At 31.3% G+C, this 62,476-nt stretch overlaps 4 protein-coding genes and 1 long non-coding RNA gene across 10 annotated transcripts; 4 read left to right on the top strand and 1 right to left on the bottom strand.

The window, feature by feature from the left end:
* Positions 1–18,252: 18,252 nt before the first annotated feature.
* On the top strand, positions 18,253–20,275 carry LOC133675046 (loganic acid O-methyltransferase-like). Its single transcript, XM_062096312.1, has 4 exons — positions 18,253–18,437; positions 18,596–18,682; positions 18,793–19,443; positions 19,596–20,275. Exons 1-4 carry the CDS (start codon positions 18,285–18,287, stop codon positions 19,923–19,925), a joined length of 1,221 nt encoding a protein of 406 aa, XP_061952296.1. The 5' UTR covers positions 18,253–18,284; the 3' UTR covers positions 19,926–20,275.
* A 7,328-nt stretch (positions 20,276–27,603) lies between these two features.
* Positions 27,604–28,393, top strand: LOC133675311 (uncharacterized). The gene is made up of 2 exons (XR_009835396.1): positions 27,604–27,865; positions 27,986–28,393. It is a non-coding gene; the product is annotated as an uncharacterized LOC133675311 (long non-coding RNA).
* Positions 28,394–32,388: 3,995 nt separating this feature from the next.
* On the bottom strand, positions 32,389–33,621 carry LOC133675050 (probable glutathione S-transferase). Its single transcript, XM_062096314.1, has 2 exons — positions 33,155–33,621; positions 32,389–32,904 (listed from the first exon to the last, which is right to left on the bottom strand). Exons 1-2 carry the CDS (start codon positions 33,464–33,466, stop codon positions 32,545–32,547), a joined length of 672 nt encoding a protein of 223 aa, XP_061952298.1. The 5' UTR covers positions 33,467–33,621; the 3' UTR covers positions 32,389–32,544.
* A 4,986-nt stretch (positions 33,622–38,607) lies between these two features.
* On the top strand, positions 38,608–44,075 carry LOC133675322 (uncharacterized). Of its 2 annotated transcripts, none has more exons than XM_062096668.1 (11): positions 38,608–38,822; positions 38,906–39,005; positions 39,085–39,282; positions 39,391–39,447; positions 39,618–39,726; positions 39,807–39,908; positions 40,026–40,090; positions 40,466–40,569; positions 40,680–40,744; positions 40,857–40,911; positions 41,222–43,585. In XM_062096668.1, the coding sequence occupies exons 1-11, from the start codon at positions 38,765–38,767 to the stop codon at positions 41,236–41,238; spliced, it is 930 nt and encodes a 309-aa protein (XP_061952652.1). In that variant the 5' UTR covers positions 38,608–38,764; the 3' UTR covers positions 41,239–43,585. The 2 variants fall into 2 exon arrangements, with proteins under 2 accessions (XP_061952652.1, XP_061952651.1); XM_062096667.1 differs by lacking the exon at positions 41,222–43,585 and adding an exon at positions 43,632–44,075 and having other exon boundaries at positions 38,611–38,822.
* A 9,166-nt stretch (positions 44,076–53,241) lies between these two features.
* LOC133675549 (alpha-1,3-arabinosyltransferase XAT2-like) lies at positions 53,242–55,702 on the top strand. 5 transcript variants are annotated; one of them, XM_062096963.1, is made up of 6 exons: positions 53,242–53,558; positions 53,663–53,743; positions 53,875–53,925; positions 54,070–54,138; positions 54,272–54,334; positions 54,426–55,702. In XM_062096963.1, the coding sequence occupies exons 1-6, from the start codon at positions 53,417–53,419 to the stop codon at positions 55,604–55,606; spliced, it is 1,587 nt and encodes a 528-aa protein (XP_061952947.1). In that variant the 5' UTR covers positions 53,242–53,416; the 3' UTR covers positions 55,607–55,702. The 5 variants fall into 5 exon arrangements, with proteins under 5 accessions (XP_061952947.1, XP_061952949.1, XP_061952948.1 ...); XM_062096965.1 differs by having other exon boundaries at positions 54,432–55,702; XM_062096964.1 differs by having other exon boundaries at positions 54,076–54,138.
* The last annotated feature ends 6,774 nt before the right edge of the window (positions 55,703–62,476 follow it).

Here is a 62,476-nt window from a genome sequence, read left to right on the forward strand (position 1 = left end):
TAAAGCTCAAAAAGTGTTTCATGCTTTCAAAGACCTGATCACTATTATTTGTTTGACTCATAATGTCTCTTAATCTTTTTTTTCTTTTGTTACATTTCTTTAATTTGCCTTTTTTTAGTGGAGTTGGGCTTTTCTACCTTTTAGCTTTCTTATGGCTTTTTCATCAATTATTGATCTTTGAAATTTTATTTGCCCCCAGTGTGGGGTGTGATCCTAATCAGGATTTTTCATTAAAGAAAATTTATTTAGTCTAAAAAATGGACTAGTAGGTATATATTCATTTTAGAATGTGAAAGGGATAACAAAAATAACCTTTTCTCATTTAAGGTGTAAGCAGTTAAAAATAATAAACTTTGATATTGTCTAGTGTAATGGTTCGAACTTTACAAAGAAATGCATTTCACAAGTCCATAATAATTGAATCCACTACATGCTATTATACATACAACTAAAATGTAGTTCAAGAGACATGGTGTGAGGGTGACCATTTGTTTTTCAATTCATATATTCTGGTTTAGGGTTTGGTCATCTTAGTGAGGAAGTTGTCTAATTCATCAATTTATTTTAAACAATCATCGAATCATTACTAAAATCAAAAGCAAATTTAATTTTTTAAAATTCCATTGGGGAAAATATTTTTTATAGAAAAAATTGAGATCATGCAAGACTACAAAAGTGTATTCATGGGTTCTTTGGGATTCACTTTCTAAATTCCTGAAAGCGAATGATGTTTGGCTTAAAGGAAAAGACACAATTGAAGAAAAAACTCGTTATTTCATTAAAACTTTAGAAAAGAGGCTCAACTACAAAAATTTTATGCCAACATCTGGAGTCATAATTATTAACAAGGTAAAACATAGTAGCTAAACAAAACACATAACAAGGCAAAAAACCTAACAACCTTTAATTAGAACTTTCTAGAATCTCCTAATCATTAAGGTCTTATAAACTTACCAATAGAGGTGTTTTTTCAACAGTCAGTTGGGGTCGTGTGTAGACCATTCTCATCATAATGACATCATAGCTTCATTTTCAGGGTGGTTGATTTCTTTATGATAATTTATTTTCTATTGTGTTCTTTCTTTGTCAATAAAAATGGCTTGAAATGAAAAACATGTATAGAGTCGACCATTTCCTCTTTATAGTATGTTAATACTTCTAGTTTTGAATTTAAAAAACATCACATCAAGAAAATGTCCTCTTATTAATACAATGTCACTATCATAAAAGACAACAAGGTTCATATTGGGTTCTCTTTTTATTATTGTTTTATATTCACTGTATATTTTTTATTCCTCTCTTTTTAATTATAGTTTTTCTTGACCCATAATTCTATAAAGATGCATTCCTCATCTATACAGGTTATGGAAAGTTTTCCTTTGTATTCAACAATCATGACATCCTTGTTATGATCATTCCCAAAAATCAATGAAGGAATCATAAACAAATCATAGCTTTTCTTATTCATGTAAAGATAAATGTTTTTCTTTTCTTTTTCCAGTGAAACCTTTCTTCTTAGTCGAGTCATCAATATTACCCAACCATATAGCTTGTTCAATATTCTCAATTATAACAACTAGGTCAGTGAAATGTTGTGCAAAGCTTCCAACCAAATTTTCAAAGTATGGAGCCTTAAAGGTGTTGAAAAATAAACCGACCATCTCTTTTTTCAACAAAGGGGGATGAACTTGTGCAACTACTTCACATGCACTTTTAAGTGTGTTATCTTATGGACTCCTTGTTGCCCTTCTCCATGACTTGGAACCCATATTAAACTTATATTGCCTAATAAAGGCATCAACCAAGTCCTTTCACCTTTTTACTTTGGTATTGTCCAACCACAAATACCAAGTGAGGGTAATGTCATTCAATCTGTCTTGAAAAAAATGAGTCATTAAATTCTCATCATAAACCACTTCAGTCATTTTATTGCAATATGATTTGAGATGGGTTAAAAGGTATTGGGTTCATTTTTCATTTGTCTTTTTATTAAGTAAGTGTTATAGGTGTGATTTAATGGAGGATCTATATTTCAACTTACTAAATAAAAATAATCCAATTATTCAAGTAAATATAAGATGCAAAAGTCATGATGTTAGCAACAAAAATATGCATATTAAAAGTGGATTTTCCTTTTGATGGGGTAATAATGGTCCTTATTTATGGATTTTAGAAACATGGTGTTATTATTATGCCAATAAAAGGATCCTTGTCCAATCTTGTCTAAGTTCGAGCTTTTGACAGCCCTTCAGCTTCCAATTCAAGATAGTTTTTTTTTTTCAATGGTAACAACTCAGATTTTTTTATTTTTATTCTTATTAGTATAATATAATTACTAAAGTACCATTTAAATTTAAAAAATCTATAACTAAGATTGAGGGACTTTTTGGTCTTTTTGTTATAGTTTTTTTAGTTAATATCATGTAAGGTTAGAGGTACTTAGGTATTTGCATAAATTAATTAAAAAAATAGAGAGAAAAGTTGTTGGTATGTGTAGAACAGATACCAACGTGTATGGAGTTTTAACCTGATCAATATAGATCTTTTTAGTTTATTTTTTTGTCAATTTTATTTTATTATTTAATATCGAATTTATTAAAAATTAAGTATCTTTGTTTTTCTTGTTTTAATTTCTATGACAATATCCTGGCTTCATGGTCTGAGTCACACATTTGTCATGTTAGCTCGGATTGGCTCTGGATTCTTACATCATTTTATTATTTTTTATTTTTATGTCAAATTTGGTCTTCATTTTTATATTGTTTTTTAATCTTTTTTTTCACAGGTTTATCATACCAACTTGAATTGGATTGAGTTTTTTTTTTCAATTTCTCTTCGTTCTTTGGCATTTAGATAACCTAGTCACAAATTTTTCTTTTGCTTTGAAACATGCTAACAATGCTTTAAAACTGTTTTTTTATGTTATGAGAGAAATCAACTCAACTCGAGATGAAGCACAAGCCACCTATCTAGTTTTATCTACAAATTATTCCACTTCTTTACAACCATGAAGCCCAAAATTTGCTTAATGACTTGAAACATCAAGGTTCTACTCAAGTTATATTTTATAATGAAATGAATGGTGAAAGCCAAGGAAAAAAATAGGGGAAATAGGTATAATTATTTCAACTCAAAATGAAGATTTTATACAAAGCATGGCACCAACACAAATTGAGATCTTAATAGCTTTCGCTATAATATAGAAAATCATAAAGGTGGACGTAATCATCAACATAGATGTAAGACCAGCTAATCACACTTCCTTTTAATTATTTAATCACTTTAACCACTCTTATCAAGCTAATGACACTCTACAAGCTCGAGCTAATGTTATAATTAGAGCAAAATAAGAACCAATGAAAACTAAAGGCCTTATAGAGGAATAAATGTTGTCATCGTAAGTAGTGGTGATTGTTGTTGGTCTCTCATGAGACAAAAATGTTATTAGTCAGTCAACTTATAATGAATATGCCTTATACTTTCATAAAATTCAAAATTTAATGCACATTGAATAATTTTTTAAAAATTAAGAAAGTGATAACTTGGAAGATATTTTTTAAATACTTAAATGACAATATTAGATCGATATATGCTAATCATGGATAATCTTTTAAATTTGTAATCTAAGTTATGAGACCATGATAATTTCATAGAAAACAAATAAAAAAAATCATAAAATTCAATTCTCAATCAATTACATATTGAAGAAAGAAATTGAAAAATAAAACATTCAACTAAAAAAAAAGGAAAAAAGGGACTTACGTCAAATTAGTTTAACCAATTTGTGACCCATTTCATGAAAACGTGATAAGCACACGGAATGCAAATTGAAAAAAAGAGTATAAAGCTCAATTCTCCATCAATCCAATGTTGAATAATGAAATTGAAAAAAAAAATTAATTTAAAATCAGGACAAAAAAATCCAAGTCAACCTAAATTAGATTGTTTAACTTGTGACTCGGGTTAATTTATCCCGAGTTATGAGACTGAGATAAGTTCATAGAAAGTAAATCAAAAAAAATAATCATAAAGCCCAATACCCAACCAACCTAATGTTGAAGAATGAATTTGAAAAGAAAAAACACATTAAAAAAAGTACCAAAAAATGATACAAGACAATCTGGGATAACATGTGAAACTCATGACTATGGTCACGATATCGAGATAACCCCATAAAAAATAAACAGAAAAAAAATCATAAAGTCTAATTTTCAATGAACTCAATGTTGAATGATGAAATTGGAAAAAAATATCAATTAAAATAAACAAACTCGAGTCAACCTAAGTTAACTTGCTAAACTCATAACTCGATTTATGATACCGAGATAACTCAATAGAAAACAAACTAAAAAAGTCATGAAACCAATTACAATGCAACCCAATGATAAATGATGAAATTGAAAAGAAAACAAAGTAAATATAAAGATTGAGGATCAAATTTAACATCCAAAAACAAATGGCATACCACTTTGTTGCTTTGGATAGAGTTAGGTGTAGAAATCAAGGAAAAGAGAGTGAAATGAGAGAGGAGAAGGAAAAAAAATAAAATTAGGTCGTCAAAGCTAAACTAGACCTCTTACATGTAAATGCATCATCGTAAAAGAAAGAGGCCATCGAGACGAATGAAATTATACCAAGGAAGCTCGCAAATGGATGTTGGTGGCAACTTCACGCATCGCATAAGTGCAGCAACCTTTCTCACATGATGATAGCACATCACTTCCTTTCCTTTTGTTCACTTCAATCTTTGAGTACTAATTTTAGCTTCAAACTCGATCTCTAAAGCCTTAGTTGTTTTAAATCAATTAAATTTAATTGTATATTTTCAAATTGAGCATTAACCAAACTCTATATTTTTTTTTCCTTGACATCATAAAAATCCATGAATTTAATTGAAGTAAATCTTCAAGTCCGAAGTAAATATGTAAATTGGTCTATAGTGCTTCTCCTAAATGTTTTGGATTCTTTTGTAATATTGTTTTATTTTTATCAATATTTATCGTTATCCAAAACTATTGATTTAAATGGTTAAATAAGTTCAGTACATTAATAACATGATTATAAAAAAATAGCAACAACAATAAAAAAACAAAAAAAAGCGATGATTACTAATTAATAAAATAAACTCTTGTTAATATTATGTAGTAAACTTGACTCAAGTTAGCATGCTAAATTTATAATCCAGCTATGAGGTTAAAATAATCTCATATGAAAGAAATTGAATAAAATAATGGATGTCAACTCTTAAGTAAATTAAATAATGAAAGGTGAAACAAAAAAAAATCAATAAAAAAACATTGAAAAAATCCTGAGTTAACCCGATTTAACTTGACTAACTAGCGACCCATGATATGAGAACGAGACAACTCCATTGAATGTATGAAACTAAAATAAATCAATTTTAAAAAATATATAAAAAAGGACTAAAGTCAAATCGAGCTAATATTTGTATTTCATGACCCGGGTCATAAGATTAGGTTATCCTATAAAAGGAAAACCAAAAAGTTGTGAAGCAAAACCCTCAATCATCCAAAATTAAAAAATAAAATGAAAAAAAATAAGGACAAAATCTACTATAAAAATTAAATTAAATAAAGCAATGAGGAATGAAATTGAAAAATAAAATAAATCAAGAAAATGATAAAAATAAATAGCAATCAAAAAAATAAAGATCAAATTTAATATCAAAATTAAATGAAATAAAATCATGATGGATCAAATTTAGAGTTGGGTGTAGAAATCAAGGAAAAGAGAGTGAAAAGAGAGAGGAGAAGGAAAAAAAAATAAGATTAGGTCGTCAAAGCTAAACTCTTACATGTACATGCATCGCTGTATAAGGAAGAGGCCACCAAGACAAATGAAATTATACCAAGGAAGCTCATAAATGGATGTTGGTGGCCACTTCACGCGTTGCATAAGTGCAGTAACTTTTCTCACACGATGATAGCGCATCACTTCCTTTTCTTTTGTTCACTTTAGTTCTTGAGTACTAATTTCAGCTTCAAACTCGATCTCTAAAGCTTTAGTTGTTTTAAATCAATTAAATTTAATTGTATATTTTCAAATTGAGCATCAACCAAACTCAATATTTTTTTTCTTGACATCATAAAAATCCATGAATTTAATTGAAGTAAATCTTCAAGTCCGAAGTAAATATGTAAATTGGTCTATGGTGCTTCTCCTAAATGTTTTGGATTCTTTTGTAATATTATTTTATTTTTATCAATATTTACTGTTATCCAAAAATATTTTCAACAGTTTATGCTGATGAAAAGAGAAAGAGCTTGTAACTAATATGATATTTTCTTGTGAAATCCATCCATGTCAATGATTTCTAAAGAAAAATGAATAATAGCTATATTAGCTAGGAAATCATCGACTAATTACTTGCAGTTTGAACTCTAATAGTATTAAAACTAGAGAGCTAGCTCTCACTATGCCGTAAACTGGATGAAAGCTTTCCTAGCGGGAAAAAACAAGAAGATGCCCAAAATAATGAAAATGTTTTCAAAGGAGCAAGAAAATTGTGGTATCGAGTTATTGATTTAAATGGTTAAATAAGATCAGTAAATTAATAATATGGTTATATAAAAATAAAAACTCTTGTTAATATTATGTTGTAAACTTGACTCAAGTTAATATGTTAAATTTATAATCCAGTTGTGAAGTCAAGATAACCTTATATAAAAAAAATTAAATAAAACAATGGATGTCAACTCTTAAGTAAATTAAATAATGAAAGGTGAAACAAAAAAAATCAATAAAAAAACATTAAAAAATCCCGAGTTTACCTAATTTAACTCGACTAACTAGCGATCTATGATATGAAAACGAGACAACTTCATTGAATGAATGAAACTGAAAAAATCAATTTTTAAAAAATATAAAAAATGATTAAAGTCAAATCGAGCTAATATTTGTATTTCATGACCCAGATCATGAGATCGAATTATCTTATAAAAGAAAAACAAAAAAAATCATGAAACAAAACCTTCAATTATCCAAAATTAAAAAATAAAATAAATAGAAAAAATGAGGACAAAATCTGCTATAAAAATTAAATTAAATAAAGTAATGAGGAATGAAATTAAAAAATAAAATAAATTAAGATAAGGATAAAAAATAAAAATAATAATAATTAAAAGAATATAGATCAAATATTATAGATAAAATAAAATTAAAAAATATTTTATAAATTATTTTAAATAAAAAAAATAGATGTAAAACCTAAAAAAAATTAATTAGAAAAATTTAAAAACTATAGGCTTAATGGGGAGTTTATTTTTTTAATGCAAAATCCAGATGTGCCGTCATGGGATAGAGAGATCGTCTTGAGAGTCACTGTTAGGCTACTATAGAGCACATCATACACGTTCTAGACCCACATGCGAGGCGCATCCCAAACGATATTCAACAAAGAAACACGAGACAAAAGTCGCGAGATTGTGGGCTCCATGGACAGGAAATTTTTTAAAAAATAAGAGGTGAATGATGTGGTAGGTACGTGTTGAATGCTGACGTGACTGCACAAAGACTGGGGTCCACCACCACCCTCGCCTCGATCACTGCGAGCTGCTGCCTTTGCTAACATGCGCTCTCTGTTCTTGTAGTTTTAATCCTGTGGAGTTGGTCGTATTGCATTCGAATGTGTCGTCCTGCCGTTTATTGGCACGTAATCAAGGTATAAGTCATCTATCAAACATTTTCCATATAACCCCGTTTAGTATTGCATTCTAAAGAGCATTTGGGAGTTCCCTTGAATTTTCAATTTTTTTTTGGTTAAAAATAAATTTTTAAAAAAATATTTTGGATTATTTTAATGCGTTGATCTTAAAAATAATTTTTTAAAAATAAAAAATTATTTTAATGTATTTCAGCATAAAAAAGCAACCGTAACCACACTCCCAAACAGATCCCGGAACTTGGTAAAATCTAAAAATTAATTTTGATTAAAATTAATTTTTTATATATATTTTTGAATTGTTTTAATATATTGATATCAAAAATAATTTTTTTAAAATAAAAAATATTATTTTAATATATTTTAAAGTAAAAAACACCTTAGAAAACAACAATTACCATCTTAATTTTGTGACTTCACTCGTGCGGCCACGGGTAATTCAAGAAAATAAAATTTTATTTTTTAAAAAAACTTTTAATTTTTAATAAAAGAAGAAGAGAGTATGTATGTACGTGTATATGAAAGTGTAGCTGTAGTTATTTTTTAAAGTATTTTTTATTTAAAAAAATATATTAATAATACTTTTTATGTTTTAAAAATTATTTTTTAGATTAGTACATCAAAATAATTTAAAAAAAATTAAAAATATATTAATTTTAAAAAAAAATTGTAATTTTTTTCAAAAATACTTTTTAAAAAACAGAAAACAAAAGAAAACAAAAGAGAAGGTGAGTGGGGCCAAAAGTCGAGAGAACCGGAGTGTGACTGTGGTTATTTTTTAAAGTATTTTTTATTTAGAAAAATATATTAATAATATTTTTTTATGTTTTAAAAATTATTTTTAAATTAGGACATCAAAATAATTTAAAAAAATTAAAAATATATTAATTTTAAAAAAAATTGTAATTTTTTTCAGAAATACTTTTTAAAAAACAGAAAAAAAAAAGGAAGAAAGGAGGAAAAGGGAAGGTGAGTGGGGCCAAAAGTCGAGAGAAACGGAGTGTGAAAATCTAGGGTAGATCTAAAATGGTACGGGCGTGATGATGTAGTTGTGTGGGGGTGCCAAATCTAGAGTAATTAAGCAGACAAGAGTCAGGAGGTCACGTGATATGGTAACAATAGCATTCTCTTTTTATCATGTGGTGTCTAGTCGTTGATTGAGCTGACGGCTTGGCAGGTGTGGACCCACCTCATTTCTCATTTGAGAATTTTTACACAGATATTATTGCAATGGACCGGACTGGGTTAAAGTGCGGTTCGATTTTTATTTATTTATAAAAAAATAATTAAATTGAATTTCTGTGTATGTACTTTTTTTTTATACATCTGTACCTTCCGCTTCACTTTATAACTATTATTTGTATTTGGTAGAGTGGGCCCACGTAAAGGTTTTTATTTATTTAATTTTTTTTATCTATTGCGTTTCCGGCTGGATTCAAAATTTTTACATGTTCTTTTTTAAATCTCTTTAAGGTTTTTATAGCATCATATAAAATAAAATCTTACTAAATTAGTGCAAAGCGGCTTATATATATACTCAATAATCTTATTTCTATAATTCACATTTATGATATTAATATTATATGTGATTTCAAAATATAAAATTATGACATTAAATAACATTAATGATCCTATTTGAGAGTGTAGTTGTGATTACGGTTGTTTTTCAAAATATTTTTCATGTCGAAATGCATCAAAAGGATATTTTTTTTATTTTTAAAAAAATTATTTTTAAGATCAGCATATCAAAACGATCCAAAACATATAAAAATAATTTCTAGAAATATGGGTTGTCCTGCATTTCCAAACGATGTCATAGTATTGTTCTATATAGATAATTGAAGATATCTTATGTTCTAAAATCAAGTGTTTGTTGGTATTGTTATTTTGCATTGACTTGCATTATATACTTTAACTTGCATTATATCACTTTGATTAGGGTTAGGAGGAGATCATGGCCCTCCAAAATTTATTCTGTTCTGTATAATTATTAAAATTTTCATTTATGCCTTAAAAAACATAAATTAACTACTGAATATTTATGAAATAATAAGTTCTTAATCATAATAAATGGTTACTCAGTGTGGAATTTATCTATTTTATTATTTTAATGTATATTGAATTATTTATATGAGAAAAATTATGATGAAATGATTTATCTTTTATTAGGTGATACGTCGTTGAACATGAAAATAATGAGCTACTAATATGTATTAAATTGAAATCATTCTATAAATGTTCATTTGCATTTATAATTCAAATAAAATATTTACTTCTAACAAGAAAACTATAATTTCACCGATTAATCTTTTTTTTAATAGTTTGAGATATGATACATCATCTAATAAAATTATGAGTTATTGATTCTAATAAACACATTAACAAAAGCTAAGAGGCCAGGAAAAACATTGTAGATCCAAACTTAAAAATATTATTTATTAAAATAGTATAATGGTAATTTTGTTCTTCACACCAAAAAAAACTTAAAATTAGCTATTAGAAGTTTTATAATATTTTCACAAGACACATTTATCATTACTAAATTGATCAGGGGAAATGAAGTCTTTTCACTTTTCAAAAATATAGTAAAATGATCAAAATATTTTTAAAATAAAATTTTTTAAAATCACCTTCAAATGCAATTTGGTACTTTCAAATTGATTTCTTTATAATTATCATCTCAGATGAAGGTTACTTTGGTATTTGACTAGATGTAGAAAGCATAGTGAAACAATTAAAATGCCTTTGGAAGTTTTTAAAAATAAAATTAGCTTCAAAATGCAATTTGGTACTTTCAAATTGATTTTTTTATAATTAACATGTCAGATGAAGGGTACTTTAGTATTTGACTAGACATAGAAAATAAAAAAACAAAACACATAGTGAAACGATCAAAATGCCCTTGGAAGTTTAAAAAAATAAAATTAGCTTCAAAATGCAATTTGGTACTTTCATATTGATTTTTTAATAGTTATCATGTCAGATAAAGGGTACTTTAGTATTTGACTAAACATAGAAAATAAAAAAACAAAACGCATAGTAAAACGATCAAAATGCCCTTGGAAGTTTAAAAAATAAAATTAGCTTCATGCCTTTTCATAAATATTTTTTTGTTATTATCAAGTTAGCTTAGGAGAAATTGAGTCTATTCATAAATATAGAAAATAAAAAAAATAGTTGGCGAGTGTGTGGCACGTGCAAGCATGTGGAAGGCACCTACGCCTTTCGGGCGGCACCTTATGTCATCCAAAAATGCCTTTTTACTGTCTTGAAAACATTGTCTATTCATAAATATTGATTTTTGCAGTTACTCAAAACTTATATTGTAAGCCTGAAGTTCTTCAGATTAAGGAGAAGAAGTCCAAGTACGTGAACATATTGATTAACCACTATCCCAAACACTAAATAACATTTTATTTATGTATCTTGGATTTTGGCACATCATCAGTTAGTAACCAATATTAGTTCTACACTAATGATGATAACGCACAACTTTGACCAAATTGATGTTTTTGTGGCTTGCTTTTGATCTTTGGCAATTCCAATTGCTTTTTGTTTTTTATATTATATAATAGAATAAGAGAGAAGTAGCATGAAAGAAAGGAAAGAAATTGCCTAGACTATAATATTGTGTTATTTCCAGAAAATTATAAATAGCAATAGAATTACCGACTAAAAATATTATGTTGGTAATGTCCAATGAAAAAAGCAACATGTAATTTCCGTCAGTAATTACTAACGAAGTTTGAGATGGAATTTGTTCCATCGGTAATTCCTGATGGAATTGTTGACAAATAATTAATAAATATTTTGTGAGTAATTTTATCGGAAATATGACACGTTATTATATTCAAAAGGAATTGTCGATGGAAACATTATGTCGTTGTTTTCCATTGAAAGTCTTTTCAGCAAATTTAAAAGTGTTGCAACTGACAACAACCCTATTTTTCTTCTCATTCCTCTTCTATTTCATAGCAGAAACAACAAGCCCTCATTTTGTCACAAATTTGGCCCCAATCATCACAAATTTGGCCCCAATCATCACAAATTCAGCAATTACAACACTTAGTAGTTAACATTCTTGTCTTAGTTAACCCTTTGTTTCCCTGACAATTCGCTACACCAATTAAGAAAACTTACCAATTTTTTTGATGTAACTCATTTATATTTTAGGTTAATTTATTAATTTTGTTTTTTATATTTGTAGTTTACTTGTATATTTAAGTATCTTACAACTTTTCTCTAGAAAATTTTGTTATATTAATGAATGATATTTATGTTAGGGTTTGTTTAGGAATTAGGAGAACTTTAATTTGTTTGTAATTTGATGAAATTAAGTTTGATTTTGTAACTTAGGTTTGTTATAATGGAATAAATTATGAGTTATTTAATGGATACCAATCACATTTTGTGAATTCTATTATGTTAAGTTGGAAATTTGGAGAAAATTGATTTTTTTAAAATTGATAATAATTAAAAGGTATTAATTTAATTAGATTGAATAAGTTTGAATTGTAAAAATGATAGATAATTATTTGTCAAACGATTATTTGTTATTAATAAATTGTTTAGTTCATATTTTAGTGCAACATTGATTTTATGTAGAAATGATTAATTGGTTATTAGATTGTAAATTTATTTTTAATAAAAAAGTTGAATTTTGAATTAATGGTTACATTATTAATAAATGATGTCATCAGTATTCTATACAGGTTTCATAAGTAATAGATGATTATTCTTGGATGTATCGAAATTTAACCAAACACTTGTATACGAAAAATTATCTTCAAGGATGTCATAACCCAATTTTTGACCATTTTATTTTAATTATTATTATTATTATTATTTTATTTACTGAAAAGAAAAAAATGATGAAAAAAATAATAATAATGTTGGAAAAAAACAAGTAAATGAAGAATGAATTAAAATTTGGGTTAAAGACAAAATGATTGGAAGTTTTGGGGTTTAATTAAACTTTGAAATTAATCCAATTAAGCTTGGAATTAATTTAATTAATCCAATTAAGAGTTTAATTAGAGAATTGATAAGTTTTGAGACTTAATTAAGCTTGAAATTAATTCAATTCATCCAATCAAGGGTTTAATTGGAGAATTGATAAGTTTTAAGACTTAATTAAGCTTGAAATTAATTTAATTCATCCAATCAAGGGTTTAGTTGGAGAATTGATAAGTTTTGAGACTTAATTAAGCTTGGAAATAATCTAATTAATCCAATCAGGGGCTTAATTAGAGAGTTGATAAGTTTTAGACTTAATTGGACTTTGAATTTAATTAAATTAGTGAAATCAGGGACTTAATTGAAGAAATAGCAAAGTTTGGGGTTTAATTGGGGGTCTAAATTGCGAAATTAAAATCCAAGGACTACATTAAAAAAGGCGCGCAAATGCAGGGGCCAATTACAGTTTAAACCAGGGATTTAATTGCAAGACTTTCAAAACTGCATGGATCAAAAGGACAAATGGCCGAACGACGTCGTTTTGAAGATGTTGTTCATCTTCTTCGCCTTTAACCAAGTGACCGTTTTCTACAGTAAAGGACGCCGAACGTTGCAGCAGTAATGGTCGTCCGTTGGCTTCAGTAATGGGTGCCTTAATGGTGGTCGACCCTCAGCCTGCCAGCCGTTATCAACCCGCCGAGCCCTATATAAACCGAGCAGCACCGAAGAGCAAGGGGTTGAAAAAAAAACAGAGGGGAGAGAGAAGGACAAACGAAACCAGAGTAAAGAAACACAAAGATACCAGCCAAATTTTTAAGCTTTTTTAGAACCCCACAACAGAAGTGAGCCTTCCCCTTACCAATATTGGCCTTAAAACAACAAAAACAGAAACAAACCGGGAGAGAGTAGAGAAAGTTTAAAAAACAGAGCACTTGAGTAATCTTTCAGACGAGAGCAGACGAAACAGAGACCCAGGAAAGGAATACAACGTGAGATACAAGCATAAGGAATAAGAGGCAGTTCAAAAACAGAAGTGTCATCTTCGGAACCTCGCACAAATTCTCTGCAAAAGAACCAGGTAAGTCTGCTCTGTTTTCCCTTGCGTTTTTGCTAACTCATTTTCGCCGCTTGTTGAATTAATTAGCAAAGGTCAGGCACGCGTGATTTGGATCACGCGTGCCTCGTGTAGCCCAGCCGGGTCACTGGCTTGGGCCAGTGACCAGGCTGGGCCGGCTGGGCTTAGCCCAGCCCATGTGGGCTGAGCTGGGCCCAGCCCCCAAAAAAATAATAAAAATAAAAAATAAAAAATAAAAAAAATAGAAAGTGTAGAAATAAAAAATTTGCATGTCTTAGAAAAAATATATTTTTATCAATTTATTCACTTATATCAGGATCATGAATAAAAAAGGGAAAAGAAAAGAAAATATACTAATTTTTTGGTAGCTAAGAATTTTTACCAACGCCAGAGTTGGAATTATTCGGGTTGGAATTTTTACCAACGCCAGAGTTGGAATTATTTGCGATCGAATATTCACTGGCGCCAGTGTCAGGAATATTATAAGCAAATCATCATAGCATAAGCGAATAAATGTTTAGCAATTTAAGACAAAATCAGCAATACAGTCTGCCTCAGGTAGAACGTTTAAGGGGTGATAATATCTTCCCTTTTACGTAACCAGTCCCGAACCGTAGAATCTCTGTTGACCAGTTAGGGTTCCTAGTGACCATAATACTAGGTGACGACTCCTCAAACATGATATTTTCCCCTAAAAGAATAAGATGCCAGAAATCTGTTCTTTTTCCATAATAATCTAGAATATTTTAGGGCTGCCGCGATGTCGGGTGCGACAAAGGAGTTGATGTTATTAATTTCATACTTTCTAATATGAAGAATATTAGTATAGGCAAAATTAGATGTCCATCTATGAAGTGTAAAAATAAAAAGTTCCATCATAATGATGTAGTGATGATGGATCTTCTAAACATAGTTTGTAGAAAAATACTTGTGATGATTTGCATACAAAGAACCCTATGTTCCTTATAAGAACATGTTAGATAGGATGGTTTGCTCAACTTCTAGTTCTAACAACATACATGAGTTTGTGAATGATAATAGTAATCCTTATAAGAGTATGGTGATGAATACAATGAGAACGAATCAAGGTTATTCAGGTGAAGGTTCATTCAACATCTTTTTAGATGAAAAATCGAATATTGATGCAACTAGGTTTTTTGAACTTTTAAAAGATTATGATGAACCATTATAGGATGAGTGCAAAATTCACAACAAATTATCAGTCATTTCACAAGTATTTATCATAAAATCAGATTATGGGTTGAGTGAGGCCGATTATAATAGTATTATTGAATGAGAAAAAGTAAGTTACCTAAAAAGAATAGGCTTGAAGAGAACTTAGATGTTGCAAAAAATCACTTAGGTTAGGATACGAAAAAATGATATGTGTCCAACCTTTTGCATTTTGTATTACAGTGAATATGCAAATTTTATCGAGTAGAAAACCTATCAGCATCCTCAGTAAAAATCCAATATAAAAAAAATAGGATGCTTCTCAACCACACCTAGACTGTATAAGTTATTTATTTCCCCAAAGACTACTAAGCATATAACATGACATCATTCATATGATGAGATTGATGGAGTCATGATGTACATTTCTAACGATGAAGCTTAGAAGTAGTTTAATATGGTGCATAATTTATTGCACCATATTCTTGTTGATCAGTTATACTAACAATTTGTAACTTGCCCTCGAGTAGGGACTAAATCTGATAGATAAAAAAAATCTAAAAATGATCAAATTGAAAGAAAATTTCAATTTTATAAATTATTTAAAATAAAAAATAGTAATAAAAAGAATAAGAATTAAATATGAAAGAAAAATAAATTGAAAGACTGCGTTAAAACTTTGTAGGGCTAGGCATGAAAATTGAGGACGAGAGAGAAAAGAAAAGAAAGAAAAAAAGTCGGTGACGCCAAACCAAAAAGACTTTGATCACCTACACCATATAGTGATGTAGGGGCAGCCATGAAGATTCAAACACCGCCACAGAAGCTCACATTTGGCCATTGGACGATGCCGCATACTTTGTCCAACAAGGACGTACACAATCACGCGTGCTTGTGTAAACACGTGCTCATTTGAACAACACTTGCCATTAACTTTTTAATATTAAATAATATTTTATCTTTACTAAAATGCCAAAGTGTGCTCGATCCAACTTGAAAATCACAAAAAATTCGTAGTGAAAAGACCAAAGAGCTCATGAATGGAAGCTTAAGAAAAAATAAATTCAATAGCAATACAATCATTTTATTGCGCTATGGAAAGGGAAAATCAAAATAACCCCTAAAAATCAGTTCTTTCTTCTTTTTCTATATTTTTTTTATGCTTTAAAAGGTATTTTAATTATTTTATTGTGAAAAAAATAAAAACACCTTGTTACTTCTATTGCCAATGCTTCTTCTTTTTTTTTTTGTTGAGAAGAGAAAAATCATAATTTTACTGTTTTAATCCAAAGTGTCAATAAATCTAGAGCTACAATAAAAATTGCTCCAGTAATTGTACCATGAGTTTTAGTTTTTTAGTTAATTTTAACAGTAAAAACAATTAAGAAAATAGCTAGTAAAAAAAAAAGAAAAGAAAGGGATAAGACATCATGGGAAAAACTTTTAAAAAATTAATTATTTCAAATACAAACTAAAATTATTTTCTACTTATTTTAAAGAAATTTAAAAATGATTTTATATTTTATTTTCAGCGGACATGAAATAAAAATTTAGTTTCTATTGACAATTTAATTGGAAACAATTTTTCAATATTTCTAAAAGAACATAATGATAAAAAAGTACCTTTTAAATTATTTTGATTGAAAATAATTAAAACAAATTAAGTCAAGAAATACCTATATATTCTCTCTTATTTTCTGTGCATCATTTTTCTCCTCCAATTTCTATTTTTTTCCATATTTTTCTCCTCCAATTTCTATTACTTTTCTCTTCCTTTATATTCTAAAAATGTTATTTCCTAACTATGGTTGGGATCTTGTCTATGAATATATTGACAATTCATAAATATATTTTCAGTATTTTTTAGTTTTTTTTATTTAATATATATATATATATATATAAATTAAATAAAAAAACTAAAAAAAAACTGAAAATATTATTCTATTTTTAATAAGCAACAAAACAAAATAATTTTATATTTTTTAAAAAGATATTTAGTTACGTGGTTTAGATGATCGTTCATTTTTAATCTTTGATTAGACTGAATAAACTACAATTATTTAATATCACGGACTTTTTTAAAGCACGCAATTGCATCACTAAACCGAAACGACCCCTCAAAAGTCAAATGTGATGAAAACAAGAAATTTGACTCTTGTAGGCAATTATTAATTAGCACATATTAAAGTCAAAGTTTCAATATTAGACATTTCGACACCGTTCTTGGTAGCTTGGGTTCCAAGGACAAATAGTTTGATGGGTTCCAATTATTAATTAGCACATATTAAACCATGTTTTGTGATTATTTGAAAAAAAAAAATACTTGAAATTATTTTTTGTTGTTGTTTTTAAATAGTTTTCAAGTGCAGATGATAAAAATAATTTTAAAAAAATAAAAAATTATTATTTTTATGTATTTTTGAATGAAAAACGTTTTGAAAAACAACTGATACTACACTTTTTAACACTATAAAAACAGATGACAAGATTATTTGAGAGTGTAGTAGTGATTGTATTTTTGTTTTTTACTTGAAAATAAATCAAAATAATATATATTTCTTTAATTTTAAAAAAGATTATTTTTAATATCAACATATTAAAATAATTTTAAAAAATAAAAAAATAATTTTAAATAATTTTAAAAAATAAAAAAATAATTTTAAATAATAATAATAATAATTTCATAAAACAATTTTTAGAATACTATCCCAAATAACACTGACATAATCAAATAAGGTTATTTTAATCAACTGACTATAGCTCAGCTTCTTCAAAGTCAAGAAAGGGTAGCAAAATGTCAGCTCAAATAACAATGCAAAATGAAGGAAAAATTAAATTAAACAAAACGTCACAATCTCATAATTGATAGTAACTATTCTAATAATCTCAATTAAAACTATTTGTTTTTATGTTTTAAATTATTTAATTTTTTTAATTTTAAATTAATAATTTTAAATTATTTTAATGTGTGATGTTAAAAATAATTTTTAAAAAATAAAAAAATAATTTTAATATATTTTTAAATAAAAAACATTAAAACAATCTAGGGTATAAATATGAGAATCAACTATGGCTATGGGCCTGTGGCTGTTCTACGTCTCAAGTGCATTATTTAGTTTGAATCTTTCTCCTTATTGAAAAATAAAAAATAAATAAATAAAAATTAAAACATAAACAACGGAAAGGGTGGTGGGCCTGGTGGCCAATGGGCTTTGAGGAAGCTAGCTAACAGAAGTCAGCTTACACCTTCATAGGCCGAAAAAGGAAAACACAATAAAAAAAACGTTCGGCATTATTACTGAACATGGCAAGAACCTCTATATAAGTGATAGAATTCGTAGAGTACTCCACACTCGGAGATCTTTTAACCAGAAAGATAATAAGAATAAGCAATCAATAATGGCTTCCACTGCTTCTCCAATGGCCAGCCAACTCAGGAGCAGCTTTGCCTCTTCCTCAACTAAGAGGCTTGCTGTTCCTAAACACATAAACATTGGAGCTACATCTAGAATCTCACCCGCTAAGAGAAGCTTCATTATCAAAGCTGTTCAGGTAAAGATTCTTTTTCTTGTGAGTTCTTTACATTAATGTATAGGCTTCTTAGATTTTGTTATTATTATTCAAACAAATAGTATGATGATTCAACTAATCTGCATGTTATATGGAGCTTTGTTCCTAAAGCAAGATATATATATAAATGTTTGTGATAGATACCGAGAGAGATGGAAGCAATAGAGGAATATCCAATGAATGGTGGGCATGGAATTTATAGTTATGCCAGGAACTCTTACCGCCAGGTACAGCACAAATTGTTGGTAGAGATCAAAGCTAAGCTTGCTATAAGCAAATCATAATGGAAATAGCCACAAAGAAAATTAATAGTGACATTTTCTTTGCTTACTTGCAGGGACAAGCTATAAATGCTGTCAAGGAACTGATCAAAGAGGAAATCACTGAAAAGCTTGATATCAATAAATTTCCTTCATCGGACACATTTCGGATCGTAGATATGGGTTGTTCTGCTGGACCTAATACGTTCTTTGCAGTTCAAAACGTACTTGAAGCAGTAGAAAAGAAGTATCAGCGTGAAGAACTGGATCGTTGTAGATTGCCTGAGTTCCAAGTTTTCTTTAATGATCATTCTTCCAATGATTTCAATACCCTCTTCACATCCCTTCCTCCGAACAGGAATTACTACGTTGCAGGCGTGCCTGGTTCTTTCCATGTTCGTTTATTTCCTGAAGCCTCTCTTCACATTGTCATCTCCTCCTATGCTATCCAATGGATTTCTCACATACCAAAAGAGCTGGTGGATAGGAGCTCTCCTGCATGGAATAAAGGGAGGACATATTATGCGCATGCAGGAGCTGAAACTATCAAGGCTTATGCAGATCAATTTGCAAAGGACATGGATAACTTCTTTCATTTCAGGGCACAAGAGGTTGTCCCTGGAGGAATGGTTCTGCTAACTATCCCAGGTGGCCGATTGGACTATCAAATTCTTTCCAATACTTTATATGACCTCTTGGAATCCACTATTGTGGACCTGGCTAAGAAGGTCAGTAGCCTCTCAATCTCTAAAATTTCTATTAATTACTCTCCGATTGCACAAGCAGGACAATTAAGGATCCATAACTTGCTGTTTGGATTAACCAGTTTTTCTCTTTTCCTTTGTGTTTTTCCTTGTCCCTTTTGAATGCACTGGAGCAGGGAATCATAAGTGAAGAGAAACTGGACTCCTTCAATGTACCGCAATACTTTCCCTCTCCACAAGAAATGGAAGCAGCCGTTAAACGAAATGGGTGTTTCAGCATAGAAAGAATAGAGTGCCTCCACGATGAAAAGAAGCAAGCCAATCCAAAGGAAGCAAGAGTATTTTCCTCCCACATGAGAGCTGGGTTAGAGTTTCTGCTGTCGGAGCACTTTGGACATGAAATCATGGATGAGCTCTTCGACTTATTCACTAAAAAAATTGAAGAATGTGAAGTCTTTGATATGGGGGTCGCCTTCAAATTGCTTGTAGTCCTTAAACGCAAGTAATCCACTATTTATTAATAATTAGTAGAAGATCAGGTAGAAAATCTTGACGGACACGTTCCTTCAATATAAGACTAGTCTGATCAGATATCAGTGTCTATCGTGTTCCCGGGTTTCAACTCTTACTTGAAGATTTGGATTGGGACGCGAGACATTAGATTAATTGAATAAAAAGAGTGCTAGCCTGGAATTGTGTTCCATGGCAATCATTTAAGAGAAACCAATAAAAAATAGAATTTCATCGAACCAGTAGTTATCTAGCATGAGTGGGTGGCAATGAGATAAGAACATCTGGCCACGAAGATTTGAATATTTGGCTACGTACTCATGAACTTACAAAGTTTATTTTTCAATTCACAAAGGTATTTTTTTATTTAAAACTTTTGCTTTTTAATTTTTTTATAAAAAATATTTTTTTTATTTTTTTATTAATTTTTAAAAATATATTAATATTCCATGTTAATATTCATGTTGAACTATAATCTCAAATGGGAGTGAATCTCATACATATATAAACATAAAAAGCTTTAGGGTTATTTAATAATGGAAAACAAAGCTTGTTTTCTAGTAAAGTAGGGACTGGAAAATTGGATTCCATGTCTAAATAAAAATATTTCTAATTTGAACATTGGATAATGTGTTTATTTAATGCTTGTGGGCTGCCATGGAACGTCTATATAGTTCAGGCTTAAGTCGAAGGAGTTAACGAGCGAGTCTTTATGTGGAAGGCATTCTTTGATGAGTGAGAATTCCATGAAGTTCTACATACATTCATGAAGAAAAGAGAACTTCTCAGTATCAATAAGTTTCATGCCTCCCACTTTTTTTTTTTTGAGTCCGGGTAAATTTATGTATATTTTAACTAATTTTACAAGCCCTGAAATTAACGATCATGTAAGCTTTCAGTAACACTAAAGTTTGCGGGACTCGAATGGGTGATCTCTAGGAGTAAATCTAGGGATCTGACCAGTTAAGCTACACCTTCTACTTCTTCTTATATATCCAACTCATTACTAGATCCAAATAGCATATGTTATCATCCCAACTAAAAACTTTCTTCCCTTATGGTGACTTCCAGAAGCAAACCTATGAACTTTATAAGGAATATAATGAACCATTATGAGATGAGTGCAAAATTCACAACAAATTATCAATCACTTCACAAGTATTTACCATAAAGTTAGATTATGGGCTGAATGAGCCCGATTATAATAGTATTATTGAATGAGAAAAAGTATGTTACCTAAAAAAAATAGGCTTGAAGAGAACTTAGATGCTGCAAAATCCATGATGAAATAATTTAGCTTAGGATATGAAAAAAATAATATGTGTCCAACCTTTTGCATTTTTTAATATAGTGAATATGCAAATTTTACTGAGTGGAAAATCTATTATCATGCTCGGTATAAGCCCAATACAAAAAAATTAAGATGCTTCTCAACTACACCTAAACTGTAGAGATTATTTATTTCCCCAAAGACTACTAAGCACATGATATGACATCATTCACATGATAAGATAGATGGTGTCACAGTGCACTTTTCTAATGATGAAGCTTAGAAGTAGTTTAATATGGTGCATCTTTAGTTTGCAATGGAATCATGAAATGTATGTCTTGAGTTGTGTGTATATGAATTCAATCCATTTGGATAATTTATTGCACCCTATTTTTGTTGGTCGGTTATACTAACAGTTTATATCTTGCCCTAAAATAGAGACCAAATCTGACATATAAAAAATTAAAGAATGATGAAATTGAAAGAAAATTCAAATTCCACGAGTTATTTAAAATAAAAAATAGTAATAAAAAGAATAGGGATCAAATGTGAAAGAAAAATAAATTGAAATGCTGTGTTAAATCTTTGTAGGGTCATGCATGAAAATTAAGGAGGAGAGAGAGAGAGAGGAAAAAAAGGTCGGCGACGCCAAACCAGAGGGATTTTGATCACCTACACCACCCAGTGATGTATGGGCTGCCATAAAGATTCAAACGCCACCACAAAAGCTCATATTTGACCATTGGATGATGCCACACACTTCGTCCAAAAGCACGTACACAGTCACACATGATCGTTTGAACAACACTTGCCATTAACTTTTTAATATTAAATAGTATTTTATCTTTACTAAAATGCCAAATTATGCCTGATCCAACTTGAAAATCATAGAAAAATCATAATGAAAAGACCAAAGAGCTCTTGGATGTAAGCTTAAGAAAAATTAAATTCAATGGCAATACAATCATTTTTTTGTGCTATGGAAAGGGAAAATCAAAACAACCCCTGAAAATTAGTTCTTTCTTCTTCTTCTTCTTTTAAATTTTTTTATGCTTTGAAAAGTATTTTAATTATTTTATTGTGAAATAAAAAATAAAAAAACCTTATTACTCCCATTGCCAATGCTTCTTCTTCTTTTTTAGTCGAGAAGAGAAAAATCAAAATTTTAATGTTTTAATCCAAAGTGTCAAATAAGTCTAGAGCTATAATAAAAATTGCTCTAGTAATTGTGCCATGGGTTTTAGTTTTTGGTTAATTTTAACAGTAAAAACAATTAAGAAAAGAAAGGGATAAGACAATATAGGAAAAAAAATAAAAAAATTAATTATTTCAAATAGAAACTAAAATTATTTTTTACTTATTTCAAAGAAATTTAAAAATAATTTTATATTTTATTTTCAATGGACATGAAATAAAAATTTAGTATGTATTGATAATTTAACTGGAAATAATTTTTCAATATTTTTAAAAGAACATAAAGATTAAAAAAAGTACCCTTTTAAATTATTTTTATTGAAAATAATTAAAACAAATTAAGTCAAGAAATAACTATATATATAATTACTTTCCATTAGTAATTCTGTTAAAAATTAAGCAATAGGTATATGTTTAATCTAATAACTAGGAAGATAGATTGTTAATTTATTCGATCTCAATCCCTTATATTCGCTCGAAGGAAGTGAGGGCTCAAAGGCGCGCTCGAAAGGAGGCGAAGGCTTGAAGATGCTCTTAAAAAGGGAGGTAAGGTTAGGAAATGCACTACCTTGGATGAAAAATGAAAGGTGGGGGAAAATACAGAAATTTTTCAGGTGACCTAATTCTCATGGGCGGCCTACCCAGCAATTTCAATCTTGGCCATTTCAAGGTGACCTTCCATTTGATGGATCTCGACAAAAATTTCTCTTGTGAAATTTACAAAACTCATTGCCCAATGTCTCAAAGTTTAGATGATATGCATGCATCCTTACCTGCTTTGAAATATAGGTCCTCATTTCTTCTTGATCTTCTTGTTGTTTGATTGATGAAGACATGCTATCTCTGATTTGGTCATCTTCATCTCTTGGCTTCTAGCCCATTTGAGTTAGCCCATGTAAGTCTCTTCCCAAATTTGTTTACATAACTCAGCCTTTGTGGTGTCCAATGTGACCTACTTCCTTGCTAGAGATCTTCTGTCTCGTCAATTAATTTGAGAGAATCATTCATAACCCCTGTTTCACTGCTAAAAACATTCGGTGTCACTAGTTGAAAGGATCAAGCTATCTTTTGTAAACTAAAATGCCCCATTGTCTTGTTAAAGGAAATGTTCCTCTCTTTCTAGAAGAAATAGATTTTCCTTAAACACAATGTTGCCCCCTTGTACTGGTCATTGCCCCCAAGTGTGCTATATCAGTGACTTAGATGAATAATGGTTTTAAGAGACCATTCTCTCATTTCTTTTCTTTTCATTTTGGTGAAGGAATATGGGTTTAGAATAAATCTTGAAATCTTGATCTTGTATTTTGAAACAAAAATTGTTTCGATGTGAGTCTAAAACAATTTGCTTTTGAAATCTTGCAACTCCTTGGTTATTTTTTTCTTGGAAAAGAGATTGTTTGCTCTTGTGTTTGGCAATGAGGTCTTTGGTGAAAATACGTCATAAGGTGACCTTTTGTTTTTATATGTTTTCAAAAGGAAGTACTCGAGAAAAAGCTCGAGGTTTTGTTTAAGAAAAACTTGTCTTTTTGAACACTTATTGTTATCAGCATTAATAATAATGAGTAGTTTGTTCTTGATGTCATGAATCTTATGAAAAAGTATTCTTTGCATTTTGAGATCATTGTTTATTGTTCTAGGTTGCTTACTTGCTTGCTTGATTAGAAATGACTTCTACAGGCACGTAATGTAGGCTGTGTTTTTTGGCTATTAAAGAAAAGGATTCATAAGGCTCAAAGAGTGTTTCAGGGTTTCAAAGACTGAGAATCACTATTAGTACTTCGACTCTTGATGTCGTTCATCTTTTCTTTTATCGCTCTTCTTTGTTTTTTTTTTCTTTTTTATTTTTCATCGTTTTGCTAGAGCATACTCACTTTATTTTGGTTATCACATTTTCTTGTGATTTGGGCATGCCCCCTAGCATTTGAATTTCTTAGGCTCTTTTGTCTTTTGGCTTTCTCACGGCTTTATCATCTTTCTTGATCATTGAAATTTCACATGCCCCCAGTGTGGGGTGTGATCATAGTCGGGATTTTTCATGAAAGAAAATTTATTCAGGCTCAAAAAGGGATCACAAGGGATATATTTATTTCAGAACGTGAAAGGAATAACAAAAATGGCCTTTCCTCATTTCAAACGTAAACAACTATGATCAATAAACTTTGACCTTGTCAAGTGTGATGGTTTGGTCTTTACAAAGAGATGCATTTCATGAGCAACGAGTTCACTACATACCATTATTCATACATTTAAAAACACATGTTTCAAGAATCACGGGTAAGGGTGTTTATTCATTTCTTCTTTATATATATATATTCTTTGGTTTATAATTTAATCACCTCAATGATGGAGTTGCTTGATTCACTTGTCATTCTACAAGTAAAATGTCAAAAATATAGTTTTTGAATAAACATCAAATTATTTTTGAAATCAAAATGCAAGATCAATTTTTCAAAACCCAATAGGGAAACTGATTTTGGTAAAAGAGATGAATTGTGTCTATGAGATCGCGCAAGGCTTCAAAGATGTATTTGTGAGTCTTTATAAGAAAACTCTCTCAGAAAAATGAATAATGCTTGGTCGTAAACACGATTGAATGACAAACTCATTATTTCATTGAAACTTTGAAAAAGAAGTTCAACAACAAAAAACTTATGACAACATCTTGGGCTATGAATACTGGCATGATAACACATAAAGGGGCTAAACATTTAGTGATCATTAATTGGAATTTCTAAAATCTTTCAATCATTTATTCTCCTTGACAAGAGCATCTTTTCAACAGTCAATTAAAGTCATATGCAGACCATTCTCGGCCTAGTATCACCATAACTTCTTTTCTTCAAGATAGTTGATTTTTTGGAGTTAGTGTGAAAAAATTAGCTATAGGAAGGGTAAGTGCTTTGAAAACCAACTTCAATGTCCTTCCCTTTTCCAGCCAAAACCGTTCTTCTTAATTGGGTCAGCAATCTTACCTACTCCAATGGCTTTTTCAATCCTCTCAGTTATAACAACCAGGTCAGTGAAATGTTGTACAGAGCTTATGACCAAGTATTCAAAGTACAATGTTTTAAAGGTGTTGGAAAATAAAATGATTATTTGTTTTTCCAACATGGAAGGGTTAACTTGTGCAACTACCTCACTCCATCTTCAAGCGTCTTCCTTTATGGAATCCTTGTTGTTTGTCTCCATAGTTTGCAAGTTTAACTGATTAAGGCCCACGTCTATATTGAACTTATATTGCCTCATGAAGGCATCAACTAAATCCTTTCATTTTTTAACCTTGGTATTATCTAACCGTATATACCAAGTGAGGGTAGCGTCACTCATGCTGTCAGCAATTTCTTATCATCAACCACCTCAGCCATTTTGTTGCAATATGCTTTGAGATGAGTTATAGGGCATTGAGTTCCCATATATTTGACAAATTCTGGCACTCTAAACTTTTTAGGAATGACAACGTTGGGCACCAAACACATCTCAGCAACCTTTATAGGATCATATAGATAAATTCCCTCAAATGCCCTTACCCTTTCTTCCAGGGCAGTCTATTTTTCTAAACCCTCTTCTTTTACCATCTTGCCCTTTTGAGATTCTTTCTCTGTAGAATTAATGGTAAACGACATTCTCACGGGGTATGCTGGTTGGAAATGCATGGCTTGTTAAAAATCAGATGACAACCCTTTTGCCCCCAGATTCTGTGGATTAAAGGGATTTATAGGCATTGGTTTAGATTGAGTTATATATGTTGCTTTTTCAGATATGTCTCTCAAAGCCTGTTCGAGAAGACTAGTATTGTCCACCTCTTTTTGGCATTGGGCTTCCAACTAGGCTCTTTCTTCATTTTCTATTTCTCTTTTTCTTGAGCGAGTGTTATAGGTGGGTTTTAATGGGGAACCTATATTTCAACCTGCTAAATGTAAATCATGCAATTATGCAAAAAATATTGATTCAATTAAAAAAAATGTATATAAAATGCAGACTCGTCCTTCACGGGATGACAACCTAATAAGAAGATCCTAATTGTTGAGTGTATCAAAGAAGTAGGTTACTATCTAGTCTCAAAGGGTCTCTCGCATGTTCAGTGATCGTCCTCAAAAGGTTGATATGAGGCTTACAAGTAGTGTGAAGATAAAGGCCCCGAGTAATATCAGTTTGGCATATCAACCACTTCCAAGTAAATAATCAAATGAGAGTTAGATGGTTTCACGAGTCTTACCTAGGCTAAAGCCGTTGGGGTACCGTTACTTCCCCTCCTATCCTAGATTTTAAGGTGTGTGCTTTTAACATGATGCATGACAATATAAACAAGGATGCATGCTAAAGCAGTAAATGCAAAAAAAAATAAAAAACAAACAAACAAATAAACACAACATAACAAATATTATAACAATTGACAAACAAAAGGTAAAGCTTAGTTCATTAGTTTCTAGTGGAGTCGTCATTTTGTCGCACCCGACATTACGACGACCTTAAAAATATATCTTTGAAAAGAACAAATTTCTGACATCTTATTCTTTGATGGGGAATGGTCTTGTTTAAGGAGTCGCCACCTAATATTATGGTACTAGGAACCCTGACTGGTCAACAGAGATTCTATGGTACGGAACTGGTTACGCAAAGGGAAGATATTATCACCCTTTAAATGTCCTGCCTGAGGCAGACTGCATTGCTGGTTTTGTCATAAATTGCTAATATTTTGTTGGTTTATGCTATGATGATTTGCTTGTAATATTCATTACTCTGGCGCTAGTGAATATTTAACTACGAATACTTCCAACTCTAGCGTTGGTAAATATTACGTAGCTATAAAAACAAAATAAATTTAAATCAGTATTTTTTATTCCTGACTTTAGCGTCAGTGAATAAACAAATAAAATAAATTTATTTTTACACATGCATAATTTTTTTATTTTTATATAGCTAAATAAAATACAATGAAATAAATTTGAATCAGTATTTTTATTCATGACTCTAGCTTCAATGAATAAAAAAAATAAATTCATATTTATATTTTTTTTATTTATACATGCACAAATTTTTATTTTTTATTTTTTTTATTTTTTCGGGGGCTGGGCCCAGCTCAGCCCATAGAGGCTGGGCTAGACCCAGCCAGCCCGGCCAGGTCACTGGCCCAAGCCAGTGACCCGGCTGGGCAACATGAAGCAAGCGTGAACTAAATCACGCGTGCATTAGCAGATAAAGGAAGTGAATTAAAATGAAAAGCGGGGAAAGAGAAGCTTACTTACCTGGTTCTGGAAATACCGAAGACAGTAGCAACAATGGTTCTGGTCTCGGTGGCTTTCCTCTGCTTTTATTTTTCTTTCTTTTGCTCTGCTTTTTTTGTTTCCCATTGTTCTTCCCTCCTGCTCCTTCGTCTCCGTTTTCTTTTTTTCCCCTTTTGAGATTGTGTTGGGGAAGAAAGCTTTTGGTCTGTGCTTTCGAATTCCCCTGCTCTGGACGAAGACTATGATGGTAAGGGTCCTGGAGCTGGGGGCGGGCTGGACCCAAGCTTTCTCTGGTTCTGTTTTTTCCCCGTCCTTTTTCGTCTGTATATTTTTTTTTTACTGATTTCGGGTTCTTCTTTTTCTGCAGGGACGAAGACAATAGCAAGGCTAATGCTTGTCTCTGTGTTGCTCCTCCCTTTTCTCTCCTTTTCTCTGTGAATTTGTGCTTTTTTTGCTCTGTCTTTGCTCTGTTTTTCCTCCCCCCTTTTCCCCGGTTCAGCTCTCCTTTTTATAGAGCTCGAGAGCTTCAAAACCAGTCCTGTCTTTGCAGGACTGTTATTCAAATCACAAACGGGATCGTGGGCAGGAGACGAGGTCCACGATTTGCTGCAGATTTCCTGTTGAATCGGCTTTCTCCGTGCGAAGCGAAAGGGATGATGAACAGTGCTTCCAAACGGCGCCGTTTGTGTCCTTGGGAATGGCTATTTTTCACTTTGGTCCCTAAACGTTTTAAACTCAACAATTTGGATCTTAATCAGTAATAATTAATTTTTAATTGTGCCCTTGGATTAAATTCAATTTGAATCCCTGATTTATAGCGCCATTTACACAGCAGTCCTGGTTTCTGGACAATTCAATTTAATTCTTGAACTTTAAGTTTTTAACTTTTTTTTTTTTAAATCAGCTCCAAACTTTGGTATTTTTTCAATTAAACTTTTAAATTTTTTAATTAATTAAATCAAAGTGTAATTAAGTCCTTAAACTTATTAATTCTTCAATTAAGCTTTTGATTTTATTAATTAAAATAATTTGAATTTTAATTAAATTTCCAATCTTATTAATTCTTGAATTTCTGACCAATTCACTCTTAAATTTGATAATTTTAACCCTAAATTTTAAATTTATGTTATTTTAATCGCATTCTCAACTATATTCATTTTTTTTATTTACTCAAAAACTAGGTTATAACATATATAGTTTTGAAATTGTTACATTATCGTTGAGGTATATATTAAATGTTGATTAAAATGAACTTTATAAAGTTTTTCGGGAGTGGATCATAATATTGTTTTTGGGTGTTTTTAAATAATTTCAAGTGTTAATATTAAAAATTATTTAAAAAAAATAAAAAAATTATTTTTGTATATTTTCAAGCAAAATATACTTCGAAAAACATCTACTACCATACTCTTTAACACTATAAAAAAAAAAAGATGATAAGGGTGTTTAAGAGTGTAATGGTATTTGCTTTTTAAAATATTTTTAAATTAGAAATGAATTAAAATAATATTTATTTTTAAAAATACTTTTTACAATAGCATATTAAATAATTTTAAAAAATAAAAAAATAAAAAATTTCATTTAGAATACTATCCCAAACGACACCTGTATAACCAAAGGTCATTTAAGTCCATTAACTATAGCTCAACTTCTTCAAAGTCAAGAAAGGATAGCAAAATGTCAGCCCAAATAATAATGCAAAACGAAGGAAAAATTAAATTAAACAAAAGGTCACGATCTCCGTTATGAGGATAGCAACTATTCCAATAATTTTAAGATATTATTTGGTTTTATATTTTAAAAGTTTTTTTTAATTTAAATTAATATTTTTAAATTATTTTAATATTATAATGTATTGATACGTGTGTCTTCGGCTGATCTACATGTCAAGTGCATTATTTAGTTTGAATCTTTTTCCTTATTGAAAAAAAAAAAAAAAAAAAATAAACATTAAAATATAAATGACATAAAGGGTAATGGGCAATGGGCTTTGAGGAAAAGTGTGTTATTGTGGTAGCTGTTGTGGTTGTGATTTAAAAAAGTTGTTTTTATAAAAAGTATTTTTAGTTGAGGTTGGTTTGAAAAAATAGGTGTTTGGTTAAAACTGTAGTTGAAATTGAAGTTGAAGAAAAAGTAGTTTAATGTGTTTGGTTAAAAATGCTTTTGAAATTGAGGTTATAAAATAATTTTTAAAAATATATATTAATATTGATGGTTTTATATATATATATTGGCAAAATATTGTTGTTTTAGAAGTATGATTACATAAAAAAAATGAATAATCCTTGTATATTAATAAAAGTTTTTCATTGTCCCATTAAACTATTTGTAAATTTCATCTCGTACAAAATCTATACGTAAAGGCCATTGTGATCCTTGAATAGCTGAGGAAGGTATAATATCAGATAAAAAGTCATTTGAAATGAAATTGAAATTGCGATCATACTCGGAAAAAACCTCATCATCTTGCAATGCGTCTTCTAATATAATTATGTAGTGTCATTAATGCAACTACAATTTAGTTATAGGTTTTTTAAAAATAAATTTTAAAAATATATATTTGATTAAAAATATTATACAATAAATTTTTATATATAAAATAAATAAATAAAACCAGGTCTATAAACATGTTCTAGTTTTTACAAAATTAAAGTTTAAATGCAATTATACGTGAATTAAAAAATAAGGAAATTTTTTAGGTGGATAGAAACAAAAGTTATGATAATACTTTGGTAGTGTACATAATTTTTGGTCAACTAGCAGAAAGAAAAAGGATGACCCCTTTGAGTATTACCGCCTCCATGCTTACCTAAAAAATAACATCATCTCAACAGGCAACGAATTTTCTTTCTCTTGTGTTTGTTATGACAGACAGATCCTAGTTCCTCAAGGATTAAAAGAGACACTAAGATGTAGGATCCACCATAAAAAGATTTTCAGCATGATGCTTGTCGACACATCAGACTACCTGGTCCAACGGCCATTGTAAACCTTGAGTACTTGAGTGTCTGTTCGTCAATCTTCATCCAGATCAAGTTTAATAGAGGAGAGGGGAATAGAGCTGTTAGCTCGGGCAAAGAAAGTTTTTTTGTTACAATAAAAAAAATGCTGGTGAGAGGAGAACATGGAGTGAAAAGTAGGTGGAAGTTATTTTTTACAAGCTGAGGTCCAACCTCAATTTTTATATGGGTCCATGCCAAATAAAAATGTGGTTTGAGATTATCAAATATCATAATCTGTGTTTATTGTAAAACGCAGCCACAACCTCAATACCAAATGGCCTCGAAGCTAGCTAACAGACAGCTAAAATTGTTCTTGAGTCAGCTGACACCTTCATAGGCCGAAAAAGGAAAACACAATAAAAAAATCGTTCGGCATTGTTACTAAACATGGCAAGAACCTCTATGTAAGTGATAGAATTCGTAGAGTACTCCACACTCGGAGATCTTTTAACCAGAAACATAATATCAATAATGGCTTCCACTGCTTCTCCAATGGCCAGCCAACTCAGGAGCAGCTTTGCCTCTTGCTCAACTAAGAGGCTTGCTGTTCCTAAACACATAAACATATTGGAGCTACATCTAGAATCTCACCCGCTAAGAGAAGCTTCATCATCAAAGCTGTTCAGGTAAAGATTCCTTTTCTTGTGAGTTCTTTACATTAATGTATAGGCTTCTTAGATTTTGTTATTATTATTATATTCAAACAAATAGTCTGATGATTCAACTAATCTGCATGTTAGTTGATCTGGCCGGAGTGGCTAGTGCATGGTGGTGCAAGAAGCATGCAGTGGAGGCCATGTCTCTTTGCTTCACTACCTTAAAACCTTCAACTAGAAAAGGTCGATTGTTTCGTGTAAAACAAACTATCAAGCTCTGTTTGCTGGGCTTTGTGGTGCCTAGAAAACGGGTTTTGATGTTTGTGTCTGTGATATGGGAAGGGAATTGGATGGTTTTGCATACTTGATGACGAGAAAGAGATCAGATTTTTGATGCGGGATAAGGTTGTAATGCCTCTGAGTGGTGCCACCTGGAATCAACACTCCAAATCTTCTCTCTGCCCTTGCATTGGGGCCCATCGATCACTCATAGGAATAGAGATAGGTGCATAAAATGCACCTCGTTCTCCTTCCCTCACAAGTAGCTAGCACAAGTAGGGTAATGAGCAAAACTAGAAGAATGGTGAGTGAATCCGAAGAGATGGTCTTCGTGATATAAGGATAAGAATATATACTTTCTTATATAAATAAATTACTTGAAAACATATTAACATAATTTTTTTTATTTTTATATCAATACATTAAAATTATTAAAAATACTAAAAAAATTATCAATTTAATAATTTTCAAAACAAACCTACTTTTAAAAAATATAAAAAAATAGAAGTTGTCGCACTCCTAAATAATTACAATATATATATATATATATATATATATATATATATATATATATATATATATATATATATATATATATAACTCTTTAAAATAGCATCTTCTCTAATAGAAGAGAATTCCAAGCTTCCAACGCAGAAGACCCTCGAGCCAATGATATGCAAACTGGCGGCACAGTACCTCTCTTCCCAATTGGTATTGATACCATGGATGTTTTCAGAGCTACACAATATTAGGTGGATATTCTGGTGAATTTATTATTATTATAGAAATAAAAGGAAGGATTTGTACACGTGATGAATGTATAGAAAACGTGGTGTATTTCTAGTCTCTTCGCAGCTAAAGGTACGTGGAAGAATTTGCTTCGGTTCCTCTCCTTCAATTAATTACTAGCAATTCTATTAAACCACTTGACAGATGAAAGGCACACGCATACGATGTATTACAACCAAATTTAAGGAGAACAATGAAAAGAAGAACAGCACATATTGAAGCTTTAGTTCTTCTCCTTCCTGCCAATTGCACGCAGCATGTTAATGCTTTTTTGAACGCTTTAAGCCTACAATTTTATGGAAGTAGTTGAAGAGCGCATCTCTTGGTGGAAGACGTTCTTTGATGAGTGGGATTTCAGAGAAGTTCTGAGCCCATTCAAGAAGAGATGGGAACTTCTCAGCATCAACCAGTTTCATGTCTCCAACTTCTTCTATAATATCAAGACAGAGGGGAATCCAGCCCATTGCTAGATCTAAATAACCTATCTTATCATCTCCACTGAAGAATTTCTTCCCTTGAATCAGCTTCTCAAGAAACGCAAATGATTCTTGTGCAGACTCTATGGCCTTCTCCTTTTCTTCTCCCTCTTTATAGGCAGCCGTAAATGATTCCATCAGACACTGCCCTTGCAATATATAATAGAAGAAGAAGAAGAAAAAACACAAGACATGAAACTTCTTTAGCAGGCAAAATTTCCAAGATAAAGATACAAATGGTGTGAATATGAGTAGGATATATATTCAATCCCCCTTTAATTCTGTGAGAAAATTAAAAAATTAAAAATCTAAATTCATGTCATATGTAATGAATGTAGGAAACAAACTATAAAATAAACGGATGATCTTAGCTCATGCCATTATATACACATACCTTCTCGTCAGTAAATTTAGCCCAAAAATGAGCCATGGCTCTCTCATACGAATCTTGAGGCAGCAAGTTATTATCATTCCATGTCTCATCGATGTATTGAAGGATGACGAGTGACTCAGGAATTGGTTTGTCATCATGGACAAGAACGGGGACCTTCTTGTGAACAGGGTTGTGCTTAAGAAGAAGGGGACTTTTATTGAATACATCATCTTCAACGTACTCGTATTGCACTCCTTTAAGCTTCAAAGCCCATTCAACCCTTGTGCAGAACAGGCTTGTATAAGATCCAATCAGTTTCACCGCTCCTGCCATAATTAATATCTTGCAAAAGCTTTGTCTAAACTCGAGATAGAGCTAAAGGATGGATTCTTGTTATGTAACAGTGGAGGTATTTATAGAGATTGGTTCTGCTTTTTTCGCATAATGAAAATCAATAAGACAGCCATTTTGGTTGAAAAGTTTGGATGAGCTTTGTTTCCCAGAAGGCACGAGCTTTGACTAGTAAACCAAGATGGCGAAGACAGCCATATTGTTGAAAAGGCTGCATTTGATAAGGATTGTATATTATGTGAATTTTTTTTAAAGTTAAAAAGAATAATATTTTTTATTTTTTAAAAATTATTTTTAATATTAGTGCATTAAAATGATCTAAAAATATATATAAAAATTAATTTAAAATAAAAAAATAAAAAAAAATTAATTTTTTTTAAAACACTTTTGAAATACAAAAACAAACATACTTAATATTTCCACCTATTAATTATATATTATCAAATGAAATAGCCTATCTTAAATTCAAAATAAATATGTAGAATCTGAAAAATATTACCTGGAATAGAATATAAAAAAGGGATATAGTGGGAAATAACAAAATACAGACAAGTGTGTGTGATAGGAAGAAAGAGGGAATGAAAGTTCTTTGTATTCTTCAGCTTAATTTTTGTAAAACCTAGGTAAAATTAAATATTAAGGGGAGCAAGTGTGAGATTTTACTAGTATAACTTGAAATTAAAAAGATTTGGTGAGGGGAAAGTAAGTAATTAGAGAGAGAAAGAAGGAAGAAGAAGAAAGCTTGGAGAAATTTTGATTGGTTAGATTTCAGAGTGTTTATTATTACATAGTAAAGTGTTTTAAGTTTAATTGAACAAGTTATCAAGAAGTTTAATTGTTTTTTTATTAAATTTTTAATTCTTGAATTTAGGGCTCTTATGTGAGAATTTAAGATTTTGTGAAATTATTATGAGGTGATGTTGTAAGGGTAGAAAAATATAAAAATGACTTAAAATTATGAGTAATTAAAGGAAAAAACTTGGTAATTTTACGTGATTAAGGTTGACCAAATTTAAAAGGAATGGGGTCAATGGTTTTAAACTGGTAGAAATTGTATATTTTGATGAGAATTGATGTAAATATGGTGATCTAAGATAAATATAATGATTATATCTAGTTGTGGTAGGAATTTCAAAGCATTTTGGGTGAGGAATTTGTAAGATAAATGTGTAAGATTATGTTTTGATTTATGAAGGGTGTAGGTAATATTGATAAGATAATTTGTGATGGAAATCGAAAGAAATTAAAGAGGAAAAATTAAGACCCGCAAGGTCAAACGAAGAAAGTTAGGAAGTTTGGATAATTAATGTATAATTTTGAGACATTGTAACTAAATAATAAAAAGAAAATACAGGGAAAAATTAGATAATTATATATTTTGTGAAATTAAGTTAATAAACTTGTATGAGAGATAATAGAAGTTATGGTTATGAAAAATAAAAATGTTTAGTTTATGATGTGAATTGTACAATTATGAAAATGGTTATATTGGAACTTAGTTATGGTTCTTGAGTTTATAAGAATGGATAGTAATGAATTGATTCTATTTTTACAAGGAACACCTTGACAACTAGACTAAAAAGCGGAGTAAATACTGGGACATCATGTACAACATGTAGGCAACCTATACTTTGATATATTTAAATTGTGTGAACTGTAATTTTTTTAGAAACACGATTCATGAATAATATATAAAAAATAATAAGGTGAAAGAAAGGAAATAATTGTGAACTTGATTATCTATTCAAGGTAATTTGGAAGCAGTGATATCAATGTGATATATTGATATTGGCATTTATTGGAATAAGAACTTGATTAATCATTCTCAAATATGGAGGCTAATGATGTCAATACGTTTATATTGACATCGATATGCTACCAAAAGTATGGAAAAAAAATGTCGAACGAAACTTGATTAACCTTATAGGTTATGAAGACTAATGATACCAACAAGATTATATTGGTATCGATAATTACATGGACTTGATTAACCATTATAGGATTATGGAAGCTAATAATGCATATAGGGTTACACTGGTGTCGATATCATCTTAAAATTTGATTGGGTATTCATGAAGTGGAAGCTAAGAATACTGGAAAAAATGATATTGGCATATCTTTGATTAGTCATCATTGATTTGGAATCAATATCAACGTTGATTTGGTTGACCCCAGATTATAGGTGATAAAATACATTAGGGTGTTTGACATTGAAAATTAAGTTTCTGTAAGAGATGTAATGAAAAAAAAAAGAATTTATTGCATTAGATTATTGAGATGCACACTTTTGTTATTGAGATTAAGTACCCATGATATTGTAAACTTCATTGTGTCTATGTTTTGTTATATATTTATCTTGTTTGAGATAGGACTAGCTCTTTAATTAAAGATGTATTTATACTGCTATAGATTACGTAGAACTTTCTCTAAATGGAAAACTAATGTATTTGTAATTAATGTACTGTATGAAATATTTTGGGACGTTAATGTAAGCTTATATGTATATATTTTTACTTTATATCATTTCTTATAAATATTGACTGATGTCTAATTAAATATTGTCAAATTTAAGGAATTTGAATTTGTCTAGATATATGATTATTAACATCAAATTTTTAAATTCTATGTTTTATATCTGATTAAATGCTTGAGAAATATTATGTAAATATGCTTGAGAAGTTGTGTTCATAAAGTTTAAGGAGTAAAATAACACTTGAGTTCATAAAAAAATCAACCAAAAAAACAACACACTGAAAAAACAATTCCTAGATGGGTTGGGCTTTCTTCTTGAGACAGGCACGTTTTCCCTTTTGCTTAGGTGTCCCTTCATTTTACTCCTTAAAAAAAATGCTTTGACAAAAAATCTATTTAAATTAATTTATTAAAATCAAGGAAATGATAGTATTTTTGACATTTTCTTTGTTTGGATATCATGCAATGAAGTAAGAAAGGGACGAGAGGGCTATAAAACAAAAAATTCTCTCCTTGTATACGCCTTAAGGCTAATGATGTATGTTCCCTTTATTAACTTTCTAGGCTTATCATAAAAATTTATTACATTTATTTAAATATATCAAACTAATATAAAATATATGTCATTAAAATCAGAAAAAAATTTCTTTTTAATTGATGTGTATGTTAATTTTAGAAAACCTTTAATACCATGAAAAAAACAAATGTAAGTTTTTAATCATCTTTCCAACTAGATTATGACCGACCTAGGTTTAATATTTTAAACATTAAATTTCATATTATTTTTAATATAATGATTGATTAGTTGCTTTTTAAATTTTTTTCTTAAAATATATCTAAATATATTTTTTATTATATTACATTAAAAATATTTTAAAATATCAAAAAATAATAATTAAAAATAAATTAATTAAAAAAAAACATGGCGTGGAGTTCACTCAAGAATGCCATACCCTATAATATATATAGGAGATGACATGTCCGCGCGCTGCCGCGGGTTTATAAAACAAATGCACTTAATAGTGTTATAATTGTGAACCAGCGCTAGATAAGTAATAGAAATTAAAGGTATGATGGAGCAGATATTTCATGACAAAAAAAAAAAGTTGTGTTGGTGATCCAAAACTTAGAGACTAAACAAAATAATTTGTAGCATTTTGCAGTGTTTTGTGAGGAAAGATACAGTGCTTTCGCCACATGATTTAGCTTTTCAGTTAATAAAAAGAAAAAAAATTACAAAGCTAAATTCTCTACCAACTTAATATTAAAAAAAAACCAACAAAGATAATTTTGGAAGGAAAAAAACCCATGAGAAAAAACGTTGTAGCAATTGACAATATTTTGTGAGGAAAACTATAACGCTTTTCCCAATAAAATAAAATAAAAAACCATTTAGAGAAATATTGTAGCAATCCACAGTGTTTTGTTAGAAAAACTACAACGCTTTCCTCATATGATTTAGTTTTATTGTAATTATAATTCTTAACTAACTTAATATTAAAAAAAAAAATCGACAAAGATAATTTTGGAAAAAGCATAAAAAAATCACATAGGAAAACACTGCAACAATTCACAGTGTTTTAAAGAAAAAAATTACAAAGTTAAATTCTTAATCATCTCAATATTAAAGAAAAAATTGATAGAGACAATTTTCGAAAAAAAATAACAAAACAAACACCAAAAAAAGAAAAAAAATCATGTTAGAAACACTATAGCAATTCACAGTGTTTTGTGATGAAAGCTACAGTGTTTTGTGATAAAAGCTACAGTGTTTTGTGATGAAAGCTACAGTGCTTCCCCACATGATATAGCCTTATTTGTAATGACTTTTAATTGTAATTCACAAACAACTCAATATTAAAAAAATAAAATTAAAAAGGATAATTTGAAAAAAATTATAAAAAAATCATGTGGGAAAAAACATTGTAGCAATGAATAGTAATTTTCAAAAAACGTTACAGTGCTTTCCTCACATATTGTAACTGTAATTTTTAATCATGCGGAGAAACACTGTAGCAATCAACAATGTTTTTTTTTTAAATTACAAAACCAAATTCTTGATCAGCTCAATATTAAAAAAAAATCGACAAATATAATTTTGAAAAATAAAGAAATAAAATAGAAAAACTAAGTGGAAAAACATCGCAGCAATCCACAGTATTTAAAAAAAAATTACAAAGCAAAAATTTTAACCAGATCAATATTTAAAAGGTAAAATCAACAAAAATAATTTTGAAAAAAAATAAATGAGAAAAAAATAAGAAAGTTGAAAAAAAAATAATTTTGAAAAAAAAGAAAAAAAAAATAGAGAAAAGTTAGCAAAAAAAAAACACTGTGGATTACTATTGTAATCCACAGCGTTTTGTGTGTGGGGAATCAGTAAATCCCCTACATGGTTTAGATAAGAAAAAAATTTACAAAGTAAAAATTTTAAGTAGGTCAATATTTAAAACGTAAAATTAACAAAAATAATTTAAAAAAAATAAAAAAAAAATAAGAAAGTTAAAAAAAAATAATTAAAAAAAAAATAAAAAAAAAATAATTATAAAATACTATTGTAATCCAAAGTATGTTGTGCGTGGAGCAACACTTGATCCCCTCTCCTTACACGGTTTAGATATTGTTATTATTATAATAATTATTTTGATTTTCTTTTAAGTGTTTTCTTGCCTTCAGTTTTGTGATAGAGCCACCTTGTAAGATAGCACACAACCAAACTACAGAATCGGATTGGGTTATGGCGGTGCGTTTGCGGTGGTGAGGGGGGTGAGGAGTGGTCGGAGGCGCGGTTGTCATTTTTGTTTAACAATGCTTGTTCCTCTCTTCAACCTCGCTCCTAATTTGACAGTTTCAAGACTCTGCTTAGGTTTTTCTTTTCCTCATTTGAGTTGAATTCCAACAACAAATTGTCCCTAAAACTAACTCTTTACACATATATGTATACTCCAGGAACAATGACTTTCGGTGAACAGAACTCGCTGCCTCAATCCTTTGGCCTTCTTGACGAAGCCTTCAATGCCGGCATCAACTTCTTCGACTCTGCTGAAATGTTTAATTTCTCCCTTTTAGCTTGTTCTTTCAAATTCCATTTTATCTACCTTCAATTCTCTCACATTTTCAGTTCTTAGGTATCCGGTACCTCAACGTGCTGAGACTCAGGGAAGGAGCGAAGAGTACCTTGGCCGTTGGATTAAACGAAGGAAAATTCCGAGGGATCGCATTGTCTTAGCAACAAAGGTTGCTGGACCTTCCGGCCGAATGGCTTGGATTCGAGGCGGGCCCAAGTGTCTGGACTCTAGGAATATCACTGACGCCATTGACAGTAGGTTTGTTGGTTTTAAATTTTAACTATGTGTCAAAATCAAAATGTTTTATTAACTGTAATTGTATTTTTATTATGCTCAGATTGACTAAATAATTTTTTATTGATGCAGCTTGAAGAGAATGCAGGTTGACTACATTGATCTTTACCAAATTCATTGGCCTGATCGGTTTGTATATAGATCCTTATTTTTTGTTGATATATTACCAGTAGACTTAATTTTTAACAGTTGGAGGAAAAGCTCTTATGATTGCTTAATTAAATATTTGCATTTGTCTGGCTTCGACCCAGCTCATTGTTATTCTGTTCAAGTAATTTATGGTTGTTTTTTTTGTGTAGCTATGTTCCGATGTTTGGAGAAACTGAGTATGATCCCACCCGTCAGTTCTGTTCGGTTGGTATAGAGGAACAACTCGATGCTCTAGGCAGAGCTGTTGCTGCAGGGAAAGTAAATGATAGAATGTTATGTATGAATACCCACTCTCACGCAAACATGACACCCATTAATATAAATCTGTCTGTATGTAGATCAGATACATTGGAGTCAGTAATGAAACACCATATGGTGTAATGAAGTTCAGTCAAGTTGCTGACAGAGTTGCGCATTATCCGAAAATAGTATCTGTGCAGGTTGTATCATTTGTTCCTCTTTAGTGAAGTGATGCTTGTTGTTTGTCTTGTTGTTGTTCCACCTTTCTCTCCCTGCTCTTGCCTAGGCTAATGTTCAACTCATTGTCTCAATGATAGAACTCCTACAACTTGCTCTGCCGAACTTTTGATGCTGGAATAGCTGAGTGCTGTCACCATGAAGGGTATGTTGTGTTCCTCCTGTCAATGTATGCGAAGGGTAGAATTTGATTTGTGGCATGTATCCACTTTTGTGCAACTTTTTACAATGAGTTAGTGGATTGAGCAAAGAAACTTTTGATCTGAAAACTTTAATTTGAACTTGTGACTCTGTAAAGGCTCTGCTGCCATGTTGGGGAGGGGGGTGGTTCCTCGTATCAGTGTACCACCACCTTGGCCTGCTACAAGGTTTCCCTTGAATGCAAACCAGCTTCGCCACTTCCAGTTTATATGTCATATGGGTTCTAAATCTATTGGATTTTGTTACTGAAAGTGGTTTATTTTAGCTATGTCTTTGCCTTAATGATTCATTACTCTTTTGCATCTTTGAAACTTTTTAGGATCAATTTATTGGCATACAGTCCCCTGGCAATGGGCATACTTTCTGGGAAGTATTTTGCAGCTGATGGGGGTCCAGTAGATGCGCGATTAAATGTTTTTAAAGGTTGATCACTGTTTTTTTATGTTTTATTATTTCACAACTCCCCATATATTAGATTGAACTCCCTTGACCATATTTTTTTTCCCATGAATGATGTTGTCTTTGGTTTTCAGGAATGTATTCAGAAGGGGAGTCAAGGTACAACCTCTCCAATAACATCATAAAAGCTGCTGCCTTAGTAAGATGACTTCATACAGTTTTAAACTTCAATTTGTGTGCTTTAGAATCACAAGAATAGGGGGAAAGAAAGTTCTTCCTAACAGACTCTCTCCATCTGATTCTGTTTTCAGGAATATCTTGCCATTGCAAAAAAATATGGTCTTCATCCTGTATCTCTTGCTATTGGTATGATCTCTCTCTCTCTCCCAATGCTGGTGCCTTTCCAGTTGTGTGTATGATTAATTTCCTCTCATGCTGGTAAAATCTTAAAGTTGTACTGCTAAGATTTGAAGGACTAAACAAATTGCAACATTAGTTTTTATGAAGAGTTAAATTCTGACTTCTCACTTTATTTCATAATGAATTGTTGAATATATACAACATCTACATATCTGTATTAGGACAGCTATTAACTACACATAAATAGGTATTATTGCTAGGTTCTGATTTATAGGAAAGGATATCTGGCTTTCTGTTTTTACTCCCAACAAATCAGCTTCAAATCTGCCTTAATTACTTCAGAATCTTCAACACTCCCCCTCAAGCTGGATGGAAGAGATCTTTCATTCCCAGCTTGTCCAAGGTGTTTTTGAACACAGGATTCTGAACACCTTTAGTAAGTATATCAGCAAGTTGTTCCCCGGTAGGCACATAAGGAGTGCATATCAATCCACTCTCTAACTTTTCTTTGATGAAATGTCTGTCTACCTCCACATGTTTAGTTCTATCATGTTGTACTGGATTGTGTGCTATTGCAATGGTAGACTTATTGTCACAGTACAACTTCATTGGTTCATCCCACTTGATTCTTAAATCTTCTAGGATAATTTTCATCCATAGCAACTCACAAATTTCAAGGGCCATTGATCTGAATTCTGCTTCCGCACTTGATCTTGACACAACACTTTGTTTTTTGCTTCTCCATGTCACAAGATTTCCTCCCAGTAGAGTATAATATCCTAATGTTGATCTTCTATCTGTTAATGCACTAGCATAGTCTGTATCTGTATAGCATTCAAGGTTCAAATTCCCATGATTTTTATACAAAATTCCTTTTCCAGGAGTAGACTTCAAGTATCTGAGGAGTCTATACACTGCCTAGAGATGTGAATCTTTCGGGTTGTGCATAAATTGACTCACCACACTCACGGCATAAGCAATGTCTGGACGAGTGTGAGCTAAGTAGATCAACTTACCAACTAACCTTTGGTATTGACCCTTGTCAGTTGTAGCTCCTTCCTCATCATTCTCAAGTCTGTGCTTTAGATCAATAGGTGTTTCACATGGTCTGTAGTCAACCATTCTTGTTTCCTTTAGAAGGTTGAGAATATACTTCTGTTGAGAGATAAAAATCCCCTTTTCTGAATGTGCCACTTCTATGCCAAGAAAGTATTTCAACTTCCCCAATTCCTTGATTTCAAATTCTGCTGAAAGTCTCTTTCTCAACTTATCTCTTTCCACAAAGTCATCACTTGTTATTGTAATGTCATCAACATAAACAATCAGAATAGTAACTCCCTCTGAAATGGAGTGTTTGATGAACAAAGTATGATCTCCTTGGCTTTACCGATATCCCATAAAAACCATGGCTTTGGTGAACCTTTCAAACCAGGCTCTAAGAGACTATTTTAAGCCATAGAGTGCCTTCTTTAGTTTGCAGACCTGGTTGGGAAGAAGGGAGTGACTGAATCCTGGTGGTGGATCCATGTAAACTTCTTCTTCCAACTCTCTATGTAAGAAGGCATTTTTAACATCATATTGCTGCATACACCATCCAAGATTCGCAGATAAAGAAAATAGAATTCGAATGGTGTTCATCTTAGCAACTGGAGCAAATGTCTCTTGATAGTCTATCCCAAATGTTTGTGTAAATCCTTTTGCAACTAGCCTGGCTTCATACCTTTCTAGGTTGCCATCAGTTTTATATTTCAGGGCATAAACCCACTTACACCCTACAGTTTTCTTCTCTTTTGGTAACTCAACTATTTCCCATGTTTGATTCCTCTCTAGTGCATTCATCTCTTCTCTCATGGCAGTTTTCCAATTCTCATTTCTTAGAGCCTCATATAAGGTTTTTGGAATAGGTATGGTGTTTATTTTTGAGAGAAAGGCTTTGTGTGATGGTGAGAACTTTTGAAATGACATAAAATTAGCTATAGGATATAAGGGATTCTTAGTGCATTCTCTTCTTCCTTTTCTAATAGCAGTTGGCTGATCAAGGTCAGGAATAGGTAGAGATGAATGAGAAAGTTTATTACCTCGCTCTGGTTCGGATTCTTGGGCTTGTAAGAGAGTCAAATCAGGCTGTATCCTTCTTCTATATACCTGAAGAGGTCTGTCAACAGTAGTTTCTCCCTGCAGAGTAATATTTAGCGACTCACAGGATGGTGAAATGGGAGATGATTGCTGCCTAGATGAGATTTGGAATGAAAAAATATCAAAGTCATTTAGACTTTGATATAGAGATAGATAGGCGAAAAAATATAGTCTCGGTTTAGGCTCTGATACCATATGGAAAGTTGTTAAATTCTGACTTCTCACTTTATTTCATAATGAATTGTTGAATATATACAACATCTACATATCTATATTAGGACAGCTATTAACTACACATAAATAGGTATTATTGCTAGGTTCTGATTTATAGGAAAGGATATTTGACTTTCTGTTTTTACTCCCAACAAATCAGCTTCAAATCTGCCTTAAATACTTCAGAATCTTCAACAGTTTTTTCAGAAAGTTTTGAACTTACCAGCGGACTGAGTTTGGAATTTTATTGATTCCAAATCAAATCTGCATATGTACATCTTTAATATGGAAAATGTTATACCCCCTTGTAGTTATAGTGGTTCCTGAGCCATTTCCATTGTTTTTAATTTACAATTTTATTTTTATTTGTTCTGCAGCCTTTGTTTTGAAACACCCTCTTGTTGCAAGCGCAATATTTGGAGCCACCAAATCATGGCAGCTCCATGAGGTTCTTAAAGCATGTATGATTGAGCTTACACCTGAAATAATTGCAGAAATCAACAACATTCATGCAAGGATCCCTAATCCATGCCCCTGAATGATTTTGTTATTTATACCGTTAGACTCTTAGGATATCTGTACTGGATAGATGTTTCGTTTTCCTTTTGGTAGGTAAAGTATCTACTTGTCATCTGAGAGATCGCGAGATGTGAGTGAAAATCATGGTAATAAATGTTGATCAGTATCTCCCTTTCGGAACCCAAAATGATTTTCTGTTTTCTTGGAAGCAGAAAATCTTCTTCACGTCTGTATGATGAAAGATCTTGGTAATTGTAAATTAATCATGATTCAATGTAAAAAGCTCCCTTCATTTTGGACCATGCGTGTTTATATTTGTTCATGCACTCAACACGCCCATGACATAGACAAATTCATGAAATCATCAAAACTTCTGTTGAGAGTAAAGAGGAGTTTTCTTCTGAAACATTAGTGCTTGATGTTTTGAGCTGGATCAAAAAAGTCTGTCGCCCTTGTGGAGTGCTACTTGTGATCAATCTTGCCCAGTCTCGACCTCTGTGCATGTTGTTCTTGTTCTATATTTCACAGTTTACAGTCATATGAAATGCTCCTCCTAGTACGTATTTCCTTTTGAATTTTCTCTTCTCACTCCACACAAAAGAAAGTGCATGCAATTATGCCAATGGTTGAATCGATGATTTCGCTTCCATCTCCTCGACTGAACCTCAAGGAGAACTCGATTTTTTAACTTAAGCTGATGAAGGTTGTCATCATCCAATTTTTATCCTCCTTAGAAAATTTTAAGGAACAATAAAACATAGAATTTTTGTAGGAGTCCAAGTCCAACTTTAGACAATACAAGGAACGTCTGTAAATTTATTTCCTCTTTTTTGAGCATGAGAGAAAAAGAGAGATATTTCTTGATTTTAGGAACCAGCCTAAAAATCATAACCCTAGCATAAAAAACATCTCTCCACACACCTGAAACTTCCATAGCTTGTTGCTCTCTCTTTCTCTCCTCCACAAAATCAAACATGCACCCAACCACCATCCTTGTCCACTTCATTGTACTCAGCCTCTCTTGAAACACCCTAATTCAACCTCTGACTTGCTCCCCCGCGCGCGCAGCAACCAAACGTTTATTGTACTCTCATGTAAGGTTGTTGTACTTTTCCTTCATGTAATTCATGCTATAATTACAAATTTGTACACAATTTCTAATTGTTACAATTAGACAGCTCTTGTAATCTGATATGAGATTAATTGGTACAAAATTGAAAGTTTTACTCCGATTCTTATTAATTTTGAGTTTGGATGATATCTAATCATGATCTAAAAATAAATAAATTTAATAAAATTTTATTTAGACACGGATTAAACTGAAAAGGCAAGAACTTTATTGTTAAAAGTTATCTTCTTGTTAATGTACTTTAGATTTAAGCTTTCTAATTTATTTATATTAGAGTAGATCCGAAGTGTAAATAATTAATGACATAAAATGTAACCTAGATTAATTTTGTGATATAGGTTTTATTTTTAATCATATTTTGTGTGAGGGATTCTCACTTAATTGGTTAATTTTTGTCAAGATAAAATTAATTACATATACATACTTAATTTATAGATGGATCTACTCACTTGAGGACTTGTAAATATAATTGATTTAAGTATATATGTGAAAAGATTTTTTTTTAGGATAGATTCATACTTATACAGATGATAAAAAAAAAAATAACCATAATTTTTCATAATTTGAAGGAGTTGAATTTATAATAGACATAAAAAAAAGCGGTCAAACCAACTAAAATCCTACAATTAGTAGTCCATTCCACAATCTTTTATCCGCAAAATTGAGGTCAATTTTTTTTTTGTTTTTTTAGACAGTAAAACCAACAATATATATATAGTTTTTCAATCATCAATCCCAAATTTGTTACCTTTGCTTACTACCTCTCTGATAATGGCGCCAAAATTGCTTCACCGTTATGTTTTATCAGCTTGTTTTAACTCAGAAAAGCATGAGTGTGCAATGTAGAAATTAACCCAGTAAGATCAAGGATATATCTAGGGGTGTTCAAAAAAACCGACCAACCGATTAAACCGAAAAAACCGAGAAAAAATTAACCGAAAAAATCAAACCGATAGAAAAAACCGAATAAACCGATTAAAAAATAAAAAAAACCACTCGGTTCGGTTCGGTTCCGGTTTAAAAAGGCTTAAACCGATTGAACCGGATCAAACCGAACCGATTTAATTCAATCTAAAAAAAAGTATAAAAGGAAACTAAACCTAAATAATAAATACCCTAACCTAACCCTACATTTCCAACCCCCCACCTTTCCAGCCGCCCCCTCTTCCCTTTCCCTTTTCCTTTCCCTTTTTCCACTTTCCATTCTAGCCACCCCCCACCCATCCCTCCCTCCCCGCTCTCTCCCCCCCCTTTCCCCTTCCCTTTTCTCCCTTTCCATTCCAGCCACCCCACCTATCCCTCCCTCCCCGATCTCCCCCCCTTCCCCTTCCCTTTTCTCCCTTTCCAGTCACCTCACCCCTCCCTCTCTCTCTCTCTCTCCTCTGTGCACAAGGAAGGCTTAAAGCAACTCATTTTCTCTCATATTGTTGCCTTTCTACTCTTTGCTTTACTTTATGGCAGAAAACTTGGATAAAATCCTTGTTTCTAGTTTTATTATCATGCAGTTGTGCTAGTGAGGTCCCGGTAATTTGCGCCTTTGCGGGATGTTATTGGAATCTTTGTTAACATGTAGTTGTGCTTGCTTGGATAGATCTAGTGATTGTGATTCAGCTAAGGGAGATCTTTCAGATTTTAACCAAAGGGCTTGGATTCAAAGTTTTCAATAACGATTTTTTTTAATGTGATTCGGCTAAGTTTTTCCAGTGATTGTGATCCGGCCAAGTTTTCTCTTATTTAATTGGTTTCGATTTTTCTGGTTTCTAAGGCTAAAAAACTAACCCGAACCGAACAAAACCGGTTCGGTTTGAACCGGTTCTCAGTTCAGTTCGGGTTATATTAACAAGGAATAGTATTTTCCGGTTCGGTTGATTTTTTATGTTAAAACCGGACCGAATCGGACCGTGAACACCCCTAGTTATATCCACAAAGAGCTAGATCTAGAAATTAAGTTAGGTAACGAAAAAAAAAGACTCATGAGAGATTAAATTAAAAATAACTTGGTTGAAAATGATTAATGAATTTTTTTTTCAAAGGTGAATGAATGTGAATAGATTTTAAATGATAAAGAAATAAAAACAAAGTGTTTGCTCCAAATCAATTTTAATGGTGATATATTAGTGATTCCTTCAATAAATTTAAGATAACTTAACCTAACATCAACGTTGATGATATTAGATCTAAATATATTACAATAAAGTTCAAAGAGATGAAGATGAATTCTTGCTTAGGAATGGACAAGTAGTTTCACATTATGTAAGACATTAAATCAAACAATCTCTATACCAAAACCAAGGTTTGTGCATCGAGATTCAAGATTATAACATTACCAAAATTATTCCTAAAATTTATTTATAATAATCAATCATTCATGAAGAAAATGAGAAGATCAAACATTAAGGTTTATTCATACCTCAAATAAATCACCTCAATCACTATCATCCTTGATTTAGAACAAAGAAAGAGACTAGCCAACTATCATTATGTATATAAACACTTGAATAAAAGTGAAATAACTTGAATTAAATTCAAATAAGAAGTTTTACAAACTAAAAAACTGAATTCTACAAAGAAGAACACAATACAACTTCGGTATAAATTTTAACACAAATTTAACTCTAACTTTGGACATCAATTAAACCCCCTTTCACTCTAATTTTGGAGATGTCTATTAAATACATATTTATATATAGTTTTGTTATCTTTCTAGACATTTGAGTCAAATATTATGGGCAACACACCAAAGGTTGTTCTGGAAAGTAAACATAGGCCAGCTTGGAGAAGATGTTGGTGCATATTTTTCTTTTCTTGTTTTGACCGAAAATGATGTAATATTATCCCCTCTAACTTTTTATCCATGTGCTTGCCATCTTTGATCAATTAATTACCTAGAACAAGTCAAGTGTTACTGTTGGTGGACTTGTATGATCACGGGTTGAGTTTGGGCTGATTTGTGGGCTCTTTTTGGGCATCAAACAAGGATACAAATGTATCTATTACTTGAGCTAAAATTGGCATTGAAACCTTGAATGTTTGGTAGTTGAAGTTTACATACAACATGAAACAAGTTTAATCTTGAAGTGCATCATATATTAGCCTTTTCAAGGATTAGAATGAAACTGATATTTGGAGAAAATTTAGAGCATTTATTTTTAACTAGAATTTGTTTTAATCTTCAACTAAATTTCTCTTTAATCTTTCATTCCACATTCCGACCTTAATAGTATTTAAAATAATTCATTTAAGCTCCAAAAACTATAAAAACATTAAATCAAAATTCATTACCAAAAGACGCCAATTATTATGCAAAACCCAAATAAAAACAATAAATATATATGTAAAATATGAGAATTAATGACACTTTTGATGCAAATCACCCATCAATTTATTTCCTCCTTACAATAGGTAAAAGGTTTTTAAGTGAGGGGAAATGGAAAGAAATCTAAAGAGGAAAAAAAATTAAAGATGAAAAAAATTAAAGAGGAATATATTCCTCGACTTTGGGAGCAAGCCTAAAAATTAAAACTCTAAAACTATAATAGGTTTCTTGTAAATTAAAAAAAAAAGAGGCAACCTACCAAAAAAACTTTCTCCACATTCCTAAAACTTCCACAATCTACTGTATTTTATCTTTCTCTCTTCCACCAAAGCAAACATGCACTAACCAGCTTTGTCTACTCCTTTTCTATTTATCGCCAATTTATGCTCACAGCTAAAATTTTCTAAAATATAAAAATTTAAACTTGAAAATAAAATGGGTTAAGTTAAGATTTAAGATGTAAACCCCTAGATAAAAATCTATAATATTAATAAAAAAATAAAAAAATACAGAAACACGAATAAAAATTTAATAGAAATGATCTATACAGAATCAAAAGTACTAGTATGTAACTAAATTAAATGCAAAATAGCTCAGGTAAAATTTGTTATAAACAGGTGTATGGATTAGGATTTTATCTGAAAAACATAAAAGGATACTATTGAGGGATATAATAGGAATTTGACTAGTTGTTATATGTGTGTGTGTATGTGTCAACCATGAAGAGAAAAGATAGAAAGGAAAAATAACTTGCTATCTTGCCTCGGAAAGTGATAAAAATCCATAAGAAAACGTTTAAAAAAATTAAAAGAAAATCTTGGGAAAACATAAATCAAGCACATCAAACACTAAATTTGAGAGAAAAAGCAAGTGAGGGAGAGCAATGAGAGACAAAAAAGAGGTGACAAAGTGAGAAGCAGAAGAAGAATTGGAAATTTTGATTTGTGAGTGTTTGGAGCCCTAATTATTGCTTGGTAGGGTGTTCTAACACATTTGAATAAATTCTTGTAGATTAATGCTTTAAATTGATTGAATTCATATAAATAAGGATTTAGGGTTCTTGGATAAAATTTGAGAAAATTGAAATTGTTTGTTAATTGATGTAATGAATGATTAAATATTGGAGAAATTAAGGAATTTGTTCAAATTGAAGTGAAAATTATGGTGCCTATAAATGTTAGTGGCAGACCAAAAAAGGGAGGAAATGTGGATATGTTATAAAGTATTTAGATGTTATAAATTGTATGTATTTGATGTATGTATTTATAATGATGATGATTTGAAATGAAATGAGAATTCAAATGTTGGTTGCGAAGAAAATTTGATTATGTGCTATAGCAATCTTGTTGGTCTTGATAATCTTTATAAAAGAATTGTGTTGATGATATGTTCATTAAATGTGATATAAGGTGTACATTAAAGTATATTAAAATGGAAATAATTATGAGAGGATGAAAATAAAAATACTAGTTATTCATGGTGAAAGTTTAGACATGTTATGCTTATGAGAAGAAAGTTGTTTAGAGTGCACTAATATGTAAAATTATGTAAGAATTGTTTTTGGGAGGAAATAATGAGGGAATAAAATATCAAAAATAATTTTATGATTAAATAAAAAATTGTATGTTGAATTGAATTAATATTATTTTATATGCAATTTGAGTCAGGTGATTAAATAAAAAAGTTTAGACATGGCACATTGAAATTATTGATAGGTTAATATGGTAAAATCTTGTTGATTTTGGAGAAGTTGGATTGTCTTGAGCATTAGCATTAGGTAGGTGTTATGCATCTTATCATTTTTCTTTAGCCAATGTATTGTAATAGTTATTTGTAAATATAATGGTATGTCGTATTTATAATTGTGGTTTAAGTTAGAAAGAAATAATTTCTCGAGAATGGAACTAACACCTAGTAAGGGACAATAGAATTAGTTTCCTGGTAGGGGGTAATAGAATTAGTTTCTTGGTAATGGGACTAATGCCTAGTAAGGGGTGAATGAATTAATTTCTCAGTAATGATACCATTTATCGGTAATTGAACTATTGTCCGGGTGCTGGTAAAAAAAATAAGGTACTCGACAAAGAGGTATTACTTGGAAAATGGACTTGGAAATTTTGATACCTTGTTAAGGGCTATTAGCAGAAATGGATTGATCATTTTAGATCGATGATAACCAAGATAATAGATATGTATAATGACTATGTTAATTTTGAATGACCATGTAATGAAAATCATTTTTATATTGTAACAAATGATAATCATTTCAAAGTTTATGTTGCTTTTATTATTATTATTTTTATGTAAACTTATGATATTTTATTAGTTTTTTTTTATTATGTCAAAATATGATTGCATATGATTGTGTTACTCTAATTTTATATGAAATGATTATTTGTGTGTGTGTGTGTGTGTGTGGTGTGATGAATGAGATATTGAGAAATTGAGTTTAAAATGCTATACATAGTGATATGATGTATTCAGAATTATAAATTGTACCTATAAAAAACAAAAAGATTATTGTACTTCCCCTTCATATAATCTATGTTATAATTATATATTTGAACCCATATTCTAAACGTTACAATTAGACCTTTTTATGATCTGAGATTAATTGGTATCAAACTGAAAGTTTTATTTCAATTCTTGTTAATTTTAAGTTTGGATGATATCCAAAAAAACAAATAGAATAAAATTTTCTTTAGACATGGATTAAATAAAAAAGACATTAATTTTAATGTTAAAACTGTCCAGACCTCCAAATATAATTAATTTAAGTAAATGTGTGGAATTGGATTTTTAGGATATATAGGTTCATACTTATACACATGATAAAAAATAATAATAACAATAATTGTTTCTTTCCATCTGTGCATGTATATTTATTTGTTTATCTTTTTTTTTATTTAGTTGATTCAATTTTATTAGGTTCATAATTTGAAAGATTTTAATTTAAAAGAATTGTAAATATGAAATAAATTGAACATATATCTGTTTTTTTTCTTTAACATATATATCTCTAGAAATTCCTCAACTCAAGTTTTAAAAATATATAGAAGGCTATAATTTCCAAGAATAAATTAAATGAATTTCTCATGAATTTAAACGAAATAGGCAAATATATATATATAGACACACCATTAGGGTGTAACCATATTCCTGTATTTTCATTGATTTATGTAGCACCCGGTGACAAAGGTATCATGCCACCTGGAATTCCGAAAGTTATTCTTCTTCTTCTTCTTCTTCTTTTCCAATATTAAACATAATTCTAGTCTTTGTATTAACATTGAATTAACTATTTTTTATATAAAAACCAATTAAAACTAGGTATCTTTTTCTATATATATATATATATATATATATATATATATAGATATGCATGTGTGTGTAACAAGTAACTTCAAATTAATATTTTTTTAATTTATTATTATATATCAAGTTAGCCTAACCTGTCAAAACGGTAGATTTTATATTTAGGGAGACATCCCTTGTCATAAATTATTTAGCCAAACTCGGCATATATGTTTCATTAATATTTATTTACCCAAATTATGTTCCTACCAACTATCAATGGATGATATCTCAAAACCTCAATTTTTAATTCAACGGGAAATTAATTATAGTTAATAAATATGTATTGCGTTTGTCTTTTTCCCTAGTGTCACATTTATTTAATAAGATTATTGACAATTAATAATTTATTTATGCATATTAGCATTTGAATATGATATGTTAACTACTCGGGGTTTTGTCTATTAAATTTCTGCACGTCTTAAAATATAGTATTATGGTTAGTTGTGGTGTACATTTCTATGTTATATAAAGGATGGAGGGTGGTTGTATTATCACATTCACGGGTGACTATTTTATTTTTTATTTTTTGCATAAAGTCATTATTATTATTATTATTATTATTATTATTATTATTATTATTAAAAACCCAGTTAAAATCTCAAAAAAAGGAAAAACAAATCTAAAAGAACACATTATCTACGGCACACATGTATTCCTGAAAACAGACAAAAATATACTAATACAGTGAATGGACTCAGTTTGCTGTCGGCCAAAGAAGGTGTCGTAATCTCCTTATTGTGTGCGTTGCTTATAGACCTGTTCTCATGATTGAGTATTCATGTGTTTGGTGATGTGCTAACCACAAATAATTGTGTTTAATTTATTGATTTCAGTGACGATTTTCTTGTTTTTCTTTTCTTTTTTACTGCTTCTTTGTCTGACTCGGTAAATCTCCAACCCATTCAGCTCAAAAACTCAGCTTTTCTGTTATTTTAAACTCAGATAAGAAGAAGAGAAATATCCCAGGCTACAAGGTCTTGTGGTTTCATATATTTTACATATGTTGGGCGTGCATGCATAGCATTAAGATTTGCGCAAAATTACTTCAGCAATATTCTCAAATAATTCAGCAATATGCATCAGTGCCATTAGTCAACTAGGGCAGGTAATAGAACAATTCAATATTTCAGCGATAATAAGAGAAATGTTCATGTTAATTAGAGTTAATTTTCATGGGAGGACATCATGATGTGTTAAGATTGTAGAGGTATTAGTTTTATTTGATAAAAATTAAACACAAGATAATGCGGGTTTGTGCAAGTTTCAAGTTCAAAAAAATTTTATTTGAAAAATTTTACTTAACAATTTAAATTATTAGGTTGAGATGATTCTTAACATTGCAGAGATATTATTTTTATTTTTCTGAAAATCCGATGTAATTTACTCTTATGATTTTTTGTAATTAACGTTGAACAAGATTGTAGCACCAACACAGCAAGCAAGAAAAGTTGACTTGCTTGAGGCAGACTAATTTATATATATTGATTGAAGGTTCATATATACCATCCAAATTCAATAAAATATATTTTCAGTCTCTTCAAGAAATTAATTAATTAAAACCAGCTAAACGATTCTTTATGATCGATCGTGAAAGGAGATGTATGCCAGCACAGCAACCACCATATTATATAATTTCATACATTTGGACAATCTTCCTATAATTTTATTTAAGAAATCATAAACCTCAACGTCCATAGTATTCAAAACAATTCATTGTTTCATGAACTTATTTCGAGCTAGCTAGTTCTAGTAAAGAGTTTTTGTACAGATTTTGTTCACTTCGATCAATTAATGATATAGCATAGTTGTATATGTGCAAAAAGGTGTTTTAGCAGTAGAAAATGATGTATGATAATTTACTTACCAGAAGCTTTAGCAAGCATGAGCGAAAGAAATTGGGGTATGGGGCGTTGGCTGCGTGCCTGCTCATTACGTTGAGTTTTTTCATCGTCTTGAACCCTTATTTGGGTCCTCTACCACTTTGTAAGTCGTCCATTGTTCTTGCACTTCAGCTATCAAATCTGAGATGGTGCCTATGTATCGATTTCTTTGAACGCTGTTTTTCCCAACATCCGATGGTTTTGCAGTGAATTTCATGCTATCAACGGGGGATGATCAGAAACTATTTGCTGTAAATGACACAAGTAGCTCTTTGCAAATGGACAAAGGTAAGCTTTTTTATCATGAATGCTTACACAGAAACGAGTTTAGTTGAATCAGTGATCGGCTATTATGCCAAAAAAAGAGTGATTATATCTAATTTAATTAGGTCTATTCGTTATTTATTTTGAGGATGCAGAAATTATTACAATCAATGATGCAAGCAGCTCTCAGGAGGCAGTAGCTAGGGGTGAGTTTAAAGATAAGAAAAGCTCAGCTAGTTAAGCATTAAGGACTCCTGATAGTTCATCTGGGTATATAATGAGGTGCAATGTCAAGGAAGTTTGTATGATTATCAAGCCTTGCTAACAAGATTTATTCATGTATTTTGAAGATGCAGAAATGGTTAGAAATGATAAGAAATTGATCAATGATACTGGCAGCTCCAGGCAAACAGTCAATGGTAAGTCTTGATCAACTCTGAAACTTCAACACTTGATGATTAGCTCAAACTAGGTCAGTTATCGCTCTGTTGAATTGAAGAAATTACGTAAATTCTAACACAAGTTATTTGGTGTTGGTTCTTAACGATGCAGAAATTGTGATTAAAGATTCCCTGATTGTCAATGATACAAGTAGCTCTCAGCAAATAGCTACTGGTGAGCTACACATAAGCAGAGTTAACATTACCTTTTGACTTGATGACACTTCATAAATCCCTCACACACAGGCTCTTTTCAATTTTCCTAGATGCAGATGCTGCAACAATGAATGAAAAGATCGAGCTGCGCTGCAATATCATGGGAAGATCAGAGTTCTGCGAGATAAAAGGGGACATCAGGATTGATGGAAATTCCTCCACTGCTTTCATTGTCTCATCTGAATCCGATATCTTGACAGCAGAAAACACCTCATGGAGTATTAGGCCTTATGCGCGAAAAGAAGCTCTAGGGGAAAAGGATTTTGCTAGGAAATGGTCAGTAAAACTTGTAACTGATCGCCCAGATATCCCTCGATGCACTCGTAATCACAGTGTTCCTGCAATCCTTTTCTCTGTTGGGGGATATTCAGGAAACTTTTTCCATGCCTTCACTGATATAATTGTCCCACTTTACTCAACTGCTCAACCTTTTAATAGAGAAGTACAATTTCTCATTACCAACAGAAAATCTTCGTGGATTGCAAAGTTCAAAACATTATTGGAGGCACTGTCTAGATATGAGATCATAGACATCGATGACAGACATGATATGCATTGCTTCCAGAGCCTAACAATTGGCCTTAAAGGTCGAAACAACAAAGAGCTCAGTATCGATTCTTCCACCTCTCCATATTCTATGAAGGACTTTACGCAGTTTTTAAGAAGATGGTATTCCTTAAAGAAAATAACAGCAGCCAAAATCAGGGATGGCGATAAGAGAAAGCCTCGGCTTCTAATCATTTCAAGAAAGAGATCAAGAGCTTTCACAAATGTTGGTGAAATTGCTGAACTGGCAGAAAGCTTGAGCTACCAAGTAATTGTCGCAGAGCCTGGGCCAGATGTATCAGGATTTGCAAAAATCATCAACTCTTGTGATGTAGTGATGGGAGTTCATGGTGCTGGCCTAACCAACATTGTTTTCCTTCCTGAAAATGCAATCTTGATTCAAGTAGTTCCATTTGGAAGGGTAGAATGGGCGTCAAGAGTTTCCTTTGAAGACCCTGCAAAGGACATGAACATAAGGTACTTGGACTACAAAATTAAGGTAGAAGAGAGCACTTTGATACAGCAATACCCAGCCGACCATGTAGTTTTAAGGGATCCCTCTGTAATCGGGAAACAGGGTTGGTTGGCATTTCGTTCAATATACTTGGACAAGCAAAATGTAACGCTAGATGTGAATAGGTTTAGACCCACTTTGGTAAAAGCTTTAGAACTTTTGCATCAGTGAATACGTTTCTCTCATGATACAAAGCATTACCTCATTGTTTTCTTACAAGTTTTACAGTAAAAATTCATTTTATATACAGTCATGTTGGTTTTCTTAGTGATGCAAGATCTTCATTTTGTATACTCTGGCTGCCTGCTCTGACCAAGAGTTGTCAGAAGAGAATGATTGTACATTTACCTGACCTAATCCTGTTATTACTACAAGGAGGTTAAAGAGCCAAAGGCACTACTCATCCATCCACAGATAAAAAAGAGTTCATGTTGACCTCCTTAAGCAGCACAAATACCAGGGTGGAGATTTTCTTGTTGCTATAGAACTTTAGTCTTGCGTGTAGAAAAAGCTAACCTGTTTGTCTATGTATTGTTCTTATCTTTAAATAGGCATTACAGGGGATTGATGCAGGAGTGATTCTTGCTATATATATACATGATTTCCATGATTTGCAAGCAAAGATTATGGAAACATAACGAATGACACATATTGAGAAGATTATGAAGAGAATAAATAGGGATCCCTTCATATCTCTTCATGCCTCCTCAAGCTTAAGGCAGGGTAGGGTTGGACCGAGACACAGCTTGCCATGATTTGGAATGAACTTTGTATCATAGAGGGATTTGGTTAAAATATCAGCAATTTGATCAGATCCTGAGATATGTGTCAAGGAGAGAACACCACTCGCAACTCGTTCACGAAGAAAGTGAACATCGATTTTGATGTGTTTTGTACGGTGATGGAAAACTGAATTTTTAGCCACATGAATAGCACTGATATTGTCACAACATAAAGCAGAAGGAGGAACACAATAGCCTATATTCTTAAGCAAATGCACGAACCATATAAGCTTAGTTGTAGTTGATGCTAAGGCACAGTATTCAACCTTAGTTGTTGACCGAGACACGGTAGCTTGTTTCTTAGCTTCTTAAGATATCAAATTATCTCCAAAGAAGATAGCAAAACCAGTAGTGGAACATTTATCATCCCTACAACAAGCCCAATCTGCATCATAAAATCCACAAAGTTCATGAATAGGGGTTTGAACGTAGTGAAGACCAATATTGAGAGTATTATTCAGATACCAAATGATTCTCTTAACAGCAATGATGTGAGTATCATAGGGTGTTTGCATGAACTGATAGACTTGATGTACAACATATAAGATATCAGGTCTGGTCAGAGTGAGATATTGTAGTGAGTCAACCAAACAACGATAAAGGATAGGATCAGCTAAGTGAGTACCATCAGCAGCAAACATGAAAGGCCCTGAAGCTAGTGAAGTGCTCACAAGTTTGGTGCCATCAAGACCAAACTTTAAAGAAGAGACAGTAAATACCTTGTTTGAGTGACAGTGATTGTCACGACCCGAATCCCGAGTTCATGACCGGCAACGCAGGAGCGGTGTTGAAAGGACACTCTACCTATGCTAAGCCTCAGAACGGACATAACAAAAGAATAAGTTATTTAAAAATACGCAGCATTTCATAATCTTCAGAAGTATTATATTATTCAAAACTAATGAAACTAAATGATAGTTCAAAACTTCTCATCAGTAATTAAATCAAAAACAATAATCCATAATACTCCTTACATTGTCAAAATCCAAACTTAATTAAAACAAGGTAACAATTGAATGTCTAAGACATCGAATCAAAACTAAAAAGAAAGCCTTGCAAAACAAACAAGACATACCGACCAAAACTGAAGAAGCAAGAACACCCAACAAAGTCCACCTGCTATCAGAAACTAAGAACCTGAAATAATATTAAGAATGAGAGGTGAGTTTAACCAACTCAGTAAGTGAATAACATTTAATATACATTTTAGACATTAATAGTTTGCAAGTTGATTTATCTTGATATAAATATACATACTAAGCATATTATCATAAAGTAGCGGAATACAAGTCAGAGATCAGATGACACCCGAAGGTGACCACTGTGGGAGGATCAGTCGCTATAGATTGATGTCTCTCTCACTAGCTAGGTATACAGAATATTATATGCACATAGGCTAACTATTCTCCGTTAGCATGAAGTTACTAACAAGTCCTATATCAAGGCATAATAGATATTCGCAAAATCATTAAAGAAATATATATCAAATCAAATAGAATTTAGTTCAACAGAATGCGAGTGCAAATTCAAGAATAAATGAGTACTCAGGAAATAGAGTAAATATTCAAGAGATTAACGAGTCGTACTCATCTTATAATCAATATACATATTTATTTATATTATATGCATATTAAAAATTATTCAACTCACCCAAAAAATATAGAACTAAAAGGAATATCAGATGAAAGACCCGAAAATTCTATTGATAATCGTTAGGAGAACCTACAACAATATACAAAATATACTAAAAAAACAACTTAAAACAACACAAATAAAATATTCCAATGCATAAAATAAAACCAAGTTTAGTCTCCTAAGTTTAGGGACTAAAACAACAATTTTCCAAAACAAGGACCAAAACATAATTTTACCAAAATTGGACCAAACTATAAATACATAACCATACTGAAATTTCACCCATAAACCATCCTCAATTCTGTCTACAACGAATCAGGGACCGAACTGTAATTTTCATAAAGTTCAGGGACTAAAATGTAAATTACCAAAATTGAGGGACCAAACTGAAAATATTCCAAATCAATTATCAAACTGAGATTCATCATCCTTAACCTCATAATAACACTATCCTGAATCTCAAAATACATTTAGGGGTCAAATTATATATTTTTTTTAAGTTTAGGGACTAAACTGTAATTTGTATAAATCAAGAACCAAAATAAAATCATCACTTTCAACCTTAAGACCATTTTGTCTAGATTTTTAGCAAGGTTGAAATGAATTTCTTAACCTATAAAAATCAATTTAAACAAATTAACTCACAAATCTTTATTTCTAACAATATACTCAAAATCAATCACCTAACATTAAACTCTTAATAATCATAAATCAATCTTAACAACATAAACTTCAAATCCTTATAAATCATAATCTCTTATTTAATCATTTCATAGACAAACTATAATTGAAAGTAACATAAAAGAGAACCACCTACTTGTTACTTCCACATTTCTTGAACCAAAAACTCGAGATCAAAAACTAAAATCTTTGATTTGATGAAGGGAGGATCACGACGGCCATAAGAATTAGAAGAGAGAGAAAAAAACAATTCTCTTGCAACTTTTTCTTATACACCTAGGTTAACTTAGGTTGGGTTTGCACTGACTTGGGCTACAATTTTAGGTCTTACAGTGATGGTGGACTCATCACAAATGATTTGAAACCCAAGAAGTAGTAAATATCACTAAGGTCTTTCATATGAAAAGTGGTAGAAAGGTGAGCAATAAACTTAAAAATCTGTGAAAAGGAACTTCTTGTTAAAAGAATATCATCAACATAAATGAGTAAAAGAAGAATGTTTGATCCTTGAGTGCGATAGCATAAAGATTGATCACAGGGACACCATGTGAAGCCCATCTGCTGGATATAAGTACTGAATTTCAGGTACTAGGCTTGAGGGGTTTGCTTTAAATCGTACAAAACTTTATAGAAATGACAGACATGATCAGGATGAGAGGAATCCTCAAAACCTGGTGGTTGAGCCAAGTATACTCGTTCTTGTAAGTCACCATGAAGGAAACATCTAGTTGTCTAACAGACCAGCCTTGAGATAGCCCAATTGTAAAGGTTAACTGAATATTACTTGGTTTGATTACTGGATTAAAGGTTTCAGCATAATCTAGACCGGGTAGTTGTGTAAATCCACGAGTCATAAGTCGAGCTTTATACCTTTCAATAGAACCATTGGACCATGTTTTGATTTTAAACACTTATTTACTACTAACAATATTCATGTTTGGCTATCTAGGTACCAATGTCCAAGTTTTGTTAGTATGAAGAGCATTAATTTCAGCTTGCATTGCTTGCTGCCACTACGAATTATGAAGAGCGTGTTGAAATGAAGTTGGCTCTTGTGGTTGAGCTGCAAGATCAACAACAAAGCAAGCAAGTATTGGATCTCACAAAGAAAAGAATACCTTGGGTTTCAGCTTCCCTGTTTGAGCTTATGTAATCATATGATGATGTCATTATGGAGCAAGTGTGAGATAAGACTCTAGTGCTAAAACATTTAACTCTAGTGCAATGGATGGAGAAATAAGTTCAAGAATTGGAGACTGAGGTGCTAACACACCTTGGACAGTTGTTGTTGGAACATGATGTATTACTTGTTAAGTTGAAATAAGTGATTTTTCAGTCATGATCTTAAGTAGCCTAGGAAGTGCTCTCACTTTAAACAACTAAGAAGTATGTTTGCCAGGTTCTTGCGTGAATCTATAGGGAAATTGAAATTCATTGAATTTCACATGGTGAGATATATAGATGCGACTTGTCTGAGATTCAAAACAGCGATATCCTTTGTGATTGTTTGAGTAACCAAGAAACACACACAGTATTAACTTAAAGCCCAATTTTGATCGACCAAATGGTGCAAGTAATGGGTAGCAAGTGCACCCAAAAACTCATAGAGAGTCATAAGCAGAAGTGGAACCAAAAACAACTTTATGAGGTGACTTGTAACCAAGAATTGTAGTAGGCAGACGATTTATTAGGAACACTGCAGTGTTAAAAGTTGTCCAGAATTTTGTTGGAACAGAAACATGTGATAACAATGTTAATCCAGTTTTCACGATATGTCGATGATGGCATTCAGCCAAGCCATTTTGTTCTGGTGTTCCTGATAGGAGAATCTATGAATGATACCATTAGTTTTGAAATGAGTGTGTAGAATTTGATTAACAAACTCACCACCCCCATCACTTTGAATTACTTTAACACAAGTATTAAATTAAATTTCCATTTGCTTGAAAAATGTAGGAAAATTGTTGCTAAATTAAATTTACGATTCATAAGAAAATTGAGAATATTCATCAACAATGATTAAATAAAATCAAAATCCATCATAAGAAGAAACAAATGCAGGACCCCAGACATTAGTGTAAAGTGTATGCAGAAAAGAAGTATCATAGGATTCATGAGATTCAAATGGCAACTTTGTTGATTTTCCCAAAACACAACCTTAACAAAATGCATTTTGTTTATTCATAAATGGTAAATATAGTTTTGTAAGAATTCGAGCTTGAGGATGGCCAAGTCGTGCATGCCACAAGCTGCTAGGTACTTTATTGGCTAAAAATGTAACATGAGATTTTAAGAGTTGTTGCAGGTTGATCGGATACAACCCATCCTTCATTGAGCCCTTAAGGATCACCTACTTCGTCTTCATTTCCTTGAGAATAAATCCATATGGATAAAACAGAAAATAGCAGTTATTATCCCTTGTAAATTAAGAGACAGACAACAATTTCTTTTTAATTGCAAGAACCACAAGAACATCATTCAGCTTGAGATTGGTAGTAGGAAAAATAATGTGTCTAGTGCCAATGATAAGTAAGTCATGACCATTGCCAACCATGATAGAATTATTATCAAGATAATAGTTAATACTTTGGACTTCATTTGTGTTAGAGGTCATATGCTAGTTTGCATTAGTATCAGAATACCAGGTCTCTTTTGCAATCTCTCTAATTTTAATAGCAGCAAAAGCTTTATACTAATCAGTTTCTTCATCAAAAGCAAAACATTTGTCTGCTTTGTGATTAGGCCCCCCGCATCGAAAACAAGTGATGCCAACATGTCCATGGCCACCACAATTTGAGAATTGTTTCTGACGAGTTTCAAAGGAACCTCCATTTGAGCGAGAGAATCGAGTCTCTTTAGTTGTGATGATGAAGCACTTCCAATTGAATTTCAACCATTACAACCACAAGTACCAGGATTCACCCATGGCTTTAGGTTTGTTCGACCATAATTTGTAAGAAAAGAAACATTAGTAGTTGTTCGTGCTCCTTGAAGTCGAATTTCAAAATTATAGAGTTTGCTAATAACTCCTGCAAGAGATGGAAAATATCTTTAGCATTCAATGTTGCTACTATAGGATCAAATTCAGATCCTATTCCTTAAAGAATGCAAATGATGAATTCATCCTCATCCATTGGTTTTCCTACACCACAGAGAGATAAAGCTAAATATTTTGCTTTGTGTAAATAATCTTGTAAAGAAGAAGTACCTTTGTTCACGGAATACAACTTGCCTTTGATTTGTTGAATGCGATCTCAAGTGCGAGTATCATAAAGGGTTTCCAACACCTGTCAGGCATCATGTGAAGATTCACTATTGATGACTTGAGAGAGAGGACCATCAGATAGGGAACTATTGATCCATCCAAGGATTAGTTGATCAGTGCGTAGCCAAACTGCTGCTTCAGGATTTGTTTGCAACACACAATTCTCACCAATGATTGTTGACACTAGACATGGAACCTCATTCTTCACATATCCAAAAAGACCATAACCATGCAAGATGGGAATGACTTGGGCTTTCCATAAAAGATAGTTGTTTAAGGCTAGTTTAATGGAGATATCAGGTAAGTGTGTTTTCAAAAGTGAAATCTCAAAGGAAGGGCCAGGGGACACAATTTGAAATAAGGAAGATGTCATTGGGGTAGAAAGCTTTGATACCATGTAGAAAATACTAACTTGTTTTTCTATGCATTGTTTTTATTTTTAAATAGGGGATTGATGCGGGAGGGATTCTTGCCATATATATACATGATTTCCATGATTTGTATGCAGAGATTATGGAAACATAATGAATGATAAATATTGAGAAGATCATGACCGTTTGGGAGTGTGGTTACGGTTGTTTTTTAAAGTGTTTTTCATTCAGAAATGTATTAAAATAATATTTTTTTTTATTTTTAAAAAATTATTTTTGATATCAGCACATCAAAATAATCTAAAAA

The sequence above is a fragment of the Populus nigra genome, chromosome 16, assembly GCF_951802175.1.
Source record: "Populus nigra chromosome 16, ddPopNigr1.1, whole genome shotgun sequence".
Lineage (NCBI taxonomy): Eukaryota > Viridiplantae > Streptophyta > Magnoliopsida > Malpighiales > Salicaceae > Populus > Populus nigra.

Coding starts and splice junctions, on each gene's coding strand:
- LOC133675046 (XM_062096312.1), top strand. CDS start 18,285: ATGGCTTCCACTGCTTCTCCAATGGCCAGCCAACTCAGGAGCAGCTTT. Junction 18,438..18,595: donor TCATTATCAAAGCTGTTCAG/GTAAAGATTCTT, acceptor TGTTTGTGATAG/ATACCGAGAGAGATGGAAGC. Junction 19,444..19,595: donor TTGTGGACCTGGCTAAGAAG/GTCAGTAGCCTC, acceptor GCACTGGAGCAG/GGAATCATAAGTGAAGAGAA.
- LOC133675050 (XM_062096314.1), bottom strand. CDS start 33,466: ATGGCAGGAGCGGTGAAACTGATTGGATCTTATACAAGCCTGTTCTGC. Junction 32,905..33,154: donor CTAAATTTACTGACGAGAAG/GTATGTGTATAT, acceptor TTGCAAGGGCAG/TGTCTGATGGAATCATTTAC.
- LOC133675322 (XM_062096667.1), top strand. CDS start 38,765: ATGCTTGTTCCTCTCTTCAACCTCGCTCCTAATTTGACAGTTTCAAGA. Junction 40,091..40,465: donor GAGTGCTGTCACCATGAAGG/GTATGTTGTGTT, acceptor GAAACTTTTTAG/GATCAATTTATTGGCATACA. Junction 40,912..43,631: donor TCCTGTATCTCTTGCTATTG/GTATGATCTCTC, acceptor TTTGTTCTGCAG/CCTTTGTTTTGAAACACCCT.
- LOC133675549 (XM_062096963.1), top strand. CDS start 53,417: ATGATGTATGATAATTTACTTACCAGAAGCTTTAGCAAGCATGAGCGA. Junction 53,559..53,662: donor TTTGGGTCCTCTACCACTTT/GTAAGTCGTCCA, acceptor ATGGTTTTGCAG/TGAATTTCATGCTATCAACG. Junction 53,926..54,069: donor TCAGGAGGCAGTAGCTAGGG/GTGAGTTTAAAG, acceptor TGTATTTTGAAG/ATGCAGAAATGGTTAGAAAT.